This window comes from Pogona vitticeps, chromosome 2 (assembly GCF_051106095.1).
Source record: "Pogona vitticeps strain Pit_001003342236 chromosome 2, PviZW2.1, whole genome shotgun sequence".
Classification (NCBI taxonomy): domain Eukaryota; kingdom Metazoa; phylum Chordata; class Lepidosauria; order Squamata; family Agamidae; genus Pogona; species Pogona vitticeps.
This window is the reverse complement of record NC_135784.1, coordinates 162520552-162578710: the sequence shown is the minus strand read 5'-3', so window position 1 is coordinate 162578710 and position 58159 is coordinate 162520552. Positions and strand designations below refer to the sequence as shown.

At 42.4% G+C, this 58159-nt stretch overlaps 2 protein-coding genes across 2 annotated transcripts; both read right to left on the bottom strand.

Annotated features, from left to right (window-relative positions):
- Positions 1 to 8629: 8629 nt before the first annotated feature.
- On the bottom strand, positions 8630 to 27330 carry LOC110090290 (keratin, type II cytoskeletal cochleal). The gene is made up of 9 exons (XM_078384606.1): positions 26581 to 27330; positions 20149 to 20360; positions 19684 to 19744; positions 18471 to 18566; positions 17556 to 17720; positions 15662 to 15787; positions 13673 to 13893; positions 12975 to 13003; positions 8630 to 12083 (listed from the first exon to the last, which is right to left on the bottom strand). The coding sequence occupies exons 1-9, from the start codon at positions 27328 to 27330 to the stop codon at positions 11593 to 11595; spliced, it is 2151 nt and encodes a 716-aa protein (XP_078240732.1). The 3' UTR covers positions 8630 to 11592.
- Positions 27331 to 34738: 7408 nt separating this feature from the next.
- LOC110090289 (keratin, type II cytoskeletal 75-like) lies at positions 34739 to 52967 on the bottom strand. The gene is made up of 9 exons (XM_020813910.3): positions 52362 to 52967; positions 46256 to 46470; positions 45444 to 45504; positions 44642 to 44737; positions 42125 to 42289; positions 41401 to 41526; positions 40159 to 40379; positions 39216 to 39250; positions 34739 to 38402 (listed from the first exon to the last, which is right to left on the bottom strand). Exons 1-9 carry the CDS (start codon positions 52965 to 52967, stop codon positions 38086 to 38088), a joined length of 1842 nt encoding a protein of 613 aa, XP_020669569.3. The 3' UTR covers positions 34739 to 38085.
- Positions 52968 to 58159: the final 5192 nt, after the last annotated feature.

Below are 58159 nucleotides of genomic sequence, written 5' to 3'. Positions count from 1 at the left end.
TGTTTCATCTGTTCCCTCTCTTCAACTCGTAGTCTCTGGATCTCAGGGTCAACACCCGCACAGAATGGTTTTAAGAGGTCTTCGCTGACGCGCACGACATGGCGGCACTCATTTTGATAGCTGGCAGCACTACTTCTGCGCTCAGCATAGCTTCTGGGAATACCATAATGCATGTCAACATAGCTCTGAGGACCATAGGTCATGTGATGCCCAACACCAAGGTTTGTGTAACACTTGATTAGGTGGCCTCCATGAGAGCACTTTCTGCTTCCACCACCTATATCTGAGATATTCCTGGTGCTATTACCACCAACTCTGCTTATTCCACAAGGAAGGGATATGGGAGGGGCACTCAGTCTATATCTGCTTAGGAGACATCTATTAGAAGCAGCAGAGAAAGAGCATCTCCCATTGACTGGGCTTGACCCATGTAGTTGTCGGCTCATTCCCCAAGTCATACGAGATGATGTCAGCCCTGCAGGAGAGAAGAAACAGGTCTCCTCTAGTATGACACTACCCAACCTCTGCCTTATATCTGTTTTCAATATCTGGGCTTGGTTAATTCAGGAAAGAAAAAATTGAATTAAAAAAAAAAGAATAAAATGAGGCCTCATAAAATGAGGCTTGGGTTTGCCTCCCAGCAAGAAATGTCACTACGAAACTGTCAACTTTATAGATATACAGTATATATGAATATATGAATCCAAGTGAATGTGTAAGGTATATTTATATTTAAAATGCTTTGTTTGCACATCCAGTGGGACAGAAATATGCATTTTAAGGATTATCTTGACTGAAACTGATGACACTATAACAAGTTTCCTGTGGGCTTGCCTGTTTCTCTCCTGTTCCCCAACAGTATGTTATGTAAGGTTAATGACAATCTCTCACTGAAAGTTATTTACTGAGAGTAGAGCATGCAGCTTGGAGATCTAAATGTTAATAATCTTAATCATAATAATAAAAGCAGCACTAGCAGCAACAAGAAGAAGAACAGATGTTACCCGTAATTGTTTCCTTTCACTAAGGCATTCTCTGAGTCTGAAGGACCAGCATGATATAGTGGTTTCTATATTTATCTAGGACCTAGAGCCGTGGTTCCCAGCCTTAGATCCCCAGATGTTCTTAGAATAAAACTCCCAGAAGCCTTCACCACTAGCTGTGCTGGCTAGGATTTTGGGGAGTTTCAGTTCAAGAAAATCAAAGAACTGAAGGTTGGGAACAAGGACGAGGGCAAAGTGGAATGGCCAAATAGACTTTTTGGTTGAGAAAAGCAAATTTGCAAGGTGATTTGTATCCAAGGCACACATTGAATTGGATGGGGCACAAAGTGGTTCAACCTTTCACTGGGGGGGTGAGGGGGACTTTCAAAGTGTTTAGTACACAACCTCTGAAACTAGGTGTGAAATATGGCAGGTTTAATCGCCTTGTCAGGATCTATCAGAAATCTAAATTCCATGTAGATCAGGGTGTAAACAAAACAAAACAAAAAGTTGTAGCCAGGTAGGTTTTTTAATGCAAATCCATGGAAGATCTGCAAATTGCTTTGGGATACCAATCACTCCAGACTGAGACTGCTATTGTATGGGTGTTTGCCCCATATTTTGGTCTAGGATGAGAAAAAGGCTGGTTTGCTCCTTTTCCTGGTGACTGCATGACATTCATGCCCACACCTGATTGATGCTTTACTGAACTTACCTGGGTCCTGTCAGGGACTACTGTGTCTTTTGTTGTTGTTTGTTTGTTTGTTTTTATGTAGGCAGGATTGCTCTGCTTTGGTTCAGTTCCAGTGTGCATGACTGTTGGGATTGAACCAAAAGTGGCTAGCTGACTGTCCCTTTGCTGAAGCCACTTAGTGATCTTGAAAAATTGAGAGCTTCTTTGCTGCTTGCCTGTGAAGGGGAAGGGAGAGGAAGGTTTCCATTTCTTTTTAATTGTTGCTAGCACATCGAGAATAATTTGTGTACATTTGGCTTCACAAAGAAAACAGATCTATGACATTTTGCTGTAAAGACGTTTTGTGCAAAATGTGGGGGAGACAGAGAAAATGAAAAAAATAGAAAACCCATTGGTGGTGATTTTCAGATGTGAAGGTTCTATCCCCTTCCATGTTCAAGGCTTCCAAAGGGCAAAAGGGGTCCCTAAGGAGCCTTGAAATCTGAAAAGGAAGGCATAGAAAGTTTTACATTTTGTTAAACTAAACATGTCCTTTGCCAAGGGATGACATCATTAAGGCTGTGCAGTGTAAGCTTATGGCAACCGGATTTTAGCCATAGTGAAGTGAAGAAGTCATGGCCAGCCTATCTTTTGTGATGGTTTCATCCCTGGGATGGTTTTTCAAAGAGTTCAATGACAGCATAGTTTGGTTTAAACTAGTGGAACAACTGATTGGTTCAAAATTGGGAAAGGAGTACGACAAGGCTGTATATTGTTCCCCAGCTTATTTAACTTATATGCAGAATACATCATGTGGAAGGCTGGACTGGAGGAATCCCAAGCCGGAATTAAGATTGCCGGAAGAAATATGAACAACCTCAGATATGCAGATGATACCACTCTGATGGCAGAAAGTGAGGAGGAATTAAAGAATCTCTTAATGAGGGTGAAAGGAGAGTGCAAAAAATGGTCTGAAGCTGAACATAAAAAGAAAAAAACTAAGATCATGGCCACTGGCCCCATCACCTCCTGGGAAATAGAAGGGGAAGATATGGAGGCAGTGACAGATTTTACTTTCTTGGGCTCCATGATCACTGCAGATGGAGACAGCAACCATGAAATTAAAAGATGCCTGCTCCTTGGGAGGAAAGCGATGACAAACCTTGACAGCATCTTAAAAAGCAGAGATATCACCTTGCCAACAAAAGTCCGCATAGTCAAAGCTATGGTTTTTCCTGTCGTGATGTATGGAAGTGAGAGCTGGACCATAAAGAAAGCTGACCGCCAAAGAATTGATGCCTTTGAATTGTGGTGCTGGAGGAGGCTCTTGAGAGTCCCCTGGACTGCAAGGAGAACAAACTTATCAATTCTAAAGGAAATCAACCCTGAGTGCTCACTGAAAGGACAGATCCTGAAGCTGGGGCTCCAATACTTTGGCCATCTCATGAGAAGAGAAGACTCCTTGGAAAAGACATTGATGTTAGGAAAATATGACAGCAAGAGGAGAAGGGGATGACAGAGGATGAGATGGCTGGACAGTGTCTGCGAAGCAACCAACATGAATTTGACACAACTACAGGAGGCAGTGGAAGATAGGAGGGCCTGGTCCATGGGGTCACGAAGAGTCGGACACAACTAAACGACTAAACACAGTGGAAAGAAAGAGGCAGAGTTTCCCCCCTCCTTAATTATCTGTTTAATCTGATATATGTTGCATCTCCTTTTATGGTGCACTGTGAACAATGTGGGTAAAGTTATGCTCAGTATAGTATTGTATATGACATATTCCAAGAACATGGATTCTCCCTACAGTAAGTTGGTCTCCAAAGTTTGAAGAACCATAAATTAAGGATGGAAAGGGTATTTGCTAAATTCCTCATTGTTGCTGAATTAAGTTATCTTGACATTATGATACCTCAAAGAAGACTCTGAAAGCCCCACAAGATTTGATACCTCTGGCTGAGAACAGAGGTCTTTCTCTCCATCACTTTTCTGTAAAGTGTGTAAAACATCCCTATGTCGTTTCCTCTTGAAGTAAACACACACAACAAACACAGAAAAATTTGCTGGCTGTTAAACAACACACAAGCAACCCATCTAGTATCGGAAAGAAGCTGTTATCCTAGTCTAAGGCAATTTGCACAATCTGCAAAACTGTGCAAATTTCACATGTTCTCCCATTTTGTGCAAAAAAGGATAAATTTTGGCAAATATGTGAGAATAGTCAGGATTTACATCTTTACCAATCATTATTGCTGATGAATTAGAATTTATATCAACTGGAGGAGCACTTGCCACCATGAACTCTTGCCTATATTATTAAGATGCTTGGAAAAAGCCTAGTAACATCAGTTGGTGAAGTACATTGTAATTATACAAAAGCGAGGGTTTTTTTCTCCCCTTTGGTGGATTATCAACTTTGGAACATCCTTCCTAAAGAATGTCATTAGAGATTGGTCTTTTTTTTTCAATGAAAGGAGAAAACATGCAAGAGGCTCTTTTTTGTTTTCATGTTTGTTTGTTGATTCCTAAAAGAGATCTTGTAAAATACAAATTATTCATGTTAATGAAATAGAGGCACAATTGTTTTGTTCTTCTCTGTTTCCTCCTTTCATTAAACTTTTCTTTTACCTTGTGCCTGTCAAATCACATAGGAAATTCCTCATCCAATAGTGTTGTGAGGGCTGCCGCTGCCAGTCAATCTGGTGGGATACAGGATCTGGAAACCAGATCTTTCTATATTTCGTAGTGGGTTTGTGAGCATCTGGCACCCTGCATCTTGGATTGTGCCACCTGTTTCTGTGCCTCCATCTTGGTTCCTTTCCTTTTGGGGAGTGTTTTTCTGAATTTCTTTATATACAATATTTTTGATGCTGCCACCAAGGAATCTGCCTGTGGTAGCATGCCTCCTAGGGATTATTTTTTCCCCACCCCCATCCATTTCGTTAGAATCAGCTCTCTCACACACACTTTTATCCTTTCCTTTCATGGAGTATATCTGCTGACTGACTGCATCTGCCTGCTGGAGTCAAAGAAGAGAAGAGAAAGCATTGTATGGTAGAGAGAGTATGAACATCTCCATATTCTACTAGTTTTGATGTGGTGGGAGTTTTGACTGAAAATAACAACAAAAATTTAGTTCTTAAGATAATGATAAGCAACAGTTATATAATGTATTCGCGAAGGCTTTCACGGCCGGGATCTAATGGTTGTTGTGGGTTTTTCGGGCTTCTTGGCCGTGTTCTGAAAGTGGTTCTTCCTAACGTTTCGCCAGTCTCTGTGGCCGGCATCTTCAGAGTTTGCTGTCCAGAGACTTGGCGAAACGTTAGGAAGAACCACTTTCAGAACACGGCCAAGAAGCCCGAAAAACCCACAACAACCAACAGTTATATATTTTTTAGCTTCATTGTTTATTGTGTTTTTAGTGTAACCTGTTTTAGTTCTTTCCTCGATGTCCATAAAGAAATGTATGAATTTGGGAAAATTCTGGAGAACATGGCCAAACAGCCCAAAAAACCATAACAACCATTAATTATTTATTGTTTAACACTGTCCTGGAATCCATAGGGCAAGGTTGGGAGATCATGAATCCAGAGGTGGGGACATGCACAGTCCCACAGCTAGAATTTCAACTCGTAATCCCCACCTGCTCTTCGTTTTTTTCTCAAGAAATGTTGAATTGCCAGTCCTGGAAGCTTGCAGGGTTTGTGATTCACCATTTAAAGATGTTTCAGAGGGACTGCACCTTGATTTTGATCAAACCAGAAGTAGACGTCTGGCTATGTCAGTTTTGTTTCCTCAGGGTTTTAACTTTTGTCTGTTCATTCATTTTGGGCTCAAAATGGCCCCCATACTTCCCAGGGTGGGGAAGCAGCCCTTGAGCCTCTGGAGTTAACTTTCACCCACTCCTGTGCTAGGATGAAAGGCGGTCCAGAAATGTTTATAGTAGTAGAAAAAGAACAATGATGGGGAAACTGTCAGTATGCATACCTGTGTGGTAACATTTCCTCTCAGCATAAATAGTTCTGAATCAAAAGAAAAAAGAATAGTGGTGCAGCACAACTGGAAGGTGCCCTCCAGTGGACTTCCATCCAAGATGCCTTTTCTAAAAGCCAAGCTCAAGTAGACGTGGAACCTGTCTTGGAATCTGCCAAAACGGATGGGAACGGAAACTGGTAAAACCAGAAGCACTGCTCTCTTTGATGTCAGAAATGGAAGTCCACTCCTTCCAGGCACACAACACATGAGGTGTTGGTGTCGAGTTTTCTTTCCTTTGCTCTTCTTAAGAACAAGCATCTTGCCCCCCATGTGATAGCCAAGAGGCAGGAGCACCTTCTCTGTCCACTGATGCAACCGACTCAAATCTTGGTTGGTTTAATTGTTCGTGGGTGAGAAAAGTCAGCACATACTGTCAAAACCAAATTGATCTGTTGACAGATCAAGCGTATATCCATCAACACCCTGTACAGTGTATAACTTTGAGATGAAAACCATCTTTCCTTTGGTGATTTAGAATACCCAGAGAAAGGCATTTCATAACTTGTTCTATTTCGAGACAAAGCAGACAATTAAGTCATTGTAACTTACAGGTGAAGAAGCACCAAGGTGGGGAGGTATATAATCAGAGCAAATCTTTAGTAAATGACAACCTTTGCTTACTTCCTTTCTGCAGCTGTGTAAAACATACACAGAGGATGGAAGAACAGAAAAGGGTATTTTTTGTAATAAAAGACCACGTAAGTTTATTTCTGCATCTTGATTCCACAGTGCAGCTTCCTTTTAAAAAACACACAACATAGAAAGGGAAAGGGTATACACCGGGAGAACAATCAATGTCTTCCTGGAGAGAAATAGGAAGATTTGAAGAGTGAAGAGCAAGGAACTAGTCCCAAATGGAGGGGGTGGTGGTTACATAATGTATGATAATGAGTTATGAAATGGTAATTCGCGTATGCTTTTTTCTTATTTGTTTGATAAAATAAAACATTATTTTAAAAATTAGAAAAAAACACAGGGAAGAAGACGCAACCTTGAATCTTCCTTCTCTGCTGGCCATGAACATAAAATACCATTCTGTGCAAGACCCATGCATTCTTCTCCTATATAGGGGTAGGGGAGAAGACCAGGTTTAATGGGCCTCCTTTGGTTGTGATTGACTGTTGGATTTCAGCCATTTTCTGTCTTTTCTCTATCCATTTAACCATCATCCATCCATCCACAAGATGGAAACCTTTGCTTCTCCTGTTCTCCTACATCATTTTTCTTCTCTCCCGTAGGTCAATGAGATATTCGAGTTAATGTTTGTACGGTGTGGGTACACACTTTGCTCCTCAAAGGGAAAGAAGATTCATTTTGCATAGAGACTAGCTTGAGGGAAATTGCAAAAGCCTAAACAAGAAAAAAGCTCCTTGCTTCACTTTCTCAGCAGAGATGAGAACTCTTGTGAGGCTAGAAAATTCCTTATCGCGACTTAAATCAGGAAGGACAAGGAATTTAGAGCATTCTTCACACTCTTCAGTTACCAATCAAAAAGGAATTTTCCATTTTCCAGCACCAGTTAGTCAGCACAAATGACTGACTGGTGCTGGACTGGTGCAACTGCCGTGGCAACAAGCCCATCGGACTATTACCACATACTGTGGTAAGTCTGGGAAAGAAGCCAGTGGCAGAGAGGGCATGATGTGGGTTTTGTGGAAGCTGCAGTAAGCCTTCCAAACCCTTTTGTTCAGGAGCTCAATTTAGCCTGTATCCCAAATTAACCAACTATTTTAAAAAATATGCCATGAATATGCTTCCAAACATTTTGGGTTACGCAAACCAAACTGTTTTTCTGTCACATGCTCATATTTTTGACACTGCTGATACATTTCAAGAAAAATGAGGTTAGGTGCTTCCTGGAATTTGTAACTGACATCCTACACCCAACCACAAAAGGTCTTCCAACAACTTCTGGAACTGTTGGGAAAGAAAATTTAAATCCCAACCTGATGTTTCATGAGCAAAAGAAGAATGTGCCTGAGTCTTTCCCTTCTAAATTATTTCAGCCCTTTCCCAGTAGGTGGTGATAGCTGATTCATATTCTAGTATTTCCCTATGATGTCTGGATGTTTGTTTCTTATTTTCATGTGCATATTGCTTAAATCCATCCATCACCATGCTAACGTGTCTATCAATAAGCACTTTGGCCACCATGTTGATACACTCATAGAGTTGGTGGGGTAAACCATCCCATTTACTGCCTTGCTTGGTGAGGAAAATCTGGCATTAGACTATTCCCAATGCAAGGAATAGTCTAATGCCAGATTTTCCTCCTCCTAGGAAATCCATTCCATTGTCTGGCTCCTCTTGTTGTTAAGCAACTTCATGTAATGTGCAAAGCTTTGAACACAAAAGGGCTTTTATGGACTATAAATCCCAGAATATTCCAGCCAATAGCAGTGACCTGCTTGTCAAGGGAAATTTCTGGACATTGTAGTCCAAAAGGTTAACTTTTCCAACCCCTGTTTTCCAACCAAAATCTACACTATTCTGATTTAAAACTCCCAGATTTAATCTTGCCTTCTGTGGTAGTAAAGAACATATATTCCCCTCTTCTGTATCAGAGCGATTCAGGATCCCATATCTGAAAAATGTTGTTATGTCCCTGCCCTGCTGTGTCTTCTTCTATAAATTCTTCAATCCTTTCTCATAAGCATTGATCCTCACACACTTCTAACTATTATCATTACCTTCCTTGGAACATGTTTCATTTGCCTACATCAGGATGGGCAACAGTGGCCTTCCAGATGGTTTTGGCCTACAGCCTCTACCAGCCCTCATCAACACAAGCCCACTGTGGCCAACCATGGGCACTGTGGGGCAGAAACATCTGGAGGGCCACAGTTGCTCATCCTTGGTCTGTCTTCTTCTTCGTGATGCCCGTCTACCAGCCAAGGCTGCTGCTGCTGATCCATGGGAATCTTTTGATCCTGTCTTTTTTGGGGCCGTGTTGTAATATATTTAATGACCCAATAAAATCACCAAATGCTACGAAGAAAATCAGTGAACTAGAATGGCCAGTTAATTCAGAGCACTAGAGAGGAAAGTGTTTATTTATGTAAAGCAAGACGCAGAGCAAGAATGGAGTGTGGCTTTTTTGTAGAGAAATAAAAATTCTCAAAGAAACAGTAATGTAACAGGCTTTCTCCATCCCAACATGTACATCATGCAACATCACGAAACTTAGTTTGAGATCATTTTGTCAGGCTCAGGAACAAACAAGATGGGACAATGGGAGACCTGTCTTCAGGCTGATCAGAACAGGGGAGAACGTGCTCACCTGATCCCGTGAGCCAATAATTTTTGGTGACAATTTCATCGATGTGCATTTGCACTGGACCTGCACACATCCAAAAGGTGGGGAATGGTGTACATGGCAATCTGCAGAAAATCCAGGAAATTTAAAAATAAGATCATTGATGTACATGTGGAGCCCTCTGGAAACACAACCAAGTCATTCTTTCTCCTTAAGCCATGGAGAATTTCATAAGTACCCAGCCAAATAATGTCCTAGGGAAATCATCATCCATGGAAAACAAACTTGGCCCATAAGGGTCTGATCCTGTTGTCTGAGAAAGAAAGAGTAAACCTCAGTTTCAGCTCAGCACACAGTTTTTTATAATCCGCAGACAGTATCACTAGAATTTCTATGCATCTTTTCCTGAGCTCAAATTGCTGTTTATATTCCCCTAAGCCCTGTGGGTTGGGTACATAGCGAAGCAGAGCATTGCACAAACTAGCACATATACAGTATAATTAAATTTAATGGGAGGAATAGCCCCTCTGTAAGCATGCATAGGACCCTTGATTTGAATCAGGCCTCTGCACATTTAATTGAGATGGGGAAACACAGGTAAAGATTAGCTGCACACTGCACCTTTAACACTGTGTGGAGTTTAACCCTCAGCTGAAATCTCACATTAAAAATAATACTGTGGAGCAAGATGGTGTGCTTAAACTGTCCATTTGCAGGCAAAAGAGGAAATGAAAAAGCTTTGATAAGCTATGGTTATGGAATATCACTACATATATACATAAAGCTAAAACAATCTTTTCTTCCATGCATACTGTGCAGGATAAGACATGTACCTTAGATAAATTAATGTCCTTTGTTCAGCTGATCAAGATGTGATTTCATACTTGCAACTCATTTTGAGTTGAGAAGGTGTGTAGTTCATATGTACCTGCCTATCACAGAGATGGCTCTTAGGAACCTTTAATTGCCACCCAAACACTTAATGTTCATGGACCAAGGAAAGAATGGTGGTTTGTCCCATCATTGGTAGGGCAGGCAAGGTGCCATCCCTAGTCACCAGGAATTAAGTTCTTTCTCACAGAACTACAATCTATGTTAAATATAGGTGGTGGTGGTAGTTAACTTAAAGCCCTCCTCATGTATTCAGAAAAGATTAACTGGAACACATGAAGAGGGTGAAAGGGCTAGCCTCCCACCCGTGCCATTGTTCTTCATATGTGGAGAGCGAAACTCCAAAGTGTGGGAGTCTCTGCCATCTGTGGGTTTCTTCCTGTGATCAGAGATTCTGATTTTGAGGAGTTCTCAATCATGTAGAAAGCTCTGACATGTAAGAGACTGGCTTTTCTTCACACTATTGCTCTTCACACATGGAGAATGAAGACCGGCAGGGGGGGGGAGCAGGGAGACTAGCTCTCCCTTCAAATGTTAAGTTAACCCTCTTTTGGAAACCTAAACAGATCTAAAATTGTAAAATATACAGTGTATGGCTGGAAAAGGATAATGAGGAGCAGAGAAATGGTGCAGCTGCATGCAGAAGACCAAAAATATGGGGACCTGTAGTCCTCTGAAGGGCCTTAAGAATTTTCCTGTCAGCATCATCATCAGCAAACAATGATTTTCAAGACTCCTTCCAAGATTCTGAGATAGCCAATCTGGTATAATATTCATATTTAGATTTGACCAAAGGAATGAAAAGATGATCCTCATGATCTAATCCAGGGCCAGCCCAAGACATGTCGTTGCTTGTTTTGAGGGAAAAGATCACGTTGGCAGCCCCATCCCACAATTAGAAGGTGAATGGTTTCGTGGCTGAATACTGGCCACGGAATAACATGCCAGAAGCAGAACAGACCGGCTGAGAGGGAGCAAATCAGGCTGTGGCCAAAATTCTCCTGCCTTGTTAGGCCACTGTAACACCAATGGCGTAGCTTTTGGTTGTGAAGTGACCCCAACCTAAGAAATCACCATGGACCTTATCTGTCACATACTCAGTTATGTGATGATGCCTACAATGAATTCATAACTTGAGGCAAATTGCTTCCAACTGTCACACTGTTTTCTTAGCTACGCAAGAGGATTTCAGTCTGAGTGAGACAGAGATGGCTTCTGAGAGAAGGGAAAGGTCAGGGCGCTCAGGGTGCCACAGTCCCCCTCTCCCTCAACATCTCTGAATATGTTCAATATCTTTTGTGACAACTGCCATCTTACCCCTCCCCCATCCTCACAATGCCTTGGAATGGTAGGGTGCGGTTGAAGATGGCAAATGGCTGCCACAACACCAAACAGAGTTTAGAAAAGTCCCATTTTGGGTTACAAGTCCTAGAACCCCAGCCAACATGCATGTGGTCATGCTGCATGGCTGAAGAATTTGTGGTTCTAGGCTTTTTAAAAAAATAAAAAAGGAACTTTTCCAATCTCGACTGCCAGCACCAAAAGGGGGGGCAAAGGAAAAAAGAACAAACCCAAACAGGCCCCAAACCATAGGAAAAATGGAAGCAATTGATGAGAACTAGTCTTCACGTCCATAAGAAATTGTTGAATTTCTCTTCCCCCTGGAAAAAAGAATGTGGGGAAATGGCCCCACCCTTTGTTTGGGCCAATTAAGAGGATGGGGCTGTTTGGGAAGACTTGTGCCCACTCCTCTAATATATGCCAGCATTCCCAGAGGTGAAGCCCTCACTTGCTCCGCCTCCTGTACCATGGGAGATATAGCTGCCACTTGCGTAGCTCGCAGTGCCACAGACCCCTGGGGTGGAGGCAACATGTGTCCTGCTATAATTCCCACTTCTGTTACTGTACCCCTTGCTTCTAGAACTGTAGCCTCTACCTCCAGTGGCCCCTACATTCACTGAACCACAATCCCTCACTGTGCAGAGATCTACTGTAGGGGGAGTGTGATGCCCAAATCCAGAGCTCCCTGAGTGCCTTGTAAGGTTCCCCCCACTCCTTGAGCTAAATCCCAGTTTGTAGCTTGGCTGTCCACTCCTACAGCTGAATCCTCCACTGCTGCTCATGTGTCTTCTTCTATAGCCGTGGCCTCCTGCACCAGGACTGTAGGTACGTCGCCTTCCAAGTCCAGCTCCACTATGCAGATGTCCACCAGATACAGCGATATTGGGACAACCGGTCACAGCTACAAGGAAGGAAGGAAAATTTTTTTTCTTGTTACTTATATGCCCACAAACTGCTAGGATGTCAAGCAGCGAAATTTGAGTCCTTTGGGTTGCCCGATCATGGGGCACTGGATAAAATATCAGGGCGCTAGAATGCTTTCCCCAAATCTCCAGTTAAGGAGACAAATCTCAGAGTGAGCAGCACTGGAGAAGGCAGTGAAATCTCTTCCCCTTCCCTGTCAGCACCAGGGCTTACAGGCTCAGCACAAAGGGGTTTACATGTGTTGTGTTTGAGAAATATTGCCGCACCAGAAAGCCAAGAGGAAGAGGCTGGGGAGTTTATATGTGAATACACATGGGCCCATGTTGCCACTGGTGCAAGCAGTGATTTGAGCACTAGTAACTTAAGATATTTTTTTTGTTTCATAAGTCCTGACAGCAGTGGTGCAGGCCCAGGAGAGGGGAATCGGTGGCTGATGGTGAGCCTTCCACTAGCCACAGCAGGAGTGTAGGGCTTGGGGAAAATCCCCACGTGTCATTTCTACTATAGTTGAAGTCGCATGGGATGTAAGCCCTAGTGGGAGTGGTGCAAGTGCTGCAGCCACCTTCCCCGACATAAAAGGGAGAGAAGTTGTTATTCTTGGCCCTGGGCAGCCAGGCTACCTGGTTAGTTGGGTCATACCTGGGTTCTGGGTCATTTACCTGGATTCATCTGGGCCTGGCTCCATTTGGCCCAGGAGAAGACCTAGACCCCATCTCCATCCATCCATCCATCTTTCCTACCACTGTGACACCACAAGGACCTACCCTTGAGTCTCCGGCTTTGATCCTGACCTATTAGGGGGATGAGGTACTGCTGACCTGGCAACCCAAACAGGCAACCTACGTGATGCATTAGTAAAGTTACTTACATATATTAATAGGAGTAGAGTTACAAATCCTGTAAGGAAAAGAAAATATACACATATGTTAGTCATTCTAAGACATCAGTGATGGGCCTTTGAAAATTGTAGAAATCAGGGGAAAATGCAAATTTATTTTGTTTCAAATATTACATTTTTTTAAAGAAGATATAAGCCTTTAAAGCAGTGGTCCCCAACCTTGGGCCTCCAGATGTTCTTGGACTTCAACTCCCAGAAATCCTGGCCATCAGAGATGGTGGTGAAGGCTTCTGGGAGTTGTAGTCCAAGAACATCTGGAGGCCCAAGGTTTAAAGGACACTGATAGATTTCAAGCTAAGGGTTCCAAATTCAATAAGCGTATATCTTTTTTGGTCATATTCTATAATTTATATGCTAAGTAGGGTTTGAACAAATCAGTTTTTTGTGGGGTTTTTTTGGCCTAGATCTCCCAGAATCCTCCTGTGTTGGCTGTTGGGTTCTGGGGGTTGATGCCCAGAAAAAGACTTTCTCCATGTTCCTGTCAATAAAAATTTGTCATAAATTGTCAGAACTAACTGATAACAGCAACAGTAGTTCTTCTTGGACTCCAAATATCAGGTGATGAATTTAACAGTTCTTGATCACGCTATATATTTGGAAAGAAAGTAACATCCTTGCAAGGGCTATAGAAATGTATGGATGTTCGTCCCGCTGCCTCCCCAACGCACCTGCTCTCTTCTCCTTCCAGAAGTGACTTGTACATTGCTATCTCAATATCCAAGGCCAGCTTCATGTTCAGCAATTCCTGGTAATCCCTTAACAGCCGCGCCAGTTCATCCTTGGTGGACTGCAGGGCATTCTCCACCTCAGCCAGCTTTGCCTTGGCATCTTTCAGGGCACACTCCCCACGATCTTCATTATCCGTAATGGCAGTCTGCAACACTTCAATCTTGGGAGGGCACAGATTTTAAAAAATGAGTCCATCCATCAAAAGAAAACACAGCATAATGAAATTGCAAAAATACTTAGAAGGCAAGAGTTTGGGAAAGTGTCTTTTTTGGATTATGACTCTCTGCAAAGCCTTCAGACAGCATGGCTACTGACCATTCTGGCTGCTGGATTCTGGGTGTTGTAGTCCATACCAGCAGATTTTCCAAAGAGGAGCGGGAATTTGCCTATGTGCTGCCTCTTTAAGACAATTTTAGGCCAATCTTCCTTAAATTGGTACTACAGTGTACTACAACTGTCCATGCTGGCCGAAGATTTTAAGACTCATAGTCCAAAACATCTGAAGAACATCAGGTTGAGCAAGGTTGTTCTAGAGCAGAGGTTCCCAGCCTTGGGTCCCCAGATGTTCTTGGACTGCAACTCCCAGAAATCCTGGCCAGCACAGTTAGTGGTAAAGGCATCTTGGAGTTTTAGTCCAAGTCTGGGGATCCAAAACTGGGAATCATTGCTCATCTAGACATATCAGATCATGGCCAAGTATGTGACTCTTCTGTGATGTGAGATGCGTAACAACAAGCCACTAAGTGCTGCTGTGCAGAGAAAATAGATTGTAATTGAATAGGAAAGTAAAGTTCAGTTGTTTGCCATCTCCACAGAGTCCAAACTCTGTGTTTACTTCAGATACTTGCAAATGAGCAACAGCAAAAAGGTCTTTAAAGTCTTTGATGCAAAGGACTTTCACACCATCCAATCAGCTACAGGGTCCTTCACTTTCCCAACTGAATTGGTACAACTTTGTTTTGGACACATTTATAAGATGTTCAAAAACTTCCTAACTGTTAGAGCAGTATGTCAGTGGAACCAGTTAGCTGGGGAGTTGGTGAGTGCTCCAGCACTGGAGGCGTTCAAGAAAAACTTAGACAATCACCTGGCAGATATGCTTTGATTGTATTCCTGCGTTGAGCAGGGGGTTGGACTTGATAGCCTTGTAGGCCCCTGCCAACTTCATTTTTCTATTATTCTATGATAAGGAAAAGAACTGGTCCAGAAAAAGAAATTGGGGTTATGATAAGAGCAGGTGGAACAGGATGAGGGAGGGCTTGTTTACCCCCAAAGTTTCAGGGAGGATCCCTTCCACCCTGCTCACAAACTGCCTGTGTCTCAGAAGCAATCTTCAGAAATGCTGACATATGTAAAAGGAGTCATAGTGGTATAATTAGAAGGGTTTTTTGCAGGGGAGAATTGGAAGAAAAATAGCTAAAATATTTAAGTGCAAGCCATAACAGGAAAGATATGTGATATAGGCAGGTAATTTTTTTTGGAAGATCTAATTAAACATTATAAAAACATTGCCAGTTATTTGAAGCGGTGGCTTCCAGTGTTACCAAAATATTTATAAAGGACTGCATTTGTAAACCTAAAATTTAGTATTTGTGTCTTAACATTTCTCAGCAAAGATATGAATTAACAAATCCAGTTCTTCTCTCCTTTCTGTTCTCATTCAGAGTCCTCTGGTTTGCACTGTAAGATTTTTGTGCGGTTTCCTTTCCTGCATCAGTCCTCCTGCAAGCAGAGGGTTGATCAAATCACCCAGTCAATCATTCAGTTTATTTAAAAAAATAAAACATTTTTGAGTGCATATGAAACGTTGATTTTAGTTTTGGAGGATGACGTGTTTCCCATATACTAAAACCAGAAGACAGACAGACAGAAAGACAATTGTCCAATATTAATCATACTTCTTCAGTTCAGTTCCATGCACATCTCACCTGCTTTTTAGCATTTTCCATCTCAGTCTTGAGTCTCTGGATAAGGCGGGTCAAGTCTTGGATTTCATGACGACTGGTGCTCAGGTTGTTGCAGTGATGTCCCCAGGTGCTCTGCAGCTCTTTGTACTAAAATATAGGAGGACATGGATGTCTTTAGTTTGGCAGCTTGACTTACTCAATAACTTAGGAGTGTTACATTTGGCAGAGCTGGTAGTCCATTGAACAGACATACTCTGTCCTCATGACAAATTGGATGACCTTGAAATGTTGTATAGCAGAGTCCAAGTTTGCAGAGTACAGAGTAAATATTAGGGGTGAGAGCTAGCATGGTGTTGTGGTTAGATGGGTGGGAGAAGGAAATCCAGTTTGTAGTCCCTGCTGAGCCATAAAATTGGGTGGGTGACTTTGGCCTGCTCTCTCTCTTTCAAATTGACCTAGAGTTCTTGTGAAGATAAAGTGTAGATAGTATGCTTCCCTGAACTCGAGAAAGTGCAGGGTATAAATGTAATAAATTAATAGACAACAAGTGTCTCAAAGTAGATGCTAGGGCTCAGTAGCTGCTAGATAGCTCAATGGTTTAGGCATCTGGGTGAGAGTTCAGTCCCCCAACTATGTTGTTGTTGTTGTTGTTGTTGTTGTTGTTGTTGTTGTTGTTGTTGTTGTTGTTGTTGTTGTTGTTGTTGTTGTTGTTGTTGTTGTTGTTGTTGTTGTTGTTGTTGTTGTTGTTGTTGTTGGCCAAATTGGCCAATCACAGTTTTTGTTCTTGTCAGTTGGCTGTTTTTGCATACATGCACAGAAGGGCTGGGGTTAGAGGTACAGCAAGAGCTGAAGACCATTGGGGGGGTTAATCTTCCTTTCTGTCACTCCCTCCCTTTCCACCACCAGAAAAGCAAGTGAAGCTCCTAGACCCATAGGAAGTTCTCCCAACAATTCTGCTGGCTGATTTTATCCCTCAAGGGAATCTCACTGGCTGGCTGGTGATGAGTCTATACAGTACTTCTTTGGAAGAGTAACAACAACAGCTTGAGATGCCAAAGAGCTGAGAGGAAGGCCTAGTTGGAGGAGAGGAAGACAGAGCTGCTGGTAAGAAAGTCTTCTCCAAAGGAGCAGGAGGGTGGGCTAGTAGTGCGGGCAGGATGAGCGATGATGGCCAAGGAAACTTGCTTAGAGTAGAGAAAGCAAGGGCTTCTCCACACACCAGTACCCAAAGGTACAGTATTGTTTAAGCACTGACATTCTAATTGTCCACTGACAACAGGCCTTGAAACACTGTTTGATTAAACACTTCCCAGGTGATTTGACAGACAGACACCAAGTGAAAGGATTAACAAAAGAGAAAATGAAATGAAACCTTCTCTTAGCCACTTTTGGCTGAACAAAACATTTACAGTGGGGTCTTGACTTGAGAACTTAATCCGTATTGGAAGGCAGTTCTCAAGTCAAAAAGTCTGTAAGTCAAGTCTCCATTGACCTACAGTGCATTGAAAACCGATTAATCCCGTAACAGATCGTTTTTGTTCCATTTTGGTTTTTTTCTGGTCTGTAAGTCAAATCTCAGTCTGCAAGTCAAACCTAAATTTTGCGGCCAGAGAAGTCTGTAACTCAAAAAGTCTGTAAGTCAAGCCGTCTGTAAGTCAAGGGTCCACTGTATTGGGTTACAGTTTCAATTGTAGCTGAAGCAGAAGGCATGAGAAATACTTAAAGTAGAAGATGGTTCTTGAGAAGATGGTTAAGAGGCTCTCTCTCTTTTTTTAAACTAGGCTTGAAAGTGAAAGAAAGAGCCTCTTTTGCAGAGGTTTTCATTCACTTCCAAATGAAAGTCCCATCCTTAGTAACTACATAGATGTTTCCCCGCTCTAGCAAGGCTTTGTCACACAACCAATCATATGTTTACCTTGTTTTCATACAGAGCATTGACCTCATCCTTGCTCCTCTGGGCAATTTCTTCATACTGACACCTCACAGAGTGAATGATTCCCTCCATGTCCAGCTCTCGACTGTTATCCATAGACACAACCACATTGGTGTCAGCAGTTGTTGTCTGCAAGCTTTCCAGTTCCTGCCAAGAAACCATCACAAGAGATCCTCAGTGATTTACCGAGTGAAACGATAGGCCTGCTTGGTTTGTTTTGTTTTCGTATCCTAGTGCTTAAAAGTAAATGGTAGAAAACATTTTTTTTAAAAAAAACAAAACCAAAATACAGAGGCTTCTGAAGATTAGGTTGTCTGTTTAGTGTTGGTTAGCTAAGCTCTCTAAAACTGTCCTTTGGCTGATAAGAAAACATTTAATTTAAAGGTTCACCCCTTCCCAGTCCATACATCCCCACCAACTCTTACCATTCTCCAAATTTCTCCCCATGACCCCCCCAACCTCCACCTTTCTTTAATTTACCTGACATTTTCCTTTAACTTTTCTTTAATCTACTTTTAATTTTCAAGCTATCTTGGTACAGTCCTTACTGACTGTGGAATTCTGGGAGTTGTAGTAAAAAAAATATTATATTAACAACTTGTGGTAATGGCATGTGAGAGACTAAGGGAAATAGATGATACTGTCCCTCACACACTACTCTCTCCTGAGCCTCCTGGCCTTTTCATGTGGCTTGGAGGAAGAGAATGTGGTCTTTTGCTACCATTTCCCATTGGGTTGTGAGGAAAGGGATTCACTAAGGTCTCTACGCACCATTACCTTTGATGATACCGAGTGGAATGTACATATGAGGAGGGGAAATTGTGTAGAGAAAGCTTAGAACGTAATCTTTCCAAAATAGAAAGAAAGAAAAAAGAAATCTGCTAGGATGATGCTTACTGCTTCATGGACACATCTGAGGAAGTCTAACTCCTGTCTTAGAGCTTCCACTTTCACTTCAAGCTCAATCTTGCCAGAATAGGCGCAATCGACATCCTGGAAGGAAAATAAATAATACAGCAAATATTGTTGACATCGACAAAGGAGTTGCTTAAAAAGAGGGAGGGAAAGAAGGCGCATGAGCAAAAAAGAATGGTCTTCTCTGCACTTTCAGTCAAGACATTCCTTTGGTATGGTGGCTTTTCAGAAGAACCCCTCAGCTCCTCCACCCCTTTTTAGAGTAACTGAGGTTGCAGTTCTGTTTTCCCCTGGGAAATAGAATTCCATTGTACCGAGTGAGACGTCCGAGTAGACACATGTAGGGCTATTTCTCCCAGGTGGAAGTGGGAGGTGCAGTTTGAGACAGGGGTCCTTTGCAGCCATGTGCAGCTCCTCAGAATCTGCAGACCCCAAGGATACTGAGCAAACTCCACTTTTCCCTGCTAAAAGTGTGCTTTCTATGGTTATACTTGACATGGTCCTTGCTACGTTGTTTATGTTGTTTTGACTTACATACCACCCCATAGTGCTAGAGCACTTTCTGAGTAGTTTACAACATAATCATGCAAACAGCAACTTGTCCCTCAGTGAACTGGGTACTCATTTTACTCATCTTGGAAGGACAGAAATCAGAGTCATTCATGAACCAAGCACCTGAGTCTGTAGGGATTGAACTAAAATCGTGAGTAGAGGCTTGGCTGCACTACTGCAGTTTTACCACGGTGCCATAGGGCTCATGGTACCAGGCTGCAAGCCCCAGGCAATTCAGTGGGACTTACATTGGATTGTGCTGTCACACTGATATATTTGCAATCTGGCATCTACCTTAAGTCAGCAGTTGACTTGCCTGTGCTTTGGGAAGCACATTTTTAAAAATCTTGGAAACTTGAACCCGCCATGCAGGAATTATCTATGCAAATATGCAGGCATGAATAAATGCATAATGCAAACTACACCCTACCTTTTAATTAAATATTCAGGATGATGCATATCATTATAAAGTGACTATAACAGGCAAGAATAGAAGAAAAATCATGCTAGATCAGACAAAAGTCAGCATTCAATTTGCTGGAAGAGCTTCCTGGATGCCTTTGGGAATCTGATACACAAATGAACGAGAGGGGTGGCCATCCTCCCTCCCATTTTTGAACCGAGGAGCTCAACGATTACTAACCTTCTTCAGCACCACAAATTCATTTTCAGCAGCCACACGACGATTGATTTCTCCTTCGTACCTTGCAATGGAAAAGCAGATGCTAAGTTGTGAAGAAGATGGAGGGATGAGACATGAGACTAGGGAAATGAACAACATTTATTATGGTCCCATCATTCAGCTGGGGGGGGGAGAGGGGATGTTCCACTGAATTATGGGACTGGAAGTCCTTGAATTCCAAAGATCTCATCTCTAATAATTATCAGGTAAACTGCCAAGGGCTGATTAGAAGTAGAGTGCAACTGAGCACAGAGGGTCAGTTTACCACTGCTGCTCAGCTAATCAGCAGGCCCAGCATAATGACATTCCCTGCCTTGCCAAAAAAAACATCATTCCAGCCAACATGAATGGGCTAAACCCCTTCCTGAAAGCTGCCAGTCCTTGAGAGCATGCATACCCCCTCTACTGCAAGAGCCCACTCTTTACCTGCATTTGTAGTCTTCAACTACCTCGTGGAATTTAGCCTGTTCCCGTTGTAGCTGTTCTCTTTCGTTCAGCAACAGGCCCAGCTGCCGCTTCAGGGTTGCAATATAGTTTTCAAACAGGTGCTCAAGGCTTTTCCTCTCAACAGGTGCCTGTTGCTGCAGACAGCTCCATTTTGTTTCCAACAGCTTGTTCTTTTGCTCCAAGTGCCTCACCTGGAATTGAACAGACGCCCCGATGAAACCGTGCTCTTACAAATGGCAGATAGATGTTACTGTAGAAGGAAAGTTGGAGGATTGGGACAGACCTTGGCATTTCATACCTCAGTAAAGCTGAGGGTCATATCAGGTGATAAGTTTAACATATATTTAGCAGTCTTGTTTCCTCAGATGGTAAAATATACCTGTTTATCATAGTGTGGGCTTTTCCTCATCTCTGTGTCTTACATTTAGGGTGGCTTCCTTTTTGATTGGTTATTGTATGATGAACACAAGCTTAATTTGGTTATTGTATGATGAACACAAGCTTAATTTGAATGCCTGACTGAGAAAATAGAGATGAGAGCCTTGAAGATGTCTGATTATTGGAGGGAAATGGGCGTAGGTATTCCCCTTGAACTGCTCAATAGCTCAGGGCTGTGTTTTCTGGCTGCAGAGATAGACGTTGGTAGTTCAATTCCCCCACTGTGTCTCCTTGACAAGGGCTGTAGTCAATAACCCACAGCTCCCTTCCAGCTCTGGAGTTGTAAGATAATGATGGTGATGGTAATTAGTTTATGGATGAGCAAAATGCAGATTCCATTGTTTTGCAGCTTCCTGTCCCATGAGGATTCCACAATCCCTGTCTCCCTCCAAACATTTTTCCTGATAAAAGAAAGTGAATCGCCTTCCTCAGAGTTGCCAGGGGCAACTCAACTCTTCAATAGTTCACATAAAGTCCCTCAGTGTTTAGCATGAGCACATGCACAAATGAACCCAAATAGACACCACCACCAGTTTTTCAGAACTGGAATTGATTATCTGGCCATTATTATTCTATAAACATTTTTCACAGTCTGTGTTGCTCCAGAAGGGTTTAGGGGCAGCAAACTGGCTGAGGTTTACACTAAACCTTAAACAGGGAGTGGGGAATGTGTAGCCTTCCAGATGCTGTTAAACTGCAGCTCCCATCAGCAGTAGCCAGCACCATCCACTATTGAAGGCTCATGAGTGTTGCAGCCCAATAATATCTGAAGGTCCACATGTTGCCCCATTCTGTCTTAAATCATTGCACATTGACCTTTGCTGCAGTGACACAAACCTAAATCCATGAGAATACATCAATGCTTTCAAATTAAAGCATGCAGTCACAAACAGTAGAACTGCTGGCGTGCAAATGGGCATGCAAGCTTTATGACAATTTGATGTGCAATATGTATGGGCAGTATAAGCCCTGCTGTGCCCATTTACTGGCAATAGAAAGACGGAATGATGGAATCTGCATAAGACTGAGGGATGTAGGCTCAGTCAGGCAGCTGCAAAGCATCTAAGCCCCTCTCCCATCCTCCATAGGCCAGAACAGCTACAATCAACACAGAGCAAGCAGTTTAGAGTGTGGGAGATTTGGCCCCAGGAAATAATGTTTCCAGGTTCTGTGCCCTTAGCCTCTCCCCACCTCCGCCATGGTATTATTCACCATGATCTGCCCAAGATTATTGGATCTGCTCTGAATGCTGTACTCTCTGTTCCAGGTTGTACTGCTGAATTGCAAACATAAGGTGTGGCAAATGAACCCAAGCCAATCTGAATTAGAGCAGTTGCAAGTCAGAAGCATGCTTGTTAACACTTGTTAATAAAAGCTGTTTTCTGGCATGTTACTGGAATGGTACCATTTTCACACTGCTCTTGCAATATTCCCAAAGCTCATCCCTTCTGCAGTTTTGTTCAGAAACTGGTTAACTCACAAGAACAACAAAAATGTCTTTGTTTAACTGACTAAGCACCAAATGAGACCAGCAAAGTGTTCAAAATAGGCAAGGAGAAAGGTGATCACAATTTGGGCTCAAGCTCCAGGAAGCCAGATTGAGGCTGAGCATGAGAAAAAAAAACAGCTTAACTGTTAGATCAGTACGACAATGGAATTGATAACCTCAGCACATGGTGAGTGCTCCAAGGCTGAAAGCATTCAAGAGAAAATTGGACAACCATCTGTCAGGTCTGCTTTGATTTGGATTCCTGCATTGAACAGGGGGTCGGATGCAATGGCCTCATAGGCCTCTTCCAATTCAATGATTCTATTATTCTGATTTGAAAAACACAGAGCACAGTTTCCAGTATTCAGTGTCCTAGTTCAAACCAAAAATATATTAATGACGTCAAATTAAAGCATGCAGTCGCAAACATTAGAACTGGCGGTATGCAAGTAGTTGTGCAAGCTTTATGAGACAATCGTTTGTGTAATGATAGATGGTATATATAAATGGTGGTGGGTAAGCTAGCTTTATACTTACTTTATACTTTATTGGTTAATTGCTTAAAACCACAGGTCACCGCAATATATCAATGACAGCATCAAACATATGTAGCAATGTCATATCACAATTTCACTTATAAAAAGGAGGTATGTTGTTGTTGTTGTTGTTGTTGTTGTTGTTGTTGTTGTTGTTGTTGTTGTTAAGTTGTGTCCGACTTTTCATGACCCCATGGACCAGAGCACGCCAGGCCCTCCTGTCTTCCATTGCGTGCCGGAGTTGGGTCAAATTCATGTTGGTAGCTTCGATGACACTGTCCAACCATCTCGTCCTCTGTCATCCCCTTCTCCTCTTGCCTTCACATTTTTCCAACATCAGGGTCTTTTCCATGAAGTCTTCTCTTCTCATGAGATGGCCAAAGTATTGGAGTCTCAGCTTCAGGATCTGTCCTTCCAGTGAGCGCTCAGGGTTGATTTCATTCAAAATAAATAGATTTGTTCTCTTTGCAGTCCAGGAGACTCTCAAGAGTCTCCTTGAGCACCACAATTCAAAAGGATCAATTCTTGGTCAGTCAGCCTTCTTTGTGGTCCAGCTCTCACTTCCATACATTGCTACTGGAAAAACCAAAGCTTTGACTACGTGGACCTTTGTCGGCAAGGTGATGTCTCTGCTTTTTAAGATGCTGTCTAGGTTTGTCATCGCTTTCCTCCCAAGAAAAAGGTGTCTTTTAATTTCCGGGCTGCTGTCACCATCTGCAGTGATCATGAGCCCAAGAAAGTAAAATCTGTCACTGCCTCCATATCTTCCCCTGCTGTTTGCCAGGAGGTGATGGGACCAGTGGCCATGATCTTAGTTTTTTTTATGTTGAGCTTCAGACCATTTTTTCCACTCTCCTCTTTCACCCTTATTGCAAGGCTCTTTAATTCCTCCTCACTTTCTGTCATCAGAGTGGTATCATCTGCATATCGGAGGTTGTTGATATTTCTTCCGACAATCTTAATTCCGGCTTGGGATTCCTCCAGTCCAGCCTTCTGCATGATGTATTCTGCATATAAGTTAAATAAGCAGGGGGACAATATACAACCTTGTTGTACTTCTTTCCCAGTTTTGAACCAATTAGTTGTTCCATATCCAGTTCTAACTGTTGCTTCCTGTCCCACATATAGATTTTTCAGGAGATAAATAAGGTGGTCAGCCACTCCCATTACTTTAAAGACTTGCCATAGTTTGCTGTGGTCCACACAGTCAAAGGCTTTTGCATAGTCAATGAAGCAGAAGTAGATGTTTTTCTGGAACTCTCTGGCTTTCTCCATAATCCAGCACATGTTAGCAATTTGGTCTGTAGTTCCCTTTGAAATCCAGCTTGTACTTCTGGGAGTTCTCAGTCCACATATTGCTGAAGCCTACCTTGGAGGATTTTGAGCATAACCTTGCTAGCAAGTGAAATGAGTGCAATTGTACGGTAGTTGGAGCATTCTTTGGCACTGCCCTTCTTTGGTATTGGGATGTAGACTGATCTTTTGCAATCCTCTGGCCACTGCTGAGTTTTCCAAACTTCCTGGCATATTGAGTGTAGCACCTTGACAGCGTCATCTTTTAAGATTTTAAATAGTTCAACTGGAATGCCATCACCTCCACTGGCCTTGTTGTTAGCCATGCTTTCTAAGGCCCACTTGACTTCACTCTCCAGCATGTCTGGCTCAAGGTCAGCAACCACACTATCTGGGTTGTCCGGGCCATCCAGATCTTTCTGGTATAATTCCTCTGTGTATTCTTGCCACCTCTTCTTGATGTCTTGCTTCTGTTAGGTCCCTACCATTTTTGTCCTTTATCATGTCCATCTTTGCACGAAAGGTTCCTTTAATATCTCCAATTTTCTTGAACAGATTTCTGGTTTTTCCCTTTCTATTATTTTCCTCTATTTCTTTGCACTGTTCATTTAAGAAGGCCCTCTTGTCTCTCCTTGCTATTCTTTGGAAGTCTGCATTCCATTTTCTGTACTTTTCCCTATCTCCCTTGCATTTTGTATGATTTCCCTTCTTCTTTAGGGTTTTTGATGCTTGGCACAAATCTTCTTTCCTGCCAGGGCAAATTTTGCTACTTGATGGGTAGTAATTACATCACTGCCCACAAGCAGCATACAAAGTTGAGCCAAGGGAGGGCTGTCACACAAAGTTCTAAGTATGCCTGCAAGGAATTTGCTCCTGGAGTTATCATATAAAGGACATCTTAAAAAATAATGAGAAACATCTTCAACTTCTCCTGAACCACATATACAAAGTCTTTGGTCAAAAGGGACATTTTCATATCTTTCTACTAATATAGCTGTTGGCATACACTGAAGGTGCAGAGCTGTAAATGCTTTTCTTAGAGGGGATGAGGTTAAATTAACAAAATAGTCCTCCAAACAAAATGATGTTTTATACAAGGGGAACCAACAGGAATAGGACATTTCTGAGATGGCACAGAGGTCCTGCCTCTTACAGCAAATAGTGTTTTTTTTCTCTCCTTTAACCAGATGCTTAGCTCTATTGGAAACAGAGGTAGCAAGGGAGTCTGTGTCAATCCCATAGTTCTGCAAAATTGGTCTAATAAAATTCACCCAGGATTTTCGAGATGGATTCTGGAGCTGTTCTGTGTAGTACTTCTTAGGAAGGTGAGAGTCATTCATGCTGGCCAATTTCAGTCAATATATGGCCAATGCAATATGAGAATGTGTTTCAATTGGAATCAGTCCTACTTCAGCCCTTAGATATGCAGAAAGTGTGCTGTGGGGGACAGTTAGAAGAGGTTGAATAAAAGATTTGTGGATCACTTCGGTGTAAGTCTTTGTATATCCTCATATCTCTGCCCCATATGTTACTTGGGGTATGATTTTCCTGGCAAACACTTCAACTGCAGAGGCCACCAATCTCCCACCATGGGTTGTGGTAAACCACAAAAGAGACTGAGAGGACTGAGATGCTTTCAGATTATTTGCTTTCAGATTGTATTTCCATGAAAGTTGGGCATTAAAACAAAGGCCAAGATATCTAAAATTGCATAGCTGCTCAATGGTTTACCATCAAGCTTCCATTTTTGGAATTTCCTCTTCTTTCCAAAAACTACAACTTTAGTTATGGTGTAATTGATGGTCAGATGTTCTCTTGCCAGAATTTGCTCAATTTGGTCAAGAGTCTTTGGATACCAACTAATGTTGTGGAGACCATTGCAATATCATCTGCATATAGAAGGACTGAGAGCTTGACATCCCTAATTCTGGGTGGGAAAAATTCCAGACTGCTCAGTTCTTGGACTATGATATTAATACAGAAATTGAAGAGGAAAGGGGCCAGCAGGCATCCCTGATGGAGCCATACTAAAGGATGGTTCTGGTTTAGTCCCAGAAATGATATGACTATAAAGAGCTGAGAAATGGGCTTGCCATTCGGTGGAAGTTATTTGATTGTCTGAGGCACCAGAATAAGTATTGGTTCCCTTTGACACGAATGACCAAAACCTGGCTGTATCTCTTTTCAAAGCTACTGCACCTAATTCTAACCAAGATTTCCTTAGGTGTTCATCCTTCTTCTGCCAGAGCAGGATTTTATATTCTCTGAGATGCTTAACATAGGAAGAAATGTTTTCTGATGAATCCTCTAGCCTCAGTCTCTTTATTGCTCCTGCCAGGATACGTTTCTGGGTGGCACACTGGGCATAAAACCATCCCTGATAGCATTTTAGCCGCCTAGAGTGGTCCGTTTGGACCAGATAGGCGGGGTATAAATCAAATAAATAAATAAATAAATAAATATTTTCTGTTTGGGCAAGCAGACTTAGAAGAAGACAAAAAAGGTCTAATTACTTAAACAGCTTTGTCAAACACTTCCAGAGGGTCGGAGGAAGTAAACAATTGCTCTCTTAAAAATGTAAGCTAGCTTGTCTTTGTCTCCTTCCAGTTGGCTACTTAAAACAACATGGAACAGACCATTGTTATAGAAGCTCACCTTGTCAATGAAGCAGGCAAACTGGTCATTGAGGGTTTTCATTTGTGCACGCTCTTCCTCTTTCACGCGAGAGATTTCAGGGTCAACAGTGATACAGAGGGGACGCAAGAGGTTGGCATTGACTCTGACTGTGTGGATTCCTCTGCCATCTCCTACAGGGCCATGGGGTTCATAGCCCAAACCACAAACGAGACCGCCACCAAGAATGCCTAGGCTGCCACATACACCACCCCCCAGACTGCGAGTGCCAACGCCAGCTATCCTATAGGGTCTACCACCACCACTACCACCACCAAGACTCCGGCTGCTGAAGCCACTGCATCTATAAGCACCACTATATTCAGGGCTATAGGTTCCAACGTTATGAGTGCTGACTCTTTCAGCATGAGTGTAGGCACCTACACTATGACTGCTAAAGCCCCCAGGCCTTGCAATGCCAGGCGCATAACCAACAGGCCCAGTACCATAACCCAAGGACCCCGAGCCATAACCCAAGCTGCTGTAATCTCTGAAGCCTGCACAGTATCCACCAGAGCTTCCTCCAAATCCACCAAGGTTTCCTCCAGAAAGTCTCCTGCTACGCCCAATGTTGTAGTGGCTGATGTTGCTGTAGCCACCACACCGGCCGGCTCCGGTGTAGCAGATGGAAGACAAGCTGTTTGCGCCCCTGTATCCACGGCTGATGGCTGAGTCACCGGCAAAATTCCCTCTTCCACTGTAGGATCTGGAACTGAAGCATGGAGGGCTCATTTTGTTGCGAGCAAGAGAAAGGAAGTTGCAGAAGCAAAACTAAGCTGTAAGTAGAAGCCTCAACAAGAGAAAGAGAGAGAGAAAGAGAGAGAGAGAGAGAGAGAGAATCAGGCAGGCATGTAGAGAATTGAGAATTTTTCACATGACCACCAGAAGCTGTAGTTTATATACCTTTGGAAATCTGGGCTTGGCCACAGAATAATGAGCTCATTAATCCATGGAACTGGTTTTCATGGAAGTCATAAATGGCAAATGTGTTTGCTTGTAATCCCCCCCAACATTAAAGTCATCAAAGAGAGCTAACTTTATGCCAGTGAAGCAGTCTGAAATGTTAAAATGTTGCTTGGCTTGCACACCTTCCTGTGTTGTGCTGCTTAATTAATCTGTTTTCCATGGGGCAATCGGGCGGTTGGAGCTAAATGCTTTCAGAGAGGTCCTTTGCATTTTGCCTCCTGTCGGTTTTACCATGTCTCCATACTGCCCCAGCTTTCATACCCACGCAAGAGACAATGTTTTGCACGATAGGCATTTAAGTCTTTGGGATTCCATATATGTGAGCTGTCCTAAACTAGCAGCGTTTGTGGCAAACTGAGCAAACACACAATGATGCAAAAGGAACAAGAGAAAAGAAACATCCTACAATCCTCAGAATGCCCAAGATGGGACAAAGAAATCTCTCATTTCATTTCATCTTACTTTCAGAGGGATTAAATCCCCCAAGTTCTTTCTACACTGCAATCTGCAAAATAAATGCAACAAAAATACTTTCAGTTCACACTGGCAAAATTCAATAGACATGTCCATGTCCAGCCTGAAGACCACATAGTGCTGGCTTGCTATTTGTTTAGGCATCCTTCAGTCTCGAGAGACTATGGTAATGTGCTCGGTATGGAGGACTTGGAACAGCATCTAGTGTGGCTGAGAAGGCCATTCGAGAGTGACAATCCCTTCCACACTGAAGACAAATACATGATGCACTGTGGAAGTCTCAAGGCTTTCTGAGACTGGTTTTGCTGCTTTTGTGACTTCCTCTTTGCCTTGGCCTGCTGGACAAGGGTCTCTTCAAATTGGGAGAGGCCATGCTGCACTGCCTGCCTCCAGCGCTCAGATGTCAAGGTTTCCCATCTGTTGAGGTCCATTCCTAAGGTCTTCAGATCCCGCTTGCGGATATCCTTGTATTGCAGCTGTGGTCTCTCTCTGGGGCGATTTCCCTGCACTAATTCTCCATACAGGAGATCTTTTGGAATCCGACCACCAGCCATTCTCATGACATGCCCAAGCCAACATAGACATGGCTTGTTATATCAGTGTTTAAAATGAAGAGCCTCTCAGAAAGGAGAGGCCATTCTACGTGAACATGACAGATGGGATCTTTGTTCTTCTAGGACAGCGGTGGCAAACCCATGGCACACATGCCACAGCTAGCACATGGAGCTCTTTCTGCCGGCACAAAAGCCATAAGTCACTAGATTGCTACTCCCCCTCCCCCAGCCAAACCTGAGCAGGTGGGTGCAACCGCGGTGCTGGTGCCTGGACAGGCAGTGGGTCAGGATCTGAAGCAGCTATTTCCACCAGTGGATCCGGAGTGGGGTCTCAAGGTACCTCCATGCCTGGGATTTCCCCATCTGCTGCCACTTCTGGTTCCACCACCGCTACTTCCAGTTCCACCACCCCAGCATCCCGCCCCCTGTCCCCCCCCCCCCAGTTTGGGCACACGAGCCCAAAAAGGTTCGTCACCACTGTTCTAGGACATCTACTGCTAGATGTTGTCCCCAAACCCCTGGCTGAATGCTGCGAATGAAAGCCCATGGATGTGCTTCCTGTGCCACTTATGCTTTGAGCTGCAATAAGACAACCATGATGCACTGTGGAAGTCTCAAGGCTTTCTGAGACTCACAGAGATGCATGGAAAGATGAGTCCCCTGGCCCATTACACTTTATAGAGGCAGCCACCAACAGAAGTACTTCTCCTATGCACCTCTGACAGAGAGCCTTGGGACTAATCTAATTGCTTTTCATGTATGGGCTTTTACTCCCAGAAACTCAGAACATTTTTAGATAAGCACTTGCCGATTCAAATGGCAGTATGTTAAAAATGCCCTATTGATACTACCTGATAGTTCAGATGGTCTGCAAGGTTACTCAATAAAGTCAATGAAGTAAGGAATAAACACAGTCTAAAAATGAATGGTTCATAGGCATCCTTCAGTCTCAATAGACTATGGTAATGTGCTCTGTATGGAGGACTTGGAACAGCATCTATTTGATGCTGTATATGAAGCTGGAGTGTCCTCTCCAGAGCATGAGGCCTGGGTAAAATAATATGGATGACAGCCTGTTACCCAAGCAGCAAATCTCCCCTCTCCACATCACTGAAATAGTCCAATGGAGAGGCAAGAGCCAATACAACTGGTTCCAGCGATGTTGCAGGAGTTGACAGAATGGCACGAACTGCCTCCGGGACTCCGGCTCCGGATTTTGCCTCGAGAGTAACTCCTGAAATCTTTTCCATCAGTGGATATGGCCGCAAGGCAGTGGAGGTTTGAAATCTGAGTTTTCCTTCTCCTAGATGGGCTGCCTTCCATGGCTGACGAGCCCCACCTTGGTTAGAAAACCAAGTTCATGGTATCTGGAAGTTGAGTCATGGCTACTGGACTTCTTTCTTGTTAGGTTGAAACATTTCACTACCCATCCAAGTATCTTCTTCACTGAAGAAGCTATTTGGATGAGAAGCAAAACATTTCAACCTGACAGTGTTTGTTTTCGCAAGGATAGCCCTCATCTTGGGCAATCGTCCACTGAATTTCACTCCCCTAACTACCACTTTCAATGATCATGTCCTGTTCTGGTGCCACCAAGTCTCAGAAGGGAAGCATGGCTGGAGGAATGCCTCCTGGGGTTCGCTCCAACCTTCTTCCAACCAACTCCCTTTCATTTGAAAGTGATGTCTGCTTTGGAGTTCATGCAGCTCCCTTCAGAAGTAGCCTTGCATTGTTAAACAAAACTCATTTGCCTTGTTAATATATATTTTTTAATTTTTACTGAATTGAATGCGGAATGCCAGGTTCCTCATCTCCAGGAGGGAGGATCCTTTCTGTGTTGTATCTAATTTACTCCATTAAAAACATGCTTCCTGTAATTATACAACAGCTTGCAGCTATTAAAGTTTTCAGGACCTCCTTTCAACAACTGAGTATGTTAATGAGTGGCATGTGGGGGGGGGGGGCGGGGAGGCCACTAAGGGAGTTATGTTTGTGAGGTGAAAAATTCAGCCCCATGTTTACACACGTTACTCCATCTCCTATTTACTTATTGCAGAGCACTGAGAATTAGATGGACCTTCAGATGGTGCTGGATTCCCAAACCCCCAACTGTTCGACCTCATGGTCAGCACTGATGGAAGATGGGACTCAACAACACCTGGAAGGCCATAGATTCCCTGGTTGCACAAGCTTATGATGTAAAGTCATCACATGCTTTCAAGGGATAGAGGCATCTGTTAGTTTGGGCCTCTCCTTCTCTTTGTCTTTTCTCTCTGTCTTTTTTCAGCCTTGAATTTGGTTTATCTTTCAAAATATTTAATCACCTATTTAAATCATATGTAGTGCATATTTATTTTAATACATTTTGTGTGTGTGCAATTTTGCCTCCTCTACATACTATTATATAATAATTCCATGCCATTGAGTCAATTCTGACTGATGGTGACCCATTTTTCAGGGTTTTCTAGGTAGAGAGTGTTCAGAAGTGGGTTACCATTTTCTTCTTCTGGGTCACCCTGGGACTGTGCAGCTTGCCCATGGCTACACAGGCTGGTTCTTCCCCTAGGAGGCACAGTGGGGAATCAAACTCCCAACCTCTTGGCTCTGCAGTCAGGTGCCTAAACCACTGAGCTATCCAACTGGCTCTATACATTTTTGACAAGTGATTTTCATCACATAATGTGTTTTCTGTGTGCTTTCCTCAACGTATTTTTGCATTTGTGTTTTCACAGGAGGAAAAAGAATGGCAAAATTCAGAGAAGTGTTAATTTTGAAATAGAGCTAAATTTTGGTTCCCATATTTATACAAAATGTGAAACCACATTTCCTCAAATATGCCTTCTTGGGTTGTTAGATCCTCAGAAGAGGCCTTTTTATTCAACGGTTGTTCTACATGATAGATTAGGTTGTCTTTCAGTATTGTAATTTATTGTGTTTTTAACTGTGCTTACATTTGTCTTTGAATCGTTTTGTAAGCTGCTTTGAGTCTCTTTATTGGGAAGAAGATATAAGATTAATAGAATGAATGAATGAATGAATGAATGAATGAATGAATGAATGAATGAAATCGACAGCCAGCTGTGAGAGAAGGGCAGGATATAAATCAAAATAAGGCATAAAAAGGGGAAGAAGAAGAAGAAGAAAACCAGAATGCAAACTGAATGAAAAGAAAGTGTGCAAGCTGTTTCCTTGGGACCAAACCCTGTTAAACTCAGTGGCCAAAACCTTTCTCATTATTTACATGTATGTGAAACTTTAATTACAGAAACTGCTGTGGCAGCCTGGTGATGAGCCAAGCATGTGCAACCAGCCATGTAATGGATACCTTTTCAGATTACCATAGCAGAGTCTGCCATTGGAGTTCCACACATGGAAATATTGAATGAGATTTTGGCCAAAGAAACTATGGACTAGGTTGGTGTGAATAGCACTGTGCTGTGGAACATATGTCTTAGTATTAGTCTTAAAACTGCAGAGCTGGAAGGGACCCTATGGGATCATGGAATCCAGGCCCTATCAAGGAGGCACAGCCCGAGACCTAAACCACTGAGCTTTTCATCTGTTCACGACTACTCATTTAGCAAGCATGCCTTTTTTTTAAAGTGTGAAAATTATGAAGGCAACAGTCGTTAATTCAGGTCCAATCCACTAAAAATTTGGTCATTTCACCACAGGTATTCATAAAATATAAATTAAACAAGAATCAGGATGTTATGTTTTAATCTTGGCACTGTGGTCATATGTTCATGGATACCTTTGTTCACTCTATTGCTCGAAGACATATCCCCATCCAATTTGCTGGAATGTGGAAAGGTACAATTTTGATTTCTTTAATTTTTTTTAAATCTCCATTGTTAATTTCCTTTGGGGGCAGAAGAAGCTGGTGTTCTGAGTGGAATGTATTAAAAATTTGTTGACAACAAAAAGATCTCATTTATTGTTTATTAAATAGAAAGATGTTTGAGAATATAATGGATTTCCCTTACCAGAGAAACATTCACATAGGGAGATTTTTTAAAAAAATATTACATTTTCTGCTGCTCTTATTGCCAGTGTGACTGCAGCCTAAGTTAAGCCAGAATACAATTTAACCAGATCTGAAGAATTTAGTAAGCATTTTTTACAACCTTACTCTATGCTGTATTTGGCACATTGGACAGGTCAAGGGAACACACCGCTCCTATCTACATCATGGAATTATAACAGTTTGTTACACTTTTATGGAAGACACAGAGCTGTGTCAATTAGAGGTGTACCTGAGGGGCCCCAAAAGCCTTTGGGATGGAGTGTATCAACACTGAGTTGCTTGATATGTAAATAATGCTTTCATGCAGCCAAAGCAGTTCACATCCATTCTCAAGAATTTTAAAAACAATCCTATAGATTGCCATTGATGATACTGGTGGTGGTGATCATAGCAGAGAATGCTGAGCATGAGCAAAAGAGCTAATATTGCTTTTTTGGGAGAAGCACATTTTGTACTAGAGATGGGTGCTTCACGGCTTAGCCACTTTATTACTATATGGCACCAGTGGGTAGTGAAAAACAGAGTGCAGGTGTGTTTTGTAGTCCTGCCTTGTCACAGCACTTCTCCAACCCTGCAGATTGAGGGATTTATAGGGAGAAAACATTGTCTAAGCTTAGTGTCTGACGTCCCTTTCTTCTAAGAGGAGAAGAGGACGTCAGAGGACAAGATGGTTGGACAGTGTCATCAAAGCTACCAACATGAATTTAACCCAACTCTGGGAGGCAGTGGAAGACAGGAGGGCCTGGCGTGCTCTGGTCCATGGGGTCACAAAGAGTCGGACACGACTTAAAAGCTAAACAACAACAAGCTTAGTGTCATGCTAGTTTTCCATTTTTGACTTCAGAATGGTCCCCTCTCCCTGAAAAACCAAACTCAATCAATAATCTTGAAAAATCATGAAATTGTGAACGATGAAAAAGCTAGCTACACAGAATGTTATGTATATTTGCCCAAACTATACAACAGAGATAAGCCAAAATACATTACTTCCACCGCATCTGTGAAGAGCTGGAGTGCATGAACAGACAGATAATTTTACATTGTTTTCTCCCTCCTGACATCTGTTATTGCATTCGGTATTATTTTGTATTTTGGGGTATGCATTATGCATAATGGGGATATGTATTATGTTAATCAGGCATAATGTATAATTATGTGTTGCTAGACTGGATCATGTATAATTAGGTGAATTGAAACATCCTCATATGACATGAATACTACATCTCTTCCCCCACATGGCAATCTTCAAGATAACTTCTTTTGCTGCTGAAGTGTTAAACAAAAGAAGCTGTAGACCAGGCCCTGTTTCATGAGATTACTTCTTGAAAAGCTGAGAACAGGACCCTCAATGACACATTGAAAACATATTTAAATATATATGTCCTGTCATTGAGGGTTCAAAAATATTAACTCAAAGTTAACCATACCTAGAGGGACGTGGTGGCGCTGCGGGCTAAACCGCAGAAGCCTGTGCTGCAGGGTCAGAAGAACAAGCAGTCGTAAGATCGAATCCACTCAACGGAATGAGCACCCGTTGCTTGTCCCAGCTCCCGCCAGCCTAGCGGTTTGAAAGCATGCAAATGCAAGTAGATAAATAGGGACCACCTTGGTGGGAAGGTAACAGCGTTCCGTGTCTAAGTCGCACTGGCCATGTGACCACGGAAGATTGTCTTCGGACAAACACTGGCTCTATGGCTTGGAATCGGGGATGAGCACCGCCCCCTAGAGTCGAACACAACTGGACAAAAATTGTCAAGGGGAACCTTTACTTTTACCTTAACCATACCTAGAGCAGATCCATTTAGATCAACTGGATTTTGGTCAGTTGTGACTAACACAGATCATTCCTTGTAACAGGTTTACTAAAGGTCGAGCTGATGTTGGAATTAACCCATTGGTGGCATTTTTTGCCAAAATCCTTTTGCACAGTTATGCTTAAGAAAGGTAAGCAGTGTAACATGGAGTGTAACATGCAGTGGCATCTTCCTGGCAATTAGCAAGTCCCAAGCACATGGCCAAAAATCCAAGTAGGAACTCTTTAACTAGTAGCAAAAAGCTAATGTGAGTTATGCCATTTTCTCTCTGCAACTGTAACTAAACGAGAGGATTTTGGCCACTGTTTTCTATGAAATTCTAATCATTACACCTCGTTGATGACAGAAGAAGATTTTGATGCCCTTTCTTTTTTCTCTCTGATATTTCCACACAGCTTGCAATTCTGAAACCATGTATGCCTTCTGCATCCAGTACCCATAATGTACTGGTTGTAAATGATACTCCTTGACACGGATTCTTTGGGTGTTACAGGGGTCTATGCACAAATGCCACCACCTCCTCCTTCGAGGAAGACACTATCAAACCTCCTCCATCACTGTCTCTTGCACTTGAATGAAGGTCTCCAGAATCATCTCCAAGCCAGGTCTTCTGTGCTGTAGCATTGTCCACCTAGACCTCCTCCATCCACTTCCACCATGGCTATCCTCCCCAAAGGTTCTTCCACTGCAGCCATTACTTCCACCAACGCCTCCTAAACCTTCCTCCATCATGCTTTCAGGAATTGTTTCACCATGACCCTTTTCTCCACTTTCATGACCACCACCAGTGCCTTCCAGGTTACCTCCAGCATAACTATCACCCTGGAGCTATTCTCTATGGCTCATTTTTACTGTCATTCCCATCACCATAGCTCCCACATCCTGCCCTTCTCCAGCACTTTGGTAATCACTTGAGAAAGCAATGCCTTGAATGTCATCTGGTTTAAATTGAGTCTGTTTTCCATGTATTTATCATATCCTCTTGATATCCAGCAGACTGGCAAATGGGAAATGAGTCAATTCTGACAGCCTGCATGAAGCCTGCAGATCTACTGGCAGCCAACTGGTGGCTCATAGCCATATCTTGGACAACCTAAGAGTAGAGCATGCACCGCTGGTGGGAGCCTCAGTACAGGTGGATAAAATGAAGGAGGCTCTTCTGCATCATCTGGAAACCCCTTTTTATACCTGTTGGCAATGTTCAGATTGCAGTCTAGAGATTAATTATGAGCATTGGTGGGTCTGGCTCCTCTTGCAGCAATTTATATTTTCATTTCTTTACCAGCCAATTAAATGCAGCCAATTGATGGTAACAGTTGTCAGATTTACTCTGCAGCAAATCTCATAATTGCCCGTTCAGCAAGCTTTGATGTTCAGGCTAAAATAACTCTTCCTTGAAAAATGGTTTTGTCTATTTTCTTATCAAGGTTTAAAGGTGTTGGGAAGGGTGGAAGTCAGCAGGAAAAGAGGAAGACCAAATATGAGATAGACTTACTCCCTAAAGGAAGCCATGAGCTTGAATCTACAAGAGCTAAGCAGAGCGGCTAAAGAGAGAACATTTTGGAGAGTGTTCATTCACAAGGTTGACATAAGTCAGAGGTGACTTGATAGCACACAATGACACACAATGATAACAATGCTCTGCACAAGATTATCCATGGTAGTCATCGGATGGTGCTAGTGTGCTCATGTTCTGATGGTAGGCTTCCCAAAGCCATCTGGTTGTCTGGTGAGGAAACATAATGTAGGATTCTAGAGACCTTAAAGACCACCTTCTCATGGAGCAGGATACAAACAAAATAATCAAACACAAATCTTATGGAAGTCAAAGGTTCTAGACAAGGCAGTTTTATTAAGGAGACCAGAAACGTTAGAACTCTTAGGAAATGACCAGGAAATATACAAAGGCCTTTGAGATTTTACATACCACCAGCACCAGGTATGGAAGGCAGGGAGACGGCTGCAATTTGCATGCACAAGCAGAAGTACATTAAGTAGGAAATGGGGAAAAGGAGAGAGAGAGAGAGAACTTGTCAGTTCTTGGGAACTGTTATTATTTTTAAGCATCTTCATTATTGTAAATAATACTCAAATTATTCTAAAAAGTAGAAAGGGGGGGACATAGAGATGACCAGTGTCCCCAAAAGAATCACTTCAGAAACTTTCCCCATGATTGATTTCCTCTGATAAAAATGCATAAGGGTGGAAAGGACACTCTTGTGTGACGGTAATTCAACAACTTGTTGGGAAATGTTATCAAAGGTAACAGGAAGGTAACTGGTGCCCACTACTCGTTCTATATAAAGAAACCAGAGGGACTTGTGCTCGATCTTACTTCACCAATGGCCATGGTCATCTGTGCTCCAGTGCACTTGAGGCATTATGCCAGCCTAGGGTTGGTGGGTGGGAGAACAACAACTGGGGTGGAGACCAAGAGGGACAGCCCCACAGCAACTGCTGCTTAAGGTAATCACCTCACTCTCCTTAAAGGTAGAGCCAGCCCAGGCAGCAAACAATGACATCAATTGTTTAGTGTGTACTGCTTATAGGATTATCTGTTTAGAAATACAGGGAAGTGTTGACAATGAAGTGAAGGATGCTTTCACTGTAGCTCAGTGTGTGCTTATGCTTCCCACTACTGCCTCCAAAAATAATATAAACAAAGATTCCATGATGCACTGTGATGCCTCAGAAACTTGTAAAACCTGCTTGACGAGAGACAAGTGTGTCAAAAGAAGGAGATGCATACTTCACAATGAAGTTACTTCTATCACAGCACCTCCCACTCACTTTGACACAGTTGCCTCCCTCCAGTCTTAGGCATGGAATAAAATGGGTGCAACTCTCTGAGAAAGGATTTGGGTAGCCCTCAGGGACTAGTGTGACTAAACTCCCTACAACTTCATGCTGCCGTTACCCCATGCAAAAATGACTAAAGTGGATTCAAAAAATTAATTGCCTACAACACTAGTTGACTAAAGAAATCAAAGAGGTGAGATCTTCCAAGTCATAACCATTCTGCCACAGTCTGGCATTTTTGCTAGCCTGTAGGTGGGTGAGCAATATTCAAATGCTTAGAAAATGGAGCCTCACCTGCATACAAAACAAACACATCAGGAAGAAAGTTAGGCTAGAAATCCTCCTTCCTAACCTGCTAATTGTGTATGACAGCTCCTTCTTTTCATTTTAAAAATTGATTTCAAAAGAAAAAAAAGTAGGGGAGCTGTTCAAGCATGTTAATTTGCCACTGAGAGACTGGAGTGCTGTAACAGTGCAGCAGATGACTCTTCTGAGCACATCTTTCAGCTGAGCGAATGGGACAATAAGCATAATAAGAACACAATTACTTTCCTCCCCCTCCCCTGTTTCAGTGCTGAAGAAGTATTGTGCTCATAGCCCAGTGGTTCCCAGCCCTGGGTAGTCCAGATGTTCTTAGACTGCAACCCCCAGAAACCCTGGGCAGCACAGCTGGTGATGAAGGCTTCTGGGAATTGCAGTCCAAGAACACTTGGGTTCCCCCAAGGTTGGAAATCACTGTCATAGTGGATTATCTCTGTGTGTTGTTTATTGTAGGGGATGTAAGTTTAGGAGAAATCTCTTCGGTTGTTTCCTGAAGCGGAGAAAAATGTATACTTTTTAAAAAGAAAACTCCTCAGGGGTTTATTCTTTTACTTGAGCTTGTGGAGGACACCATTTTCACACTTGAGCTGCCTCCTCCATAGCCATATCCCCCACCAGTGATGCTTCCCGAACCACTTAGGCTGCCTCCAGTGCTAAACCGGCCTGTTCTTCCGATGCCGATGTGGCTGTGTCCACCACTGCCTCCTCCGCCAAGGCTCAATCCGCTTCCTCCGATGTCATATCCACTTCCGCCTCCGACGCCGTATCCACTTCCTCCTCCAATTCCATATCCTCCGACTCCTCCTCCACCACCAACACCACCGATGCTGCTGGAACTGCTGATTACCGCTGTGAGGGTGGAAACGCATATTAGTAGAGATGTAAATCCTCACTTTTCCATATCTTTGTATGCAAAGATGAAGACTCACAAAATCCTCCTTGTCAGCCCACAAAAGAGCAAAGCATTTGGTGGAGTTCTCAACAAGAGAGTTTAAGAACAAAGGTTGTTTCGTGTAAATCATAGAAGACTCTGTGCCACTTAGGCTTTAACACCAATAAAGCAATTGGTGTAACGTAACAATAGCTTATGCATTGTTGTATGGTAGTCTGAGGATTAAAAGCAACAAATTGAGTATTTGCATCTTTTTAAACAACTGGCCTGTTGTTCTGGGCTTACTGCATGTGTACTTTGCTTTCCAAAGGAAAAAGACATTAGTTTTGCACAGAGACAATTCGAACGAACAGGAGGACTCTAAAGAGAAAAATGACTGGCTGGATAGCTCAACGAGTTAGGTTTCTGACTGTGGAGCCAGAGGTTGGGAGTTCAATTCCCCACTGGGCCTCCTGGGAGTAGAGTCAGCATATCTGGCCTGTCCCTGAATGGTAAGCCACTTTTGTGTGGTTTATAACTAGAAAACCCTGGAAAAGGTCACCATGACTCAGAATTGACTTGACAAAACACAACAACAACAGAGAGATAAATAATCCCTTGTCTCACTCTTGCCTGAAAACCAGGGTTTGAAATCTATCTGTTGTGGTGTCTCATCATGTTGATGGCAACAATGCATTTCGTGAGTAGTCTTTGCACCCCTACATCTTTCTGACACTTGAGCAAACAGGCTGTCTAGCTGATTTTAATGCTGAAGCACAGTATATACTTACAAATGTTGACAGGAGTTGTGAACTCGCCTGACATCCTGATGGGGGAAAAAATAAACAGCACATTAAGAACAAAAAACTCTAGCCTAGCAGGTACCCTTTCTTTGTTTCAGCCATTTGTCTCATTGACAGGGAGAATAAGCTTGATGTCATATATGCATGTCTCAAGTGAGACCAATCTCACATGACTTCCTGACAAAACTTGAAAGATAAAGCCTAGAGAGGATCACAATAAAACAAAGGTGCAATTGGGGAAGAAAAACTAAAAAACATTGAGGGTCACAGCAAAAAGAGATGTACTCAACCTCCCAACAGCCCTTGCAAATTTCCCAAGGAATACATGATTCATCAGTTTTTGCCTTTTACACCAGCCTGAAACATCCACTTGTTTAAAGGTACTTTTAATGAGATTTGTTTGCATAAAATGCTGAACTTCCAGTCCCATTGTCCTCTATTCTGGGTGTTCTACCTACCTTACAGGTGCTTTTCAAACACCCAAGTGTGATGAATCTAGGATAAAGGCCTAAATTAGAAAGCTTTGAGGCTTAGCTAGGTTAAGAGCTACCCAAGTGTCCATATTCCTGTTCTGGTGTTAGCTGGGAGCTTTCTCTCTAAGCAAGAGATATGAGTAGAGCTTGACTTATGTAAGCCTCAGAGCCTTCTGATTTAGAGCTTTCTTCAAGGTGCATCATATTCAGCTGTGGAATGGAGAACTATGGCATATGTTGTTTGGAAAATATGAAAATCTCACCCATAGCGATGGAATTGCTAAAGGAGCTCTCCATGGTCCTATCCACCCTTACTAAACCAGCAGCTGCTCAGTGCTCTTGATTCTTGACATAACAAGTAGCAGCATTCCATCCACCAACCATTCCCAAGGGTAGGGACCTTTGGCAGCAGGCTCCCCGTTCAGTTACACAGGCCTGAGCTCCCGCTCAGAATTTACCTGCTCTCCTCTCCCTCCAGCAGTGTCCTGTAAGTGGCAATCTCAACATCCAGGGCCAATTTCACATTCATCAGTTCCTGGTAGTCCCGCAGCAGGCGCGCCAACTCGTCCTTGGAATTTGTTTCAGCAGTCTGTAGGTCGATGAGTTTCATCCGAGCATCTTTGAGGGCCATCTCTCCACGTTGCTCAGATTCTGCGATGGACGATTGTAGGTTGTTAATCTGAAAGAGAAATGGAGGTCTGGTTGTTAGCCCTTGCATGCACAGCTGGCTTCTCACTTCATTTCTCCTATGCTCTTCCAGAGGAGAGAGGAGGCAGAAGGCAGTGGCCCAAAGGGCTAAGATCTTTTGGGTTGTTTTACTTGAACCATCGGTGGGCTCTGCCAACATGATAGCCCAAATCCCATGAAAAGCAATAGGTGGCAGATTTTCCTTTCCAGGATGCTGAGGAGTTCCATGGGATCATTACTTTGCTATCGGCATCATGTGGCACTTTCTATGCATGCGCTGGGCTGACCCTACCAAGCAGATCATTAGTACCAGAACTTGAGGTTTTCTAATTATTTTTAAATAATATTTGGACCACAACTCAGAGAACCTCCTATCCAAACTAGCTCCTAGGTGTAAAAAATTAATGATTCTAAACTAAGCTGCCTACCAATGTCTTAGGTTCAATCCCAAGATGTCCTCCCCCTGCTCACTCCCTGCTGGTGTATATTGCAGTTCCCTTTTGCCACTAATGGTACAATCACTGGTTTTAAAGGAGGGGGGAATAATGTGCGAGTGCTTCCTGGGTGCAGGGAGCGATTCTCTAGTTCTAACTGGAATAGAAGCTCTGTGGACAGAGCAAGGGATGAGGTCAATAAATGCACGGGACAGATGTGTGCAGAACTTGAATTCATCTTCAATGCTCTTTTGGCCAGAAGAGGCTGATGACCTGAGTGATGTTTTGAAAACAGTGAATGGATTCTGGGTCCAAACTTTGAAGGAGATGATAGCTGGGGCTGTTTTGGGGATAGGCTTCAGCACTTCAGATAGGTCCTGTAAAGGTCAGACTAAAACCCAGAATAGATTCGGTGTCCTACAACATTGGAGTCTTCACTATATCAAGTCCAACCCACACTCCAGAATATGACTATGAATTGAACTAGGTCTTAAAACTCAGTTGTGCTCTAAACCAATCACAGTCAAAGAATTTGGGGTGGGGGGAGGAGACAGAAGGAGATAAAAAGTGGTATCTTACTGCTTTCTTCACTATTTCAACTTCAGAGCGAAGTTTTTGGACCACCCGACTCATCTCTGCAATCTCGTCTTTGGTGGTTCTCAAGTCTTCACCGTGCCTTTGAGCCGAAGTTTGCAACTCCTGGAACTGAGACCCACAGGTTAAAGGGACACTCATTATATATCTCATAAATAGAATACAGCAGCATGTTTTTCTGTATACATGTGAGGGAGGGAGGGAGAGAGAGAGAGAGAGAGAAAGAGAGAGAGGGTGGGAGAGAGGAAAAGAGATTTATCTGTCTGTCTATCTCACATTTATATTGCATTTATGCCCTGTATTCAGCCAAAAGGAAGGGAGGGAGGGAGGGAAGAAGGAAAGGGGACAACAAGAGGCTTCCAGAATAGTTTGCAGTGCAGGGGTAAGGGAGGCCTGCCCTCAGGAGTACAATATAAAATGGAAGACACAATGCTGAAAAAATGAAGGGCATGGGGGGGGGAAGGCGGGGGAGAAATTTGTATGACTATCCACTTCATTTCCATAAACATTATGGGATGGATTGCACTGTTTAAAAAGATAAAAACTGGCTAAACAGTCCTGATTGATGGGGCAAAGGTCTGGGAGAAAATCTATTACAGTTCCTTTCAAGTAGAATGTGAATTTTGGAACAGCTCAGAGATTCCAGTTTTTGAATCCTGGATTTTGGAGAAAATGTAAGTTTGTCTGCTGCACAAAGGGCTCATCTTACCTTACTCTGGTACCACGCCTCTGCCTCGGCTCGGCTCCTGTTGGCAATGTCTTCATACTGAGTCTTGACTTCAGCAATGATGCTGTCCAAGTCCAAGTCTCTGTTATTGTCCATTTGTAGGACAACATTTGTGTCTTTTACTTGTGATTGCACCTGGGTGAGTTCCTGTAGCAATTATAAAGATTTCAGTTACCATGTGGAGCCCCCTCTTTGTCAGGTTTTATGTTGTTTTGACACAAATAGCAATTTATAGATCTCAGAAAGGTTTCATTTCAGTTTTGTTTTTGTGGTAAATTACCAGAAGTTCCACATTCCTCCATATCTAGGGAGAAAAGAACTTGAAACGCTTTAAAATGTAGAATGTAGCAGAGTGGAGGAGAAACAGAAATTGGCAAATTTTTGGTTGAAATCTTGTTGCTATAAATTATACCACATAAGGTTGTTTAGAATCATCACCATTAGTATTCTTTCCGAAATTAAACATTTCCAATTCTCCCCTGAAGTTCTCAAGGCTTGTGGGGCCATGGGGCAGGAGGAGGAAGTTTTTAATTCCTCCTCCAAAAATGCTAATGCTACTCCTGATGTCACCAGCCTTATACAGCATAATATTTAGCAACAATGTTTTAGACAATTTATCCATGCCCAGGTCTGTGAGTATTCTTAAATAAGAATATAAATCTGTTACGTATTGAATAATACAAACCTGTTATGTATTGGATAATGTCAGCACTGAATTAGGGCTGTATCATTCTTTCTGTCTTTCTCTTTTACTTTTTTCCCCTTGGCAGGCTCCTATTTCTAACCTCCACTAAACATAACATGATCCCACCTACTTGTTTATGTGTTTGTTTATATTATTGATATGCTGCCTTTCTCCCCATTGGGACCCAAGGTTTCTCACAAGAGCCTAAAACTATATAACAACCAATCGTTTTAAAACAGATGTACCCAGTGAATAAGCCCAGAGCAGAGAAGTTCAGCTTAGTCCATTTTTAAAGAATTTAGCAAAATCCACATATCTGACTTGGAAACAACCTGAGTTGTAAACAATCTGAATGTGAAGAAAGCAAAGGTAACACATTTCCCCATCTGTATTTCCCCATCTTTTTTTTATAATCACACCTTTCTATTGAAAGAAATGGTCAAAGCAACTTATTGATTTAAAAAGAACAGTAGAAAAGGATGGCACCAGTCATGTGATGAATCCTCCCTACCCAGTCATGCAACCATCAGAATGCAATTATTCTACCACCCCCTCATGATTCATGCCCTTTCCCCTCTTTATAATTTCAGAGTGAGCCATTTATTGAATACAATTTTAATTCTTAAGAATATTTTCATCTTTTAAAATGGTGGGTATTTATCTATCTCCTGACCCTGTAAATCAGGGTCTGCCATTCATCTTTATGGAAAAAATAAAGGGCTACATTTGAAGATAGTGTTGCAGGGGAAAGAGAGCTGCCTCTCACACCTGTGATGGCTGTGTCTTCTCATGCCAGGCATGATGTATCTCTGCATGCAGATAATACAATATACCATGCCAAGTTTGCCACATAAGAGCCTCACCTCCATCCAACCTTCAGAATGGCAGATAATATTTACACTCATGTTAAAATAAAGGCCAGCTAGAAGACAGATTGTTTTCTTTTAATCAGGTAACAGACAAGTCAACAGTTCATCCCCCCCACCAACTTTTCTGAGATTTTGATATGCAGTATCTAAAAGATTCATTGCTGAAGGAAGCACACTTATCTTTTTGTTACATAATGGATGATGACATTAGTTTAATAATACATCCCCTTTAGGTGGCATATGACCCCTGAAAAACTGTCAAAGATGTATACTGATGTATCAAATAAGTGTTGGAAATGTGAAACACAAATGGGAAGTTATTATCATATGTGGTGGTCGTGTGGGGTAGCGAAAAAATACTGGAAAAGAGTGCATGTTATGTTACAACAAATTTCGCTTTGTAAAGTACCACTAACCCCAGAATTGTTTCTATTAAGCATGATACCCGATAACATAGATAAGTCAAAGGAACATATAGTTATATATATTATTACAGCAGCCAGAATTATGTATGCTAGAAATTGGAAAAGTACGGCGGTGCCGGAACAAGAAGATCTGATGGAAAAGATACGGGAAATAGCCGAAATGGTCATCTTATCGGAAGTTATGAAGGACCAATCCTTGCAAAGGGCAACAGAAAAATGGGACTTATTGTATAAATGGACTGAATTAACAGGTAGTAGCTGAATATATATAGTGAAATGTGAACCTTATACATAAGGCAGAAAAGAGTAAATAGAATGATTTTGGATTTGATATGGCAATAGGTATAGATTGGATATTAGTATGCTATGATTTCCCCTCTCCCTCACAAATCCCCTTCCCTCACAAACCCTAACCCCCATGTTCCTATGTCACCCTTTATGTAAAAAATAAAATAATTTTTTTAAAAAAGTTTAATAATACATCCCCTTGAATGTAGAATGGGGATAAAATGTTCCTCACCACATCAAAGAGTGCTCTTAAGAACTGGATGTGCTGAATCAAGGAATCGGCCTTGGATCCCAGATCAACCTTGTGCATGTAGGTGTTGTCCACATCCTGAGCGGGAAAAGACAGAAGCGTGAGTCAGCAGCAGAAGCAGAAGAGGGGAGAACAGCTCAGGGGGACACAGCAGAGCAATACGTGCCATAGGGTCTCAGTGGGCCAGATCCCATTTTGGTCCAGACTAGGATATGCCCTTCGAGATCAATGGAGCATCCATAAGTGGTAATAAAGGACTTTCATCCATTTCGATAGATCTGATCCACTTGTTTGTTTGTCTGTTTGCCACCTTTCTCCCCATAGCAGACCCATGGGGGATCAAAAACAAGTAAAACTGTACAATCAAGTTAAAGTACTATACAAATTTATATATTTTTTAAAAAAACATTTAAACATTGATCAAGATTTAAAAAATTATTTTGAAATACTGTACCTAGTTAGAATTAATATTGGATCTACCAATCAGGATTCAAACATTTACAGTCTAAATTATTGATCAGAATATTGAAAAATTGCAGAATTGTGGAGGTGTGACATTTTATTTCAGCCCTAATATTAATTTCTTCAACACAACTGCTAAACTTGGTGTGCCTGATGTCTATATATACACTGTGGCTGGGAAAGTGAGAAAAGTCATGTTTTAGCCTTCAACAACATAGACAGGTTCTCAAATATATGTGGATGGTTCTTTTCCAGAAAAGAGTATGTACGAGTTAAGAAAGATCATTCCAGGGGTACATTCCTGTAAGTCCATGCTGCTTACCTTTTTGAGCACCACAAAATCATTTTCACAAGCTGTACGTTTGTTGATTTCATCTTCATACCTGTTACAAAGAATACCTCATAAGTACTACTGCTGCTGCTGCTGCTGCTGCTACTACTACTACTACTACTGCTATTGCTACTGCTACTGCTACAGTATGTTGAATCTAGCTTCTTTTCCACTGGCAAGGACAGAATGAAATGGCATGCAAACAATTCTGTAGATGGGAAAAACTGAAGGTAGTCTTTGCTGAGTCCCTCTCCCCAGATATATCCCAGAACTACTACTCCACTATCTAAAGAGTTAAAGGAGGTGGCTTGAGCAAAGAGAAAAAGCTAATAGAAGGAAGAGCAGGGTAGAAAATTGGGCTGGGCAAAGGGAGTCCATGCAATGCAGGAGGAATGGAAGATGAGAATGGAAGGAATATGCAAAGGGGAGTTAGAGAGCCTAAAAATTAGCTATTGAAAGCAACTCCTAAGAGAGAATCTGTGTATATTTTTAAAAAACTCTAATTCCTAAAAAAAGGAGGAGGAGGAGGAGGAGGAGGAGGAGGGGGAAAGGGGCTTGCAGTGAAAATGGCTGTCATGGAAAAGAGGCTACAAAGCAGATGCTTTGGCAAGAGGGGAAAAGACACTTGACCATTAGTAACAGAGAAAAAGCCTACCATGGAGATACTGAAAAGAGATGTATTAAGGTGTGGTTGCTATATGGATGTGAAACAATTCCGAGAGGGGCATCATTTTGCTGTTCTTGGCCCAGGGTTCTAGCTTTCCCACCCCACCTTGCCCTGCATAGCCCTCCCTTTTCCATACTTGCTCTTGAAATCCTCAACAAGTTCTTGGGTGTTCTTCAGTTCAATGTCCAGGTGGTTCTTGTCATTGACGAGGGAGTCAAGCTGCCTTCGGAGGTTGTCGATGTAAGCCTCATAAAGGGGTTCCAGGTTGTCCCTCAGGGCTGGTGTGCCCTGCTGGTACAGCAGGTCCCATTTGGTCTCCAGCACCTTGTTTTGCTGCTCAAGGAATCGTACCTAAAACCCAACAGAAGAAGAAGAGGAACACAAAAGAACATCATGGTTATCTTTTCGAAAGAGCTAAAATGGAGTTCATTGGTACATGGAGATGTTTCAAAGGTGGAAACAACATGGTGAATCACTGGCCCCTTGTCAAGATATCCTCTATGTCAGTGGTTCACAGCCTCAGGTCCCCAGATGTTCATGGACTAAAACTCCCAGAAGCCTTCAGTCCAGCTATACTGCCCAGGATTCCTAGGAGTTGCAATCCAAGAACCTCTAGGGACCCAAGGTTGGGAACCACTGCTTTACGTGAACTATGAGGAGGTACGTGTCCTAACAGAGGATTCCACCATCATGGATATATCTGACTTTAAAGATATATACATATGAGAGGTTGAAAAAGAGTGTGTATTGTTCATCTATTGTATATATATATATATATTATATTGCTTCAGTATCTTCTGAAAAACCAGGTGAAACTGAAATGTAAGTCCATGCAATTTTAGAAATTAGCAATATCTAGCCTTTTAAAAAATTAATTTGATTTTTTTAACTGTTGACCTTTAAATGTTAGTCTTGAAGAACACTTAAATCATAAAAGATACATTTTTTCTCAAAAACAAGCAAAGAAAGCAAATGTTATTATATTCCAGCTTAATTGACCTTTTGATTTTCTAAACCTGCACTTCCTCACCAACGGTATCTATAACTGGAAAAAATGTAGGTGGGGAACGAACTAGGAGAATGAAAACTTGCCTTTTTGAATCTGAATGTAATAATTGAAGCCATCAGCTGCATTCCAGTTACCTTCTGTTCTGGATCCATCATTTTATATTCCACTGATGGCAGAATTCTACTCAGAGCACCCCACTCAGGAAAATGAAGGAAGGGTCTCTTTGCTGCTTCCTCTCAACTTTAGCATACCCTGTTCCATCTCTTCATGATTCTAGAGGGTCTTCCAACACCCCACAGATGATTTTCATGAGGCATAGATTGGAGGACAAGATGAGGGGGAAACTGGCAGAGATGGTCTCCTATCCTGTCTACCCCCTGAAAAATTCCAGTGGATCAAATGTTGCCTATTGATCACAGGAGTTCCTTCCCACTTTGGGAGGATTTTGTTGGTTCTAGATCATTCATTGCAATACATTCAGTTTTTTTTATTATCACACTTCGGATAAATTACTGGTTTGTGACAGAGGTGCTGTTGCCTCTTTTTATCTTGGCTTTGCTTCCCCCACCGCACACAAAGATCACTATGCTTCATAATCCATACTTGAAATGTGCCTTGTCATTGGGTTGAGAACCAGGGACTTGTGGAAGGATGTAACCCTTCTTTCTCAGGAAGGTCAACGTAGACGGTAAAGACCTGCCTGGTCCCCACCATCAGTTGAAGAAGCTGCAGAAAACAAGCTTTCCCTCTTCCTTGCCATACAATATGTTCATTTCCAAATGCTGACCTCTGCTTTGCAGAGCTCAAAGGAGACACACTCTAGTCCTGTCCTCTGGCTAAAGGATTCACAATCACAAGGTTGAGTGGGTTTGGGTTTTGTGTGTGTGTGTGTGTGTGTGTGTGTGTGTGCATGGGAACGTGTGATTACAGTCTATTGTTAACCCAGGTTGAGGTAAACCCAATCAAAAGAGAGTCTCTAAAATAAAATAAATGATAAGTAACAGGTAGTCATGTCAGTCTGCTGCACACTGTTATAGCAGCTGGATTCCATTCTGCCATGGTTCCATCTTGTGAAATGCTGGGATCTGTAGTTTGATGAGGGCCTTCATATGCTCTGCTATGATTCATGGGTGGACATTAGAGCTCTTTGACAGAGATTCCAAGGACCTTACCAAACTACAAACCTCGGGGCCCTGTAGGATAGAAATACTGAGGTACCAAAGTGCTATTAACATGTAGTATAGATACATACTAAGAAGCAGAACTTGAAAAAAAACATTACTTCTGATTGGAGAAGATCACAATGTCCCTGGACAGGGGCATACTGAGAGCTGTAATTTTAAAACTAGCCTTTCCACCTTAAGGGTTGTGCTTTAAGCATAAAGATTATCCCTTTGGCATAACTATGAAAAACTGAAGCATATTTCATCAGCTGTGCTGAACCTGATTTAACACTTCTTCAATACATGTTGTTGTAAATATTGTCAGCCATGATTAATGTTTGGTTCTTTGTATATCACCTAAGGGGCTGTTATTAGGCTCAAGAGAAGATAGGTTCATATGCATGTGTACAGAAACAAAGAATCCTATTTAAAATACACAACCCCCTGGGGATATTTACATTTTTCCTTATTGAATTACATTCAAGGCATCTCCCCAGAAGGACTATAAAAATACACAAACATAAAGCCCTGAATAGCTGAGCCTATCTGAAACATTCTGTCAGTTTTACATCTGTATTTGTCTTGGACACAAATTTGGGCAACGACCTGGTGATTTATAGGAGAAGTCAGTGCAAAATAAAGTTGAGAAGAAAAATAAACTTCCCAACTAGTAGGAAGTCTGTATGATGATTATTTCCAAAGCGAACCACCACAGGCACATGTTTCCTAAGAGATATCCCTCACTCCAATTCAGACACTCTCAGGTTATTGCAGAATGCAGGCATTTAAACTGTGGGAACTCCGTTCCAGTTGCGCCTCCGCCAAGGACGCTCTGGGTGGCCTTGGGCAAAAAGCTCTTTGTCTCATGGCTTGTGCTCCTTCCTTTGTAGAGCAAGAACTATTGTAATAAGGAACTTAGCCTAAAGGAGTGCTGTAAAAACTAATGGGATAATGATTTTCCTGCTTGCCTTCAGAGCCTGCTGCAGATGCCAGAGGATTCCCAAGATGGGGGAGGTCCTGAAGCCCTTGGCAAGGAAAAGATTGTTCTCTCCTAAGGTGGGAAGCAGAAGTCTCTGCCAGAAACAGCTGGTCTTAAAAAGCACAGGCAGAGAGAAGCCCCTGGAAAGCATTCTACTGCCAGCATTTAAAGGAGTATAACTCTGTTGGGGGCTCCTTCAAGGCTAGCACATTTTATGTGGCACAAGCGCGTGTGGCACCTGGCCAACTTCATCCAAAACAAAGCACAGCGCCTCCCATGATGGAGGAGGCTGCCCACAACAGCAGATGCCAGAGGAAGTTTTTTGGTCTTGAAGGTGCCACCAGGTTTTTGTTGGGTTGGATGGCAATGGGGAAAGCTCTGTGATACATTCCATGAAGGGTGCATTTAAACATTACCCTCAGTGTAGAAACACTGTGTGATGGTTAGATGCATCTGTCCTTTCACAAGAACGTAATCACTGCAAAACACATCTGGGATCTTTCTTGTTCATCGATATACAGATTTTTAGGAGACAGAAGTAGAAGCACAGACTGGATTCCAGACATGACATGCTAGATGGATACTGAACAGGCCTGGAGCTGCTTGCAAAGTTGACCAGTGTTCTTGACTGGACACAACTAACAGAGACAGGTTGCAAGTGAATGCAATCTTTTCAACTTAGAAATACCAGCATTCCCACCTCCATCTCTCAAGGCTCCTTTCCCTCGAATTGCTGTGGACTATTAACAAAAAGAATTCATTCTAAAGATTACCACCACGTTCTCAGAGATAAACTGTGCTCTACGGGATAGGCCAACTTCAGATTCTCCTCATTTAAAATTTCCTTAACGTTCTCAATTACAGATGAGGCCTGCCTCATTTGCTCAATGAACTGGTTATATTTATAGATTAGAAACATTTTGCCTGATTAATGTATCTATTTATCACATCACACAGTGTTTTGAAAGTTACCTTTAAGAAAATAGAGAGAGAGAGAGAGAGATACCAACTTAGGAAAATGGCATCCTTTTCTCTTAAGATCACACATATGAAGGAATGCTTCCATCATGGTTGTATCTGGTCTGAGACATCCATCCATCACTGAAACCCCAAATAAATGTGTTTTCTTTGTTTAAAAAAATCAGCAGCCCTTTATTTATGTTCCCGTATACAGGCACTTGTAGTCAATAACTTGAACTCCATACATGTCTGCCCACTGACCCAGTTAGGTATATATGGCTGTAGCCTTCATTTCCTCTGGCTGCTGGGGAGAAACTCACTCCCTGCCTGAGGGCAGATGAGGAGAGTAGATAGTTGGGTACTGCAGCTGAAAGAGCTGTGAGCCTCCTTCCACCAGCGGCACCCAAAGCTTCCCCTTGGCCAAACTTTCCTGAGAAGGTGAGTGCTGTGGTATGAAGGCACTTTTTTGTGATATATCTGTCTCCATCCATAGTTCCAGCTCTGGAGAAAATATTCTCAGACAGAAAGAGCAGGTGCATGTCTCTGTCTTTCTTGGTCTCCAAGGAAATGTAAGAATTGTTCGCATTACTTAGTGAATCTCAACCTGAGTAACCGAAACTTCAGAAGACGCTAACCATCCCTCCCCAGTGCAACTTCCCTAGGCCTAGCATTCTTGTTTACTCTCTGATATTTAGACATTTCCCCCCCCTCCTCTTTCAAGTAAATATGAGCAGCATTTTAATGCTAAAGGTGCCTGAAAAGGTACAGTATATGAAAATCTGTGTATATTTTTTTCTTAAAGGAGCAACTCCCTACTGAGTGAAGCAAACAGTCAATCTAGCCTTGCACTGTGACCAATTTTCATTTAGATCTCTTTTCTGGCTCTCATTCTAGACTTGTTGCAGGTTGAATGCAGCACTTTGCACATGTTCTCTAGCGCTCTGCTTAACCCATTCCCTGATTAGGCAATATAGTACTACATATGCACTTTCCTAAACAGATTAGCACTAACATCACATTGAATCAATTCGTTAAGTGCCACTTGTATAGCACAGAAAGTACGGTAAGTGTGCACTGATGAGTTTTATTTCTGTTCATTTTTAAAAGCAACAGTTCACCAAGATTTATAATGTTCTCTGTAATCAGGATAGAAAGAACTTAAGATATTCTCTTTTTTTTAAAGGGGGCATGCAGGACAAAGTGGAACTGTCAAATTCAATCAAATTCAATTCAGTTCAGCCCTCTGGATCATCGAGTCCACTCTCTGTCAAGAAAGCACAGCGAGGAATTGAACTCCCAGCTTCTTGCTCTGCAGCCAGATGCCTAGACCACTGAGCTATTTGACAGTCCCAATCCATCCAAGCCCAGAGCTTTAAATGTTTAACTGTCAGGGGTTTGAATCCCTGTATATTCAGTCATTTAGAGCTGAATTAGGGTTGCTGCCTCCTTTTGTCTGGGAGATTATCATCTCAGTCACAGACAAGCACAACAGAATGTCTCTTGTGCTCAAAATAGCTGTACCTACTGAGTTAGGGTGAATATCATTTCATCTGGAGTTTGAAGCATTATTCCAAAATTGGAAAAAATATTTAAGGCAGAAAGAAATGGTGAACATTGAAATGTGGGAGAGAATGAAGCTGAAAACTGTTCCCATTCCAAGGTGCATGTGAACATGATGGGAAAATGGAAATAAATTATCCGTATACTGATACAGTACATTAGGCAATGGGATGCATCTCACCAATTAAGTGTGATCAGCTATGACTGATCTTTTTGAAAATTTATAAATCAGTAGAATTACCCAGCTAGAAGAATACTAATCAGTCATATAATCTGGTTCACAGACAAACTCATTCTTCCTAGGGCTAATGATGCTTATTGAAACATCTTTTGGACAATCTCCAAGTAAAGGAGAGATGCTTCGCAACCTGCCTAAGAGTAGCTAAATTCATTCGAGTTTGCTAATCTACCTGTCTAGTTAGGAGCACCTAACAGTTAAGTATTATTTAATATCATGAATGGCATGCTATTAATTGCACTGCAAATAAAATTCTTCATTGCTTGTTTGTTAGTTATCGCCTCTTCTTCTTTTTGCCTTCTGCAACGAAGTTTCCTCTCTATCCCACCTCACCTTGTCAATGAAAGATGCAAACTTGTTGTTGAGGGTCTTGATCTGTTCCCTCTCTTGCATCCGAATGCTCTGGATCTCAGGATCGACCTCCATGTTCAGGGGAGCCAACAGGTTCTTGTTAACAATGACATTATGGATCCGTCCCGGTGCCGGAGCGGGCCCCGGGCCCGGAAAGGTGTATCCGCCACTACCTAAGCCTCCAAGATGACTGCCCAGGCCAACACCACTACCAAGACCAAGGCCACTGCCGAGGCCAACACCGCCGCCAAAGCCTGCACCACTGCCAAAGCCGGCCCTGCCACCAAAACCTCCGTAACCTGTGCTCAAACTGCTGAATCCTCCTAGGCCACCACCCAGACTTCTTCCACTGAAGCCTCCTGAAAAATGACCTCCTCCACCAGCACCCTGAACCAGGCCCATGGATATCCGCTTGCTTCCACCAAGGCTGTAGAGACTTTTGCTGCCAAAGCCACCAGAAGAAGCTCCCACTCCTCCAACCGGTGCAGCCGACATAGAGCTGCCGCCCGTTCTGAAGCCACTAGTAGAAACGGAGTAGCCTCTCTTTCCACTTGTGGAGAACGATCGGGAACTGAATTGCCGGCTCATGATTGTGGCTCCTTGTGAAGAGTAGAGTTAGGATGCCAAGAATGGGAGGCAGGAAGAGAAGACCAGTGGCTGGAGGATAATCACAAGCCCCCTCTGATAGGAGAGCAGGAGATCACTCCTTATATGTGCTTGACATCTTGGGCTTGGTTGCATGGGAAGATTAAGGTGGAATATTTCATCAAGGGCTTGGCTTGCCTTCAAGCAATGAGTTCTCCACTAACGGCTCAGCAACAAATGCAACACACCTTTCAGATAGCTTTCGTTCCCCAAACTGCTTGCTTTGCAATTCCTGCATGTTTGCATCTCTTTCATGTTAACCACTACTGTGTTTGCTTTCTTCAACAGGAGATGTGTTCTTCTGTGCCAATTAACAATGCTGTATTGCAAGGGCTAATTGCAAGTCAATAGGATTGATGTTCTACAGAAGGTTGTCACCTGCTTTGTCTTGGAGGGAGATCCTGTTTTAAGCCATCAAGATGAAGACACTCAGAAAAGAAGAAATGCTTGTTATCATGTGTGCAAATAAATTACCCTGTGGCTTCAGCCACTGGAGAGCAATGGCTGATGACCAATTTCCACATTATCTTCACCCGTTGAAATTAATAATGGAGGTTGGACACTTTACATTTTTGTTCTTTTTACTACAATTTTTGTTATCACTAACACTTCTATTCTACCTTTTGGTTATGCCACTTCTCCACCTGTGCTTTTTACCAAGTGAATCATGTAAAGTGACAATTATGGAGTGAAGACACCAGTTCCCTGTTTGCTCCTTAAGAAGAACTCATTTTTTGGTAAAACACACCGGCTCTTGAAATATCAGAATCAGATCCCAAGAAGAAACTTTGATCAGCACACCAATCCTCTACAAGGAGGACTGATTTATGAGGAACTCATTCTATTATGCGAGACCTTTCTCTTTAAGAAGCAATCCTAGCTTGTGTTTAAATGGGAAAGGTTTCTTCAGAGATCCAGCTAGAGGCTGGAAGAAGTTAGTCTGCTCAGGACAGTCAGTCTGTGGTTATCTGTTGTTGGTTTTAGTGTTTGCTTTGGTTATCTCTATTGGCTGAAGTCTTGTCATGTAGCATTGGGAGCATTGCAACTAGACTAGGCCTATTGAATCAATAGAACTTAGGGAGGAGTTGACTCATCCAATCCCCACTGATTCAGTGGGCCTACTCTAGTTGTGACTTATTATGCGAGGCAACAGGATTTCAGCCACTGTGACTTTCAGAAAAAAACTCTTACTATAACATGTTCACCAAAGAGAGACTTTATCTTCTGAACATTGATGTTCATGTGTTACTAAGTTTCCAAAAGCTGAGAAAAGAAGCTTTAATTAAGCATAACCAAATTATGGTTGGAGCTATGAAATTTAGATGACAAATTCAGACTCAGACATGTTTCTTGTCCAAGTCCATGAAACACAAGAGGTGAACTCCACTCTGATTTCCTAAAGAAGAAAAGAAAAATGAAATGAAACCTCTGATTGTCTTGGACTAAGTCTATTAAACAAGACAACACTTGATCTGAATGTTAAAAGATTGTATCATTGTGGATAGGAATGTGTTGAAATTCTGCTTTGTAGATACTGACGCTATCAAAGCTTATCATTTTCAAATACACTCGCTTCAGCTCTTCTGCACCACCAATGACGAGCAACTATATGAGGAGTGGAGTGCCATTTACATATGGTAGGAGTTAGATTACAAGAAAGGAGTATACCTTTGAGGTATATGTTCCACAGTGACCTTTTGCTATAAATGGATTTTCCCCATCTCTTTGAGGAACACAGAAGTAGTTCATCCAAGTTCATGTATGTAATGGCAGAGGAAAATAGCTGATATCTCTATATCACCCTTCATTGATTTGGGTGGTGGTGATGTCCTGGGCAGTCATATTGGAGGTGGTTGATAGTAGCAGATATATACCTCTTTGGGCCTGGGGCCTGCTACAGCACCAGAATGAATCCATATCTGTCAGTTCCAGATATTTGGACTTACAATTCCCATCAGCCAAAGTCAGCATGATTCAGGATGTCGGGAATGGTAATCGAAAAGATTTGGGTTGACCCATCTTGAACAAGTGTTATGCGGGACAGTAAGGGGTGGAAGAAGACAGATTAGGATCACTGATAGACCTCAGAGTTTTGCATATGTCAGAAAGGGTTTCTAACATCCAATGTTTTAGCAACAACGTTACTGGTTGTTGTGGGTTTTTCGGGCTCTTTGGCCGTGTTCTGAAGGTTGTTCTTCCTAATGTTTCGCCAGTCTCTGTGGCCGGCATCTTCAGAGGACAGCACTCTGTGGTCCTCTGAAGATGCCGGCCACAGAGACTGGTGAAACGTTAGTAAGAACAACCTCCAGAACACGGCCAAAGAGCCCGAAAAAACCAGAACAACCATTAGATCCCGTCTGTGAAAGCCTTCGCGAATAAACATTACTCTTTGCACCCACTAACTCCCAACTCCCACACTACCACCTTAAATTAAACAGCTAAAGGTATGAAGTAAGCAGAATAAATTGGTGAATGGAACAGTCATGAGCGCAATTCACAAGCTCAAAAGGAAGCCTGTTGACTGCAGTTTCTCAGAGAAACAAAGTGGTTTTTTTGGGGGGAGGGTTTCATTTAAAGCATATCCTTCTTGCATGGTACCCCAGAGGGTGGAACCTAGGGCTCTATAAAATGCATAGTGGATATTGCATGGCTGAAGCCTGTCCTCACCCCAGTTGCATGATTGCTGTCATATACTGCCAGATGTACAGGACATGGCATGGCAGCAGGCTAAACGGAACCAAAAAACATCAAAATGCAACATGTGTCAGTCAAATTATTTCCACAAGTATGTGTTTCTAAACTAGGCTTTGCTTTGTACAGCTGTGCACAATACATGTGGGCACATGCATTTACACACCTCTCCTCCACAGGCTATGCATGCCCTCAGAGTGGGCCCGACGAGGGTGGGCAAATTATGGATGTTTATGTTAATTTGTGTATGTTTGCACTTGAGATGGACTTGAATCATCACCATGGTTTTGACCAGCCCCCATCCTCCCAGCTTTGCAACGTGTACAGTAAAGTGAGATTGGAGGATTTTCTCCATCCTTCTCAACATAAAAAATATACAGTACATACTGTTAATCTAGCAAAGAGGTCAAGGAGAAGGATGCTACACCCATGATTCAAAGTCTTCAGACCTCTAGATGATGTTAGTCTTCAACTCCCACAATCCTTGAGATCACAAGCCATCCAATCTGAAGGGAGTCAGACTCCAAAGACCTGTGAAGTCAAGAAGCCTTCTGGCTAGGCCTTTCTCCAGGTCTTCCACACTTAGATGTCTGTGGATATGGATCTGACCCTTGGAATTCCCCAACTTCTAGGATTTGATGTAAAAAAAATCTGAATGTGCCAACTCTGATAGGAAGGGATCCTGATTTAATTTGTTCCAATCTATTAACCAGAAAGGTTTCTATATGTTTCTTCTTGATGTGAGCTGACATGAGAGCAGAGGTGTATGGGTGTCAGTCTTGAAGCAAGTGAATGAATTTTGTGCATTTGAAGAAATGCACAATTTGTGCATTCAAAGAAACACACAATACTGTATAAATGAATATTGCTGCTTTGTTGTATGAAAGAAAAAAAACAGTAGCACTGTATGGGTTATTGTGATCAACCAGCCTTACTTCTTGTGCTTCCTGTATATGTGCACTTAGTTTCAATTTTGTGCCAGCTGCAAACATTATTGTTGGGAAAATGGGTGTCTCTGTTGCACGCAGAGGCCAAGATCTCACATAGGGGGTGAAGGATCCTGGGGTAGTCTCTTTGTTATGTCAAGATGGGCAGGATCAGCTAGAAAAGTGATGGCAAACCTTTTTGAGCCCGAGTACTCAAACTGCAACACAGAATCAACTTGTTTAAAAACAACTGCGCACGCACTGCAAGGGTTAAATAGTTTTTCCCCCTAAGGGGTGATATTAACAGATAAATACTTACCAGTCCTCCAATCCCCAGTTGGGCTAGTCTGGTAATGGCTGCCATTACACCCCTTCACTGAACCACTGCACCAGCAGAGTGGAGTGCCAAAATTGGGGATTGCAGGATGGGTATGTATTTCTCAAGGGTGACTTATGGCTTGCGTGCCCACAGAGAGGGCTCTGCATGCCAGCTGTGGCACGTATGCCATAGATTCACCATTGCTGAACTGGAATCACAAGGGCACAGAGACTCTTCACGTCTCTAGCTACAGTTTCCTCACATGTGCTAGCTAAATAGTATGCTAAACACCTGCTTTCCCCACTAGGGCTCCTTAGTGCTCTCAAAATGGAAACAGGCCATTTTCCCCTCCTCAGTATTGAGATGAGTATCTGGAGCAGATGATTCCATACTGGACCAGCAAGTATTCATCAGATAAAATGTTACATCTCAGCCATTCATTTCTCTGTTTCCAGTCTTGTAGAACTGAATACAATTCCTTTGGGGAGCTAAACAGCATCCAAACAGGGAAAGAGAACCACACATTCACCCACATCCACACGCAAGAGAAAAACTCAATGGAGGGACCCTCTGGGGGAAATAAATAAATATTAAAATGGTGTGCTTGTGAAAAACATGTTTGGGACCATCGGCAATAATGCCAAAACAATGAAACCCATTCAGAATTGTATGTTCTCTAAAAAGACCTTACCAAATGATCTAAACTAATAGAAAATATAATAGAGGCAGCATCTATGAAAAAGTTGGCATGATACAGGACTGGGCCACTTCCCACGGGTGAATGCTCCCCACAATGGAAAGCTCTGCTCACGAAGAGGAGGAAGGTGGGTTAGAAGAAGTTATGATTCCTGAAAGTGGAGCTTTCCTCATGAAGGGATGATTTAAACTGAAATTTTTAACCTAAATGTGAAAATGGTGCAAGAGATCATTCCAGCCTTTCTCTGAAAGTTTGAATCAGCAGGATCTTTCCCGCTACTGCAATTCATTTTCCCTCATGCAAACTGAAAGATCTCGCAGGGGAGAGTCAGGGCAGGAATAATTATATTTGGCTGCTCAACCTGCTTTCCCAAATTTCAGGAGGCAAAGGAAAGCATCGTCCTAAACTTAAGATGAGAGCGGGTGTGGTAGCAGGATCAGAATGCCCCTACTTATTACTTTTCTGGAGCGTCGCATATCGTCAGAGAGCGGAGACACAGCAC

Coding starts and splice junctions, on each gene's coding strand:
- LOC110090289 (XM_020813910.3), bottom strand. CDS start 52,967: ATGAGCCGGCAATTCAGTTCCCGATCGTTCTCCACAAGTGGAAAGAGA. Junction 41,527..42,124: donor AGGCGTGGTACCAGAGTAAG/GTAAGATGAGCC, acceptor TGTGGGTCTCAG/TTCCAGGAGTTGCAAACTTC. Junction 38,403..39,215: donor CACAACTCCTGTCAACATTT/GTAAGTATATAC, acceptor CCACCCTCACAG/CGGTAATCAGCAGTTCCAGC.
- LOC110090290 (XM_078384606.1), bottom strand. CDS start 27,330: ATGAGCCCTCCATGCTTCAGTTCCAGATCCTACAGTGGAAGAGGGAAT. Junction 20,361..26,580: donor TTGCCTGCTTCATTGACAAG/GTGAGCTTCTAT, acceptor GTTCAATTCCAG/GTGAGGCACTTGGAGCAAAA. Junction 13,894..15,661: donor TGGAAAATGCTAAAAAGCAG/GTGAGATGTGCA, acceptor TGCCCTCCCAAG/ATTGAAGTGTTGCAGACTGC.